Raw genomic sequence first — 55,552 nt, forward strand, 5'->3', positions numbered from 1 at the left:
GAAGGCTATGTATTTTCTCATTTCTCTCTGTTAAACTGAAGCTTCTGCCTTTGTCTTGTATTTTACAAAAGAAAGGAACTTGTTTATTTGTGTGGATTCTTATCTTATTGTTGGTACCAGAACATTTATTGGTGTAGCTTGGTATGTATTCTTGGTAATAGCTATTGATACCATTAACCCGGTTTATTACTTGGATAGTGCAAATCAAAACCACTTGCCGGGTACTCTTCTCAAATACCCGGGCACTGCACCTCTTCCCGGGCAATCATCATCACAATCTGGGCTCTCGAGCCAATAGTCGGGATCTCAAGCAAACACCCGGGTACCCTACTATCCGTATCACCTCGAAAATTGCACCACACTCGAGTCTGATTGATACAGGCCGTCTAATCTGTCAGAACCACTTGGGCTTGGAGTATCTTAGAAGTTATCAGAAGCTACAAGTATGGACAGCCGACTTGCCATACTTAGTAGGTGGCACAAGAATCGAGGTACCTACCCCATTTTTCTATTATAAATAGCAGGTATTAATGTCATTTATAGTGGCTGAAATCCTTGAACTCTTAAGCACTTACATATTTTTTCTCAAATATTGCTTGTGTTCATCTGAAAACCTGCTGACTTTAGCATCGGAGTGCCTACGCTGGACACCCCTCCGACGCCCATTCACGAGTTTCTTTCTTAGTTGCAGGTATTGTTGCCGCCATCATCTTCACTCAAATTCCCAAACATTATAAATTACTGATTTGATCTGTTGGAGTCCCTTACTCAGCTCATCCATTTCAGCAAGGTCACATCAGGTATTGTTGTGAAAAGCGGCAAATTCTTTTTTCTACACCATGTGCTATGTGATTGGTAGGAAAGAGAACTGAAGAAGAATTTGTTCTAAACTATTGTGCTTCCATTAACATCTGTTTGGTTGAAACAAGTGCCATATACTTCGGAATAAAATATTGTATCTCGCAAGAATACTTTTGACATTGTGCCCATTGTTTTTAAATGGTTTCAGAAAATTGTGTTAAGCTCTTGAACATTAGATTAAATGAAGCACAATGAAGTCAGTTTAGGGTGGTAACTGTGCCTACAATGTTTATTTGCACTATGGGGACATCTGGAGAGAGGCCTGGAAATACTCCATTTTAGTTCTCTTAGCTAAATCAGTAACCATATAATCTGTTCGTGTCATGATTAGGAATCCAAATTTTATTGATGAGTAGTTGTCTTATTAAGAAAAATAATATATATCCGCAGTTGGGTTTTCCTTTCTTTTAATTTGGCTTCTAAAGTAACTTTCACCTTGCTACCCGGATCATGAGTATGATCATTTACTAATTTGATTAGATAGCTTGAGTATTTTTATTAAGCTATATAGCTTGAGCATTTGAAAATATATGCGGAAGCTTAAATCGAGTATTACCTCCGGCCATTGAAAATTTTGATTTCTCTGCTTTTCCTCTCGGTTGAAGCCTTCTAAGCACTGCACGCTCTCTTTAGATGGTGTATTGTTCTTATGAGGTGTGTGTGCTTAGGGACCTCAATCGTCTCTATGTATAGGCATCTCATACCATCAACGAGAAAATTTGGGAGCATGAATGTTAAAAGAAGATTCGTGTACGTATCTTAATTTTCTTGGCCGTCGTCAAATTCAATTTGTACACGCTACTTCTTTTAATATGTGTCACGTTTTTCTTACATTCTCCCATTTGACACATATATCTCATTTACCATAGGAGAAAACAAAATATATGAATCATGACGATAGGTCATCTTAAAACGAATATTATCTTCCATGTATTACAATGCATTATGTCTCTCAAATCTGTATAACTTAATGAATAAACTCAATGTTTATTCGAGGTCCAACTTTATTGATATTTCTCGAATCACTGAATGTGTGCACAACAACATATATGAGAAAATATCACATCATAGTTTCATTAATTTGTTCTTACAAAAAATATTACATAAAGGAACCAAGTCCCATTCTTTCTGTATGATCCTTAAATTTCAATGGTGGCATGCCCTTAGTCAAAGGATCCGCAATCATCAATTCAGTGTTAATGTGCTCGATAAGTAACTTCTTATCTTTAACACGTTCTCTTATGGCTAAATACTTAATGTCGATGTGCTTGCTTAGACTACCACTTTTGTTATTTTTAGCCATAAAAACAGCAGCTGAATTGTCACAATATATTCTTAATGGTCTAGATATAGAATCCATAATTCTAAGCCCTGAAATGAAACTCTTCAACCATACACCATGTGAGATTGCCTCAAAACAAGATACGAACTCAGCTTCCATAGTGGAAGTAGCTGTCAATGTCTGCTTTGCACTCCTCCAAGATACAGATCCACCGGCTAGCATGAAAATATATCCTGAAGTGGATTTTCTTGAATCAATGCAGCCAGCGTAGTCTGAATCAGAGTAGCCAATTACTTCCAAATTCTCAGTTCGTCTGAACATAAGCATATAATATTTGGTCCCTTGAAGGTACCTCATTACTTTCTTTGCAGCTTTCCAATGGTCTAAACCTGGATTACTCTGATATCTTCCCAACATCCCAACAACAAATGCAATGTCAGGTCTAGTGCAAACCTGAGCATACATTAAGCTTCCGACAGCAGAAGCATAATGAATGTTTTTCATTTGTTCCCGCTCTAGATCAATCTTTGGGCATTGGCTCAAATTGAATTTATCGCCTTTCACAACGGGAGCTATACTTGGTGAACAATCTTTCATCCGATATCTCTCTAAAACTTTGTTGATATAGGTTTCTTGAGACAGACCTATAATACCTCGAATTCTGTCTCTATGTATCTTAATGCCAATGACATAAGATGCATCGCCCATATCCTTCATATCAAAGTTTTTAGAGAGGAATTGTTTAACCTCATATAACAGACTCTTATCATTGGTTGCAAGTAATATATCATCCACATATAGAATAAGGAAACAAATCTTGCTCCCACTGACCTTCTGGTATATCCATTGATCCATGGGGTTCTCAACGAATCCGAATGAAGAGATAACATCATAAAATTTTAAATACCATTGACGGGAAGCTTGTTTCAATCCATATATAGATTTCTTAAGCTTACAAACCAATTGCTCACCATTACTAGAGAAGAATCCTTCAGGTTGTTTCATATAAACCTCTTCCTCTAGTTCTCCATTAAAAAAAGCTGTTTTCACATCATTTGTTGTAAATCGAAGTCAAAATGAGCAATCAATGCTAGAATGATACGAAGAGAATCTTTTTTAGATACAGGAGAAAAAGTCTCCTTATAATCGATTCCTTCCTGCTGAGTGAATCCTTTAGCAACGAGTCTTGCTTTATATCTTTCAATGTTGCCTAATGAGTCTTTCTTTGTTTTGAAGACCCATTTACATCCAATGGCTTTTACACCATCAGGCAACTGAACAAGATCCCAGACTCCATTAACTGCCATAGAATTCATCTCTTCTTTCATAGCATTTAGCCATAGTTTTGACTCATTACAACTCATGGCTTGTGAAAACGTTTCAGGATCATTTTCGGCTCCAATGTTAAAGTCTGATTCTTGTAAATACACAACATAATCACTAGATATTGCTGATCTCCTTATTCTAGTAGATCTCCTTAGGTTGTTTGGTTGATCAACAATTTCTTGTTGTTCTTCACTAACAAGTTGATATACTGGATTTTCATCAGCAATTTGTGGAACTTCAGTAACTGGTTGTCTAACACTCGTTTGGTCTTGAGAGGTGTGAATAACGACCAATCTGTCATTTGAATAAGAGGGTTGTGCATTAATATGATCATTCTCAAGAATTATGTCATTTGAATGATCACTCCCACTAATCAAATCATTCTCAAGAAATTTTGCATTTCTTGATTCCACAATTCTAGTGTTGTGAGATGGACAATAGAATCTGTACCCTTTGGATTTTTCGGCATACCCAATGAAATATCCACTTATGGTTCTTGGGTCCAGTTTCTTTTCATGTGGGTTGTAAACTCTTATTTCTGAAGGACAACCCCAAACGCGTATATGTTGCAAACTCGGTTTCCAACCTTTAAATAACTCAAATGGCGTCTTTGGGACAACCTTAGTTGGAACTCGGTTTAATATATACACAGCTGTCTTAAGAGCTTCAGTCCACAAGGATTTAGGAAGTTTAGAGCTACTAAACATGCTCCTTACCATGTCCAATAATGTTCGATTTCTCCTCTCAGCTACGCCATTCTGGTCCGGAGAGCCAGGCATAGTATATTGGGCAACAATCCCATGTTCCTGGAGAAACTTTGCAAACGGACCAGGTGCTTGTCCATTCTCAGTGTATCTACCATAATATTCTCCACCTCTATCAGTTCTCACGATCTTAATATGTATTCCACATTGCTTCTCCACTTCAGCCTTAAAAACCTTGAAGGCTTCTAGTGCTTCGGTTTTATTATGAAGCATGTAGATATACATGTATCGTGAGTAATCATCAATGAAAGAGATGAAGTAATTCGGACTTTGCATGTCCATATCTGGACAACAAATATCTGAATGTATGATTTCTAATATTTTCGTACTCCTCTTGGCACCCTTTTTAGACTTATTGGTCTGCTTTCCCTTAATGCAGTCCACACAAGTCTCAAAATCAGTAAAATCTAAAGTACTGAGTACTCCATCATTTACTAATCTTTTAATTCTCTCTATGGAGATGTGTCTCAATCTCCTGTGCCACAATATAGAGGAATCTTCATTTATAACACATATTTTAATACCTCTTTGAACATGCATAGTGGTGTTATTATTTTGTAAAGAAATAGATAAAAGACCATCAACCATTGTACCACTTCCAATAAGATTTGATTTATAAAACAAATTTATTGATTTATCCAAAAACTGAAATGAATAATCAAGGGGTACAAGTTTTGAAACTGAAATTAAATTCCTAGAAAAACTAAGAACATAAAATGTCTTTTCCAATTTTAAAATAAAACCACTATCCAATATAAGGCAGCAAGTCCCAATAGCCTCCACATGCGAAGACATCTTGTTTCCTGAATAGATGCTCCGCTCATTTCCTATTGGCTTCCTTAGGTTTTGCATACCCTGTAAGGTATTTGTAACATGGATTGTAGAACTAGAATCAATCCACCATGTGTTATAAATCATATCAACCATATTAGATTCATAACAGACAAATGAAGTAGGAATACCTTTCTTTTCAAACCAATCTTTAAATTTATTGCAATCCTTCTTTATGTGTCCCGTCTTTTTACAGAAGAAACACTTGGATTCTTTCTTAATGTCAGGTTGAGGTGGAATTATTCCTTTCCCTTTTCCCTTGACTTTGACTTGCTTCTTGTACTTTCCTTGTGTAGTCATAAAAATATTATCACTCGTTTCCATTAACAACTTTCCTTCCTCTTGAACACACATGGTCATTAATTCATTAATTGACCATTTATCCTTATGTGTATTGTAGGAAATTTTGAAGGGTCCATATTGCTGTGGAAGAGTGCATAAAATGTAATGCACAAGAAAAGTCTCAGACATTTCCACTTCAAGTGTCTTGAGCCGAGCCGCTATGTCCCGCATTTTCATGATATGCTCTCGCACACCTCTCACACTGGTGAGCCTTAATGAAGAGAATTCCATAATTAGGGTGCTTGTAAGTGCCTTAGCTGAAGACTGAAATTGTTCATCAATAGCCTTCAGTAATTCTCTGACATTATTATGCTGATCGACAGAACCACGCATACCAGCAAAGATTTTGGTCTTTATGAACATTACACAGAGTCGATTAGATCGCTCCCATTTTTCATAAAGATCAACATCATCCGGAATGCTGTTTTCAGTAATAGCAGATGGTTCGTCTTTCCGTATAGCATAATCAATATCCATCCACCCAATTGAAGAAGAATTCTTTCTTTCCATATTTTATAAACAACTTAATATAATTTAATATGAACACAATGTGAATATTGTTTTTCCAAAATATTTTTCAATATAATTTGCATTTAAAAAAAACTTCAAAATAAATGCAAGTATAATATTAAATTTGCATGTACACATCAAACACTTATTCATAATATTTGACATTTTATCTAATATGCAAAAATAATTTCTAAACATGTATCAAAAATTACGTCGAACTTAGAATTATTTTAATATGTACAAATTATTTAACCAAATGCTATATGTATACTGAATTATACATTAATTAATTATTCATTTATTATTATTATTTTTAATAATATATATATATATATATATATATATAACCGACAATTGTGCAAGTAATCAAATTATTCAGATCCCTCATTAAATTATTATTATTTTTAAAAATAAATAAATAAATAAATAAAATTTTGAATTGATTTCCGACAACCTGCAATTGCAATTCAATTTGTGAGTCTTTCAAATTCATTGTATTGCATGATTGAACAATATAATCATTTCGTTCATGCCACAATCCTTCTTTCGTCTTTCTTCACACATGCGACGGAGAAATCCATTTCAGAGTTTTTTTCAGAAACTTTTCGTCCGAGAACTTCAAAGTACAATAAAAACGAAAATTTTCCTGAAAATTCTTTCAGGTAAATCTCTTAATTTATTATGTTCATCCTCAAATTTCAAGTTTTTTACGCAAAAACTTCATAAAGAAAATTTTTTACGATATCATATTTTTAGAAAACGAAAACAAATTTTCAAGGCAGATGTATCATTGCTCTGATACCAAATGTCAGAATTTTTCTCAAAATCATGTTTTATACGTATACATGAACATGAAAAATATATGTGGAAGCTTAAATCGAGTGTTACCTCCGGCCATTGAAAATTTTGATTTCTCTGCTTTTCCTCTCGGTTGAAGCCTTCTAAGCACTGCACGCTCTCTTTAGATGGTGTATTGTTCTTATGAGGTGTGTGTACTTAGGGACCTCAATCGTCTCTATTTATAGGCATCTCATACCATCCACGAGAAAATTTGGGAGCATGAATGTTAAAAGAAGATTCGTGTACGTATCTTAATTTTCTTGGCCGTCGCCAAATTCAATTTGTCACGCTACTTCTTTTAATATGTGTCACGTTTTTCTTACATGCTGTTCTGTCAATTTATGGTTTCACTGAAACTGCAACTCTTAAGTTGTAGAAGAGTGGCTCTCTGGAGGGTATGGATGGAAAAGAGGGGTCTTTATGGTCTCAGAGATCCTCTTGTTAGAAACCTCTGTGTGGCCCTATAACATTTTAAAACTTGTGGTTTAACAACCTAATCCGTGCCCTTCGTCAAGATCTAGCATGAGGCAATTGCAAATTTTCAACTGTAGAGCATACTCATAACATCAGGAAAGAATTCAACTGCAGAGCTGGCTGGTGCACTGAGCGCCAAACCTGTTTCAAGGTTTAAGCTTCAGCCGAAGTAGCGAAAGATTTGGAGATATAGAACTCAGTTCAAAGTTGGAACATCCATCTTACTTGATGTTTTCCCTATAAAGCTTTGGGAGGCCTAGGGTACTCCAATACAAATGTGGTGATCAAAGAAATATAAGCTAAATAAATTAGGCATTCAGTTAAATTGAAGGAAAAAAGCTAATCAAATAAAAAAAATTGTATTTTATCAGTTTGTTATTAAAAATTAGGATTTAAGTGCGAAAAATAAAATAAAAATTTATAATTTATTTAACATCTAACTGCACTGAAAACTTTTTGTTTTTTCGTATTATAAGTAGTGGAATGAGTTTTTAAGGTAAATTATATATCGATAGGGTTCTTTGATATATTTATGAGATTTAGATGGAAAAACTATACTAACATTAAAGAAAATAAATCACTTTTAAGAGTATTAATTATTATTTTTAATTAGAGGGAAAAAAAAACATTCCAATCCTTTGACCACGTACATTAGCGATTATTTAAGGAGCACATAAAAATGTATTAATTATAATTAATTAGTAGTAAAAAGGGCAGATCAACCATCGGTTCAAAGAAAGCATAAACAATAATAAAACTTAGAAGTTGAAAATAGATGGCCAAAAGTATACAATATAAATACACCAAAGAGAGGACATATTTCTTTCACGTCTTTTAAAGCATTCTCCTTGTTTTCCCTCTCTTTGCAATTTGCATATTAGTCTAACAACATTATACTCCAACGCCTTAAGGTAGAGATGGTGTTCCGGATGATGAGATTCGTGGTTGCGATTTCGATTTCAATGGGGTTTATGTGTTCGTCTCATGCTCGTATATTTCATGTTGGTGAAGACGAAGGTTGGGTTGTCGATGCATCTGATGAATCATACAACCATTGGGCTAAAAGAAATCGTTTTCAAATCAATGACATCCTCGGTATGTAACTTATACAATCGTCTTATATATTCATGCTAAACGTCAATTATACGTGCATAGATATCTACATGAATAATATTGCCTAAAAGTGAAACTAATTACTTTGTTTATAATTTGCATGCAGTTTTCAAATACAAGAAAGGAAGCGATTCGGTCCTCGTCGTGAGAAAAAAAGATTACAAAAGATGCAACAAAGATGATCCGATTAAACTTTTCAAGGATGGAAACACAAAGTTCAAGTTGACAAGATCAGGGATATTCTTCTTTATTAGTGGTCATGCACAACACTGTGAGAAAGGTCAGAAGCTTATCGTTCAAGTCCTTTCTGATCATCGCGGCAACATTAACCACACTGCTCCGCCGCTTCCTCCGCCTGCGGCGAAGCCTCCCACTCACATGTCGCCGAAACCGCCTTCCCACTCTCCGCCCTCTTCTCAGAATGCTCCTGCACCCAATCACGCGCCTCCTGTTGGCTCTCCAACTCTGCCCCCATCAACCAAAGCTCCTACACCGGCTCCAACTCACCATTCCTCAGCACCATCCGAATCCCCCGCGGCCAAGGCCCCTTCTCCATCTCCGATGGCCAAAACCCCAACACACGCCCCGCCACTGGTGCCATCATCTTCACCCAAGAAAGCTCCTGCTCGAGCTCCAACTTCATCAGCCAAAGCCCCATCACGGGTGCCGCCAGTGTCATCACCCTCTCATTCTCAACCACCATCTTCACCCAAGAGGGCTCCTACTCGAGCTCCAACTTCATCAGCCAAAACCCCATCCCACGCACCGCCAGTGGCATCACCCTCTCATTCTCAACCGCCATCTTTACCTAAGAAAGCTCCTACCCGAGCTCCAACTCCACCAGCCAAAGCCCCAACACATGCCCCACCAATGGTTCCACCGTTTCATTCCGCCTCACCATCTTCACACAGAAATGCTCCAACTCCATCAGCCGTAAGCCCATCACACCCGCCGCCAGCGGTATCGCCCTGTCATCCCCAAACAACATCATCACCCAATAAAGCTCCTGCTCAGTCTCCAACCGCTTCAGCCAAATCCCCAGCACACGGCCCGTCAGTGGTACCTAAATCTCATTCTCAACCATCATCTTCGCCCAAGAAAGCTCCAACTCAAGCTCCAGCCAAGACCCCATTACACGCACCTCCAGTAGTACCACCGTCTCATTCTCAACCATTATCTCCGCCGTCAGTAGTTCCATCGCCTCATTCTCCATCACCATATTCACCCAAGAAAGCTCCTGCTGCACTCACAAACTCCACCAGCCAAAGCCCCGTCTCATTCTCCACCATCTTCACCTAAGATAGCTCCAACACCTTCGTCACCATCTCCGAAGAATAAAAATGGTGCTCTTGAGCCCGCTGCAAAGAAACACCACCCCGCAGATTCCAGTGCTTAGATTTCTCTGTTCCAGGGGTCTTCAGTTCTGCAGTTACCATAATTAATTCCCATGTTTTTTATTTGATGAATTTGCTTTATTTCGTCATTTGCAGTTTTATCTCCGTTTTCGGTTAAATGTCTTTTTTGTTTTATTATTATTTATTCAGCTTCTTATTGTTGGTTCATGGTTGTTTATTTTTAAAGATCAATCAATTAAACAATTTCGTCCAGCACATGCGTGTAAAAACATATGAAGAATTTTAGGACATCTCGAAATGGATACCAATTTGCTTGTATTCATGAGTATTCACAGCTCTACTACGCATTATTGTTTATTAATGTTTATCAAACAAAATGTTTTAAATTTTTTTAGATATAATTATCAATAAAAATGTATATATAATTATTTTATGTAAACTTAAAATGATCTTGTTATATCAAATTAAAAGTAGTGAATTCTAAAAAAAACAGAATGATATTATGTATTCCTGAAAGCAACTGAATATTATATATATATATTTAGAAAGAATTTAGTTTCAATTCATTATTTTCATCAATTAACTTTAGATCATATATTATATATATGACAGATATATTCAGTTACTTTCATGATTTAGAAAGATTATAGTTTCAATTCATTATTTTCATAAATTAACTTTAGATCATATATATTATAAAAAAAATGATACACAAATCAATTTTGGAATTATACATTCTTTTAAATTAGAAGAAAATAACTAATATATTCAGTAAATAATAAGAATAAAAATTTAATATATGCGACCGAAACATTGTATCAGTCTCAAAATTGGAGACCGAATTTTATTAAGTCTTTGACTTGAGATCGAGATATTGTATCGATGACTGAAATATGGAAATTATCTCTAATGAAATTTAAAATATTTCAAATTTCTCACTGGTGTTCCTCTCGCGCGGTCATATTTCAAAACTTACAAAACTTGCGATTTCAACTCCTCCCAAGACTGAATCTCTCTCTTCTTCTGTCAATTTTCCTCGCATATAAGTGATACGCGTTGTGTTCCACCCGATCTCCTCGACCACAAAGACTGGCTGAGCCAGCCTCAAGTCATTAGGATTTTCAATGAAATCTCATCCTCCCATCTCATCCTCCCACTCTTTATTCAGCTCTCTAACCGCAAAGACTACAATCCTACGGAATCCCTCTACTCTACGGTCATCAATAAGTTCTCAGCTGCCGGTGAATTTGATGGGGTCGAAACTTTCATGCAAAGAATCAAGCTTGAGAGGAGATGTCGACTTTCTGATGTGTTGTTTCGTGACGCTATCAAGATTTACGGCCATTCTGCTGGTAGGATAAACAAAGCCATCGAAACCCTCTTCGATATGCCAAATTACAAGTGCTGGCCAAGCGTGGTCACCTTCAACTGCGTGTTGAATCCTATTACAGAGGCGAGCATGTATTGAATGGAAGAAGAGTTCCGTTCTTCATTATTGAATTGTTGAAAAAAAATGATAGTCTGTACATTATCTATATTTATACATGCGTAAGTAATTGAGTAAGTTTGACTAACTATCTAACCAACTATAACTAACTAATAACCGAGCTAACTGACTGTTGTTAGTCTGATATCCCCCCGTCAAGATGGACTGTAGATGTTTTTGACAGACATCTTGGAAACCATATGAGATAGGGCTGCACGTGGAAGAGGTTTTGTGAACATATCAGCAAGCTGCAACTGAGTTCGAATTGGCAGAAGTTTAATTGTTCCTTCCTTGATTTTCTCACGAATAAAATGACAATATATCTCAATGTGTTTTGTGTGTTTATGAAAGATAGGATTTTATGCCAGATGGATGGCCGATTGGTTGTCACAAAATATAGTGGCAGGGGCTGGAATGGTGATGTGCAAGTCTTTGAGTAGCTGAGTAAACCATATGACTTCGCTTGTTGTAGTGGCAAGTGCTCTGTATTCAGCCTCTGTAGATGATCTGGAAATGGTCACTTGTTTTTTGGTTTTCCATGAAATCAAGGCGTCGCCCAAGAAAACACAAAAACCTGTTACTGACTTTCGGGTGTCAGCACAAGCTGCCCAATCAGCATCTGAAAACGCCCTCAAATGTATGGGAGAGGTGGCTGAGAAGAAGATTCCTTGGCCTGGATTGGACTTGAGATATCTCATGATATGATGCACAGCCTTCAGGTGTGAGGTACGAGGTTGGGACACAAATTGACTCAATTTGTGGACTGCAAATGTGATGTCTGGTCTAGACAAGGTAAGGTATAATAGACGTCCAATGAGGCGTCTATATTGAGTGACATCTTCAAGTAATTCACCATCGTGGAGATTGAGTTGAACCCTGGGTTCCATAGGCACGTGCACAGGTTTGCAAGCAAGAAATCCAGTGTCTTCGAGTAGGTGTAATGTGTAATTGCGTTGTGATAGGCATATGCCCTGTGTCGTTCTTGCTATTTCAAGACCGAGGAAATGTTTTAAAGGGCCCAAATCCTTAAGTTTGAATTTGGATTGGAGAACAGATTTTACGTCATGAATGAAACTAGGGGAAGGTCCGGCAATGATGATGTCGTCTACATATACCAGTAAGACGACGAAAGAAGATCCTGATCCTTTGGTGAATAAGGTATGATCAGCTTGGGACTGCACAAATCCATATTCAAGTACTGCATTGGAGAATTTTGTGTACCACTGTCGAGAGGCTTGACGTAGGCCATATATAGATTTGTGTAATTTGCACACAAGTTTGGGAGTGACTTGATCAATTTGTTGTGTAGGAGTGTATCCAAGTGGAAGATCCATGTACACATCTTCGAGTAGATCTCCATTCAGAAATGCATTATTGATGTCCAATTGTGCAAGATGCCAATTTTGGCTAGTAGCAAGTGCAAGCAAAACTTTGACAGTGGCTAGCTTGGCAACTGGGGAGAAAGTCTCAAAGAAATCAACACCTTCGCATTGATTGTACCCTTTCGCAACTAACCGAGCCTTATACCTGTCTATCGAGCCATCAGATTTATGTTTGATCTTGTATACCCAACGGCAGCCAATGGCTTGTTTGTTTGAAGGAATTGGAACCACAGACCAAGTCTTGTTGGCTTCCATTGCATCGAGTTCCTCACGCATTGCAACATGCCAGTCATTTGACTTCACGGCTTGATGAAAGAATTGGGGTTCCACTTGCGTGGAAATATTAAGCACAAATTGTTTGTATGATGGAGAAAGTGAGTGATATGATACGTATGCCTCCAAAAGATACAGGGCTGAATGTGAGGGGTCTGATTTATGCTGCAACATCTGACAATGATAATGCCTTAAGTATGATGGCGGTTTGATCGCCCTTGAAGAAGTGCGAGTGGGAGCAACATGAGCTGGTATCTCTGGAGCACTTGGTATCTCTGGAACATTATTGTGTGCACCAGCAACTGAAGAAGCATTTGAGCTTGATGCCTGGTGTGGAACAGCTAATGGCACATTGCTGTCCAAGCATTCAGTAGGGTCAATGGGTGCTGATGTAGGAAGGACAAAGTCAGGAAATGGATCAATGATCTCTTCCTCTGGAGATATAGAAAGAAAAGGAAATATGGATTCATGGAAAATAACATCCCGTGATATAAATGTTTCCTTGCTCTTAATGTCCAATAACTTGTATGCTTTCATGTTTGGAGGATATCCTAAAAAAACACAGGCACGAGCTCTTGGAAGAAACTTGTCGCGATGAGCTGATAAAGTGGAAGCAAATGCAAGGCAACCAAATACACGAAAGTGTGAATAGTCCACACTTTTCTGATACAACAGCTCATAGGGAGATTTGTTGTGTGTCCAAGGGGAAGGTACACGATTTATCAAGTAAGTTGCTGTCAGAATACATTCACTCCAGAAACGAATAGGCATATGGGACTGAAAAAGCAAAGAACGAGCAACATTAAGCAAATGTTGGTGTTTCCTTTCTACTACCGAATTCTGTTGAGGGGTTTGCACACATGAAAACTGATGTATGATTCCTTTGGTCTGTAACAACTCGGTGAACGCAAGCTCTTTAGCATTATCAGTGCGAAAGGCCTTTACTGTTATGGTGAATTGAGTTTCAACCATTTGACAGAATCTAGACACTATACTTAGTGCTTCAGATTTGTGTTGCAAAAGAAAAACCCATGTAAACCTTGTGCAATCGTCGACTAGAGTCAAGAAATATCGTTGATTATTATATGTAGGAGCATGATATAGCCCCCAAATGTCACAGTGAACAAGATCAAAAGGCTTTGAAGACATATTGTGATGAGAAACAAAAGGTAATTTTCTTTGTTTTGCTAGTGGACAAATAGAACATAGTATACTGGGTATATCAGTATCCTTGTATTGTAAATGGTTTTTCAAATTCTGTACTATCTTCATTGAAGGGTGTCTCAGACGACAGTGCCAAGTTTGTGAAGTGACTTGATTGACATGGATCTTTGAGCAAGGGTTGTAGCTTTCCAGATTCTCGCCTTTCAGAACATACAGACCTTCTATCCGAATCCACGATCCAACATGAAGGTGAATGCAACAAATTAGGAATAGATATTGATAAGCAAGTACCTGAATTAAAGTGATCATTTGAACCATCTTGCCGACCAATTTTCTTGTCAACATCTGAATTAAAGTGATCATGCGAACCATCTTGCCGACCAGTTTTCTTGTCAACATCTGAGAGGTGTTGAACAAACATGGTCATCAGTTGTTCCATCTGATTTTTATCAAACTTCTGTAAGATATTGGAAGAAGAATCAGTAAGAGAATCTCGGAGGCCAGATGAAACACTATGTCCTGATACTTGATTCACTGGAGCAGATGAATTTCTGTTCACAAATCTTCCTCTGGTTTTGTATCCTGGAGGATAGCCATGAATGTTGTAACATGTATCGACGGTGTGTCCAGGAGCATTGCAAGAAGTACAATATGGTCTGCCTTTCTGGAATTTAATTCTTGCTCTGCTATTATGCTGGGATTGATGGTGCTCCCCTTGGAGCGCAAGTGCCAAGTCATTTGTGGGTGTATTGAAATTAGATTGCTTCCCAATAGCCCTTTGTCTCTCCTCTTGTATGACTAAAGCAAAAATTTTGTTGATAGACGGAAGAGGATCAAGCAGAAGCACTTGACTCCTAATATGGGTAAACGAGTCATTGAGACCCATGAGAAAAGTCATGGCGTAATCCATCTGAACATAATTGTCAATGTTCTTGACCCCATTACAAATGCACTTACCACATCTGCAAACCGGACGGAATTGATTCAATTCTTCCCAAATGGCCTTAAGCTTAGTGAAGTAGATACCAACCGGATCTTGATCTTGGCGCAAATTGATCAATTCTCTACGTAGTTGAAATATTCTTGGAGCATTACTTTGTTGAAAACGATCTTGCAAATCCTTCCATATATCTTCTGCTGATTCCGCGAACAAGATGCTCGCTGATATCTCCTTGGATACAGAATTCAGTAGCCAAGAAATGACTATGTTGTTGTTTCGAGTCCACGCACTTGTCAAGGTGAGATCACTTTCTGATGATTTGTGAATAGATCCATCAATAAACCCCAACTTGTTCTTAACGGAGAGTGCAATTTTCATTGCCCGACTCCATGACGGAAAATTTTCACCAGTGAGTTGCTGTGAAACCAGGAGCTGCCCTGGATTATCAGAATGATGGAGAAAGTAGGGGCTCGATTGGTCATCAGCGGCAGATCGCCCCATTTGCATATTCCACGCCGTCGAATTTGTGTTTGTCATAGATCCAGATGTCGTTGCTAAGAGCTTTCAATTACGAATTGGAGAATGAAATGCACCGATTTGTGAGTTTTGCACAGAAAGAAAACTCACCAGCTCGACGAGAGAATCTCAATCTTCTTCCTGATTATCTGCTCACCATTGGCGTGCGTAAAGATTGTGCGGATATGCTCTGATACCATATTACAGAGGCGAGCATGTATTGAAAGGAAGAAGAGTTCCGTTCTTCATTATTGAATTGGTGAAAAAAAAATGATAGTCTGTACATCATCTATATTTATACATGCGTAAGTAATTGAGTAAGTTTGACTAACTATCTAACCAACTATAACTAACTAATCACCGAGCTAACTGACTGTTGTTAGTCTGATAAATCCGCTGGTTTCGACTAAGAAATTGGTGGCTGTTCATGAGGTGTATGCACTTGCTTGCTCCGAGCTTGGGTGTGGAGGTTGATGCCTGTTGCCTGAATATCATCATAAAGGGGCTATGTGAGTGCGGGAAGATTGAGGCTTCCCTCAATGTGCTCGATGAGTTTCCTAAGCAGAAATGCATTCCTAACGTGAGAACCTTCTCGACAATAATGCATGGACTATGCGAGCTTGGCCGTGTGGACGAGGCATTTAGTTTGTTGGATAGGATGGAATCAGAGGGGGTGGAGGTGGACGCAATCGTGTTCAACATATTGATCCTAGGATTAAGAAAGCAAAAGAGATTTCAAGAAGGGATTGAACTTTTCGACATGGCTATGGTCAAGGGATGCGAGCCTAATCCAGGAACTTATCAAGAGGTGTTGTATAATTTTCTTGATGCAAAGTGCTTTGTTGAAGCTAAGAGTTTTATGCAAAAGATGATTAAGATCAGGGAATAAATCCGAGATTTGAATCTGACAAGTTGGTGATATAGGGGTTTTGTTGTCAGAATCTGGCGGAAGATGTGGAATGGTCATTGAAGGAAATGGTAGGGCGTGGATTTGTGCCAAAATGGGATTATGGGAATGTGGAAACAAATTGTTAGGTGTGTGTTATCTAATGGGCTTGGCATCGATACTAAATGTGTGTCTCCTTTGATGAGATAATTGGATAATAGTGCACCTAAATTCTTGATTTTGGAGGGCTAGCCACTACGATAAAGAGCCGATTATGTAAGTATCATTCCCTGAAAAATATAAGGTTGACCATCATTTATAATTTTGGTTCTCATGGTACAAGTGAACTCATGTCGCTTATGATGTACAATGCATGTATCTTTGAGAATAGATTTTGTGGACAAGTTTGAAGAAATCATAAACTATCTGAGTTATAAGATTCTCTTGAAACAAGACTAATCAGTTATGGGATGGTATTGGTGCAACTTCCAGCTCAAATTGAAGCTTCCGCTTGAAGATTCTTATGAGTTATCCCAAGAGGTTTGCATGATCTTGGATGAAGGTATTCTTCATGCTCCAGTCGATGAGTTGGCTTGCAACAAAAAATAAATAAAAATGGGACACATTTTAGCCCATTCTTTACAGTAAAAACTATTTTCAAGAGAACCGTGGTGTAGAAAGTTATGCCATCAATATGATGTTTCGGTAATTTTTTTGGCGAAAAATAAGCTGTCCGTGTTAAGCTTTCGATTTTGAATTGTTTGCAGAAAAATATAATTTCTTACATTTACACTAAATTGTATATTTGTGTTTATGAGTTCCGAACCAGGTTAGAGAACATTTTACCTTTGGATCCTATGTAAAATAAAGTAAAGAATACTATGTGAAAAACATTGTTTCCCTAACCAAATTAGCTTTTATTTATTGTATAAGAAAATATTTTCCCACCCAATTCTCAACCATTGTTCACATGAAGTAAAAGTTTTGATTCTGACCAAAAACAGAAAAAAAAAAAAAAAGTCAAAAATAAGGTTGAACGAATTTATGTGAGGAAAAAAAACCGTGATTAAGCACTAGCTTTTTAAATAAAAATTTAGTTTACTTTTTAACCTTTTTTTCTTTTAAGTTAATTTTTTTAAATTATTTTTATAAATTTAATATTAAATATTTGATCATATAAAAATTTTTAAACAAAAAATACACCGAAATATTTTTAGTAGTTGCTCTGGATAGTAAAATATATTTATTTACATTAAAATCTAAAAACAAGTTTTAAACTCGAACTTGACGCTTGGTTTGCTTTTTAGAACCTCGTTTTCAACAACCAAACAAATCACGATTTATTTCGTCCTATTCATATGGACATTGTCCTCATGATAGAATGGATGATCAAGATTTGCTCATGCATATATAAGGTGTCATTAACCTAGAGGTGGCGCGCAATACTAGGTGCAGTTGCTGACGTTGTCACGCTGTCTCCTAATCAACGACCAATCACATCACTCGCCAATTCCCACTCCCAATCACACCAAAAATTTCCTTAATCGCTACAAATTCAACGCATAAATCATAAATACACATCACCGATTTAAAAATTCGAGCATCTTCACATTGATATGGTCGTCCATTCGTGTTATTAGTTATTACATTGAAATCCAACCTTTGCACAACAAGAAATGCTTCTGAATTTCCGGGTTTTCCAATTTTCTTTTGTGTTTTCCGTTCCTAAACAGCAAAAGAAAGCTTTTTTCCCGAAGGTTGTAGCGTTTACCGCGAGTGTTCGATCATCGCCAATGGGGTCAGCCTCTTATGCGACGTCGTCTGCTTTGCTTTTTCGTCAGATGTTTGAGAAGGAGTCGTGCACTTACACTTACCTTCTCGCCGATGCTTCTCATCCTGATAAACCTGCCCTCGTTAGTTCTTATCACATCCTAGTTTCTTCTTGTCAGTTTAAATTTGCGGTTTATGTTTATATTCTATATTTTATTGGGTATGTTTAATAGTAATGGTCAAGTGGGTTTTTTGTGTTTGTTTAATGAATTTTGACGTCGTTTGATATAATAGCTTTTTGATACATTTTCGATCCTTCTATTTAGCGTAATGAAAGTGTTAGGATGAAAGTTGTTTGCTTTTTCCTATCAAGATTGCTTAAGCAGCTTCTTATCTATCTTCGTTTTACCGCTGGATGGATCATTTGAAGGTTGACTTGCTGATTGACGATGCCAAATTACTAGAACAAGTATCCGAATCACTCTTGAATGTGTTAATTATTTTCTCACGAGAAAGCAGAAACCAGTTGATATCCTAAGGTCTTATTCGTTTAGATTATGAATATTCTATTGATATTTCCCAGCTAAAGCTATTTGTTGATTTCTCTCATCATCAATTACTGGTTGTCTGTATGAGAAATAATGGGTTAGACTGTTGCTTAACTTTCGATACATAGGGAATTGATCCAATGTATTGATAATTGGAAACTTATTTTGTAGCGTGACAACATTTGTCTTTCTTATTCGTTGTTTTTCATGCTGCAATGTCGCCTTCAGAATGAAATGACGCAACTTTTCTGTAAACAGTTGGTTGACCCTGTGGACAAGACCGTTGATAGGGATCTTTCTGTGGTGAAAGAGCTGAGTTTAAATCTTATCCATGCAATCAATACACATGTACATGCTGATCATGTGACTGGCACTGGTTTGCTTAAGGTTACTGTTTTCTCTTCTTTTTTTCACATTCAAATTCTTGATGATGATTCAATATTATATGATAGTATTCTAACCTGTTTCTTTTTCTGTCGTCGCTACAGAGTAAGGTTCCTGGACTAAAATCCATAATCTCTAAAGCAAGCAATGCAAAAGCGGACCTATTTGTTGAACCTGGCGATAGAATTAAGTTTGGTGATCTCTTTCTTGAGGTACCACAAGGAACTTGAGCTTTTCAAATTAGATTTGCCAATCATACAACAGAATAGAATAAGTTGATGTATGACTTAATCAACCTGTGAATATAACCTATTTAATTAGACCGATGATGTCCTTGAGATATCCTGCATTTCGGTTCTGTAGAATGCATTTGATCATCCTCATGCTGGCTGCATGATTATCTTCTCTTTCACAGGTTCGTGATACACCAGGTCATACGCAAGGTTGTGTGACCTATGTCACCGGGAGCAGGAACAAATCAGCCGCAACCAAGGATGGCTTTCACTGGCGATGCTTTATTGATACGTGGATGCGGTAGGACAGATTTTCAGGTATTATCTTCTTAATGAGATACCTATTCTCCAAATTTTGTTCGTCGTGTGATTTTGCAATTGTAAACTGAAGTAACAAATTTTCTCTGTCTAAAACCCTCGAATAAGGAGTTTTTTTTTCTAAAGATGTGGAGATAATCATTGGAACAGAAACTTGATCTCCTTATAAGTTGATAGTCATGACTCACAAAGTATTTGAGGTTAACCCTGCGTGCATAACTATATGTCTCAGATCAGACTCGCATCAATTGAGACTTATGAAATCCTTAAAGCTCTCAGATTGAAGTAACACATGCAAAGTCGATCACTAGTTTTCCTCACGCAGTCTCTTTATCCTTCCCCTGGAGAAATTTTTTGTTAGCTAAATTTGATTCTATATTTTATATTGTATTTGGAGCTCTGATATTGAACTCCCATTACTTTTTCACAGGGTGGCAGTTCCGAGCTGCTTTATAAGTCGGTTCATTCACAGGTAAGAATAAATACATCATATAATGAGCAAAAATTTATGAATTTTAACACTCCAAAATTCCCACATACATTCTAATTTTTTATTCCAAAACAGATCTTTACATTGCCTAAAGACACATTGGTATATCCTGCTCATGATTACAAGGGGTTCTCTGTAAGTGCCCATAAAGATCTAATTACTTTTTGTCATGGGCACACACATAACTGAAGTTGCTTATGCCTTTCAATGAATTTTAGGTGAGTACTGTGGGAGAAGAGATGGCGCACAACCCCCGCCTAACGAAAGATCAGGTGATCACCAGACTATTCTGTTTTTCATTTTCGCGATGCCAACTTGTTGAAACGTCAAAGATCTTACGCATAAAAAACTTTATTAAGCACGACTTGTGAAATTCCCATTTACTTATCTATATTCTTTTTCAGGAAACATTCAAAAATATAATGGCGAGTAAGTATTTGGTTGCAAATGCTCAAAACTGAAGTTCAATCTATTCTTTGTATCATTTTGTTGCTGATATATAATTCGCTTTGTTTTGCACAGATTTAAACCTGTCGTATCCAAAGATGATAGACATAGCAGTCCCTGGCTAACATGGTTTGTGGGTTGCAAGATGTCGAATCCAAATGCTCTCAATCTATCTCTTAGGTGTGGGGACTGTGTAGGATTCGTTCTCCGAGAGCAAGAGAACTTGAAGTGTAATTTACACTAGTAATTATGCACACGCGATGGGTGTGTACAATTTTTTTTTTTTTATCATTATCGATGGACTTAAGTGTAATTTGACAATTTATGGAGTGACTAAATTGATATTTGAATTGTTAAAATAACAAAAATAAAAAATAAAAGTGTGTGTTGAAATTAAAAAAAAAACAAAATAACAAAAAACAAAAGTGTAATATTAGTATTATATAAGGATAAAATTGGAAGAAAAAATTGGTGTCCTCTTTAGGTAGTTATTATCATGTTCTCATACTCAATAATATTGTATAGATAATGCAGGACAGATATGTTTAAGGAATTGGTGGGTTGTTCTGAGATGTTGTACTTGCAACAGCTCAATTATATGGGTTTTAGAAAAGATATGATGAAGTAAATCGAACCCTTACCCTCAGCTAATTTTATTTCAAGTTCAGCGACTCTGGTTTTGAATGGCAAATCGCTTCTTATTTCATGTCTTAAAGTTCCAGGTTTGTTGAAAATTTTGTTTGAAGTTGAAAATATTAGAATAGTCACATATATCTTGAAAGAAGTAAAATTAATACTGTTATTATTTTTATTGAAAATACTGTTTGTTCCAAGTTTTCCATTAGTTTCAACTTTCATCTCACCAAGCATATTTTTTTCGCTTGTTAAAGCTATTCATTCGACTTAGGGAATTTTATAAATAATAAATAACAATGAAATGCACTGTGTCCAAGGTGGGATAACGTTAGTCCGTGCCCTTTGGCTTTCTGTGGAGAACAAACCATGGAACAATGGAGAACCCAAACCAGGTGGCTATGGAATATCCAAGACTTGTTTCCGAACCAATAATTATCTGCAATCCAAGCAACCATGCCAGCTGTACCATTTCCATTCGACAACAAGATCCTAACTTTATCCACCGATTTAGTTACTCGTGTGTGCACCACAATTTCAAAGATCTCTATATGTCCCACACAAATCTAGTTGGCTAGCATGGATTGGTCCTTGTTCCGTTTGTGATCATTCTCGGGTGCTACTAATTCTTCCTTCGTGCGGATAGTAAACTAGAACTCCTCTGCCCCAAGAAGAAAAATCAAAAAATGGCAACACAGGCGTTGGTATCTTCATCATCAATCTGCGCTTCCGCAGACGCCGCCAGGCAGATTTTTGGAGGAAGGTCGATCCAATCTTCAAGAAAAGTCTCATTTGTTGTCAAGGCAGAGGCTAGTCCTCCTGTCAAGGTATTTACAAAACATCTACACGCATGAACTCCCGAAAAATCTTGATTTTGTTATGGAAAGTTTACCACTAAATTTGATTATGCGCTTTTATTTCAGCAAGGAGCAGACAGGCAACTATGGTTTGCATCCAAACAGAGTCTGTCCTACTTGGATGGAAGGTAAATCATCTGTCAGTCTATTGATTTCTTTAGACATGAAAGTTGAAACTAATGGAAAACTTGGAACTGTTTCCAGTCTCCCCGGTGACTACGGATTCGACCCATTGGGGCTGTCAGACCCAGAAGGCACTGGAGGATTCATCGAGCCCAGATGGCTAGCCTACGGAGAAATCATCAATGGGCGTTTCGCAATGCTAGGGGCAGTCGGTGCCATAGCACCAGAAATACTAGGGAAAGCCGGCCTGATTCCACCAGAAACAGCTCTCCCCTGGTTCAAAACAGGAGTCATCCCCCCGGCCGGAACATACAACTACTGGGCTGATAACTACACACTATTCGTTTTCGAAATGGCGCTGATGGGATTTGCTGAGCACCGGAGATTCCAGGACTGGTACAATCCAGGTTCCATGGGGAAGCAGTACTTTTTGGGCCTGGAAAAGGGATTTTGCGGGTCGGGTGAACCAGCCTACCCTGGCGGCCCCTTTTTCAACCCGCTTGGATTGGGGAAAGATGAGAAATCTTTGAAGGATCTGAAGTTGAAGGAAGTGAAGAATGGAAGATTGGCTATGTTGGCTATTTTGGGTTACTTTATCCAGGCCCTTGTAACTGGTGACGGCCCATATGAGAACTTGCTGGCTCACTTGTCGGATCCTGTGAACAACAATGTGCTAACCAGCCTCAAATTTCACTAAGATTATGTTGAAATTGTTGGGAATTTAATGTTTCTATCGAGTCTGATTTGCGATCAGATCATGTGCAGAGTATCATTTGAACATCTCTTGTGTAATATATGACAGAAGAAGATTTTCATTCATGTTATTCATCATGCTTAGTTTTATCTTCTTGTTATACCAAGTTTAAAATTGGACGCTAAACTTGGAAAATTTGTATTACTTTAGACCCAGATATAGAACAGGTGATCCTTTAATTCTTTAGATTTCCAACCACTTTTTTTTAAGGTAAACCATTGAATAATTGAAACAAAGCACTTATTTTTATAAGAGCTCTTACAAAGCTACAATGCTGTAAAATGGATGTTGTCCTAAATGTCAAATTAGCAAGTAGTATTTATTATGATGAGATATTACGACTAATAAAAAGGTAAAAACAAGCAAAACCTTCACCTAAAACAGACGTAGTAGTTCTTAAAATTTCCCCTGGACAAGCCATAATGCATAAGCTGACAACCTTAAAATCCCCCACCGCCACCACCGAAACCCCCGCCCCCGCCGCCAAAACCACTGTCACCACCGAACCCACCACCGCCCCCATGCCCGTCAAATCCTCCCCGCCCGATATCTCCACCAAACCCGCCATGTCCACCAAATCCTCCACCCGCGTGGAAGCCAAGCCCACCACCACCGATATCCCCACCAAACCCGCCACCCCCGCCATGTCCAGTATGACCTCCAGCCTCTTGGCCGCCTCCACCACAACAACCGTGGGTATCGTCCCCATCTCCACCAATATCGCCGCCAGTATCACGAGCGCCATAATCACCGAGGCCTCCCTTACCCCCGGAATTATCACTATTTCGACGGCCTTTGTTACGTTTGCTTGATCCATCATCCGCACAACCAATGATAAGCATGGACATGAACGAAATGGACATGACAATCATGCCTAGCATCATCATCAACCCTGAACCAGCTTCACTTCCATCATTCCCATCATTTGTAGCACCTAAAACTCGAGCCATTGATCTTGTTGATTAACCTCACAGACAACCGACCGCCTAGATTATTTCGCCTACATTTGATTTTCCTCGCCGTTTCCTCATTCGATTACTTGAGTTGATTGTCTTCGTATATTTGCTTTTCCTCGTCATTTCGAATTCGATTTCTTGCGTTGACTATAATAATAACAGGAACTTCAGATCCTCTGCAACCATGCACGATTTACCATTCTAAAACAATAAGGCCCATGATGTCAAGTTTAAGGCCCAAACATTGTTTGTCCAACTATCTTCTTTAAACTGAATATCAACAATGAAACTCACATAACTAAGTTGTGTTATGTTGAACTTTTTTTCAAAATTCCAAAAACGTCAAAAGGTTAAACACGACATACATCCAATTGCTATGATATATAATATATATTGATAATATTAACTAAAGTTAAATCTCTTATACTAATAAACTTTTGGTATATTGGTGAAACTTTTTCATAATTAAAAATGTCTTTCAACCACTGAATTCTGTATTTTACGAATTTATTTCTATCATATACTTAAATAATTAATTTAATTTTAAAATTAAAAGAAAACCATTTCTCTCTATTTTTTATAGATCATACGCACTGATATGTGTCATGATCCGCTAGTATATATAAAAGATTGTCACGTGAAATTTTGTTGATCACATTTATCTTGACAATATTTTGTTGGTGGAAGATAATAAAAAATTTGACAACTAAGAGTCTTCGCTTCTTCAATCTCAAAACAATACAAAGAACTTAACAGTCCAGAAACAGGTTCTCTGCTGCAATGAGTCTACCCAACAAATACGTTATATAAGTCTTCCTTCTCCGTAAATCGTCATTTTGATTTGGTAAAAGTTTCAAAATGATGCGTAGAGTATACATATTTTAATCGACTGTGTATTTTATTTTAATAAAAATTCAAAAGGAAGTTAAATGATAATTGGCTCTCATCCATGTGCAAAGGCCTAGAATAAAGGGCACGCGCCATTAATATTGGAAGCACTCGCCTTCTTCTTTAGTTGCCATCCTCTCCTTTTTATCTGCTTGCCTTTCCGTAAGTTGCATGCACGAGAGGGGGAACCTTAATCAATCCTTAAGACCCTTTAATTAACATCTGTTTTTGTTTTCATTTTTTATTACATGTGTATTGTAAGTTGCATTGGTCCGTGTATGGATTAGATCTTAGAATATATATCTCACAAATTGATCTGATGTCTCACATAATATTTTTTTGTAAATTTTTAATGTCTATTTTATATCATTTAATCTAGATTTAAATAGATTAATCCATCAATTTGCAGCACTACACAAGAAATGTTTTTTCATATATAGTTTTTTTGATTTTATATATTTGTATCTTTATGATTTTGGTTTACTATGTTTTCGAACACCAGTCTTAGTCAAGTTATATTTGTTATTTTGACAATTTAGTCATTTTTTGATATGAAGTTGACGTGTCACCAATGCAGAGCTTATGTGACGCTGACTTATGTAACGTTACATAATCGTTTTTGATGAAAAATGACTAAAATTATAAAAACTCGGAAGATGCATAATTAAAAATGATATTTAATAATATAGATGATCAAAATCGTAAAGTGACAAAATTACAAAAACAAAAATACAATTTTTCTTTTTTATTCATTCCTGTATTTAGCTGCTTCTGGGAGTTTATATATAATACCAACTAAATACTGTCTATTAATTAATGATCACTTGATTCATGTGAAGAATGTTAGATAAAGAGTGATTTTGGATATAGAAGTTGTAGTTATATAAAAATAATACTTAAATAAGTACAATTTTTAAAGTATTTTTATTAAAAAAGAAAGCAAAAACAATTTTGACGTTTGAATAAATATTTAAAAATATATTTGTTTTATTTTTAAATAAAAATAGAAGCAGAAGCCAAAAAATAAAAAAAAATCTAGTTTTTAAGTGTTTTTTACAAAACATGTTTTGCAACCTAACATTGTATTTTTTATATATATAAAATCATTTTTTTAGAAAAAAAAAAAAAGATTTCTCCATTGGCTTCTCCAACCAAACACATTCAAAGAAAAGAAATTGATTTTTAAAATACATAATATATAAATGAATTAAATTCACATACACATTAATTATTTACTAAAAAAAAATTAGGTGATTTTGTATGAAAAATTCTATAACACCATGTGGGCATATTTTCTTTTTCATTTGAGAAAAGATCGTTACGTTACAGTTATCTATTAACGAATCTCGCATTCAAATCTCATTTAAACTTGAAAACTTGACACCAAATGAAACTACAAACCATCCTTTTTTTGCGCATTTTTTCTAATGAACCTAATTTGATAAGAAAACATAGGGATCTTTGATGAACTTTAATTTCTATTTATTTTTTTTGGGTAACAACTTTGTAATTAAATCTGATGTGATGACCTTTTGCGCATTCCATGCACGCCCTTAATAATTAGGTGCTTTGGACCACATGATTGCACGAGCACCCGTCCACTCACCAATTAAACAAATCATAATTCAAAACTTTATTAATATTCAAATTTAATAAATTAAATTGACATTAGCACAAAGAAAATATTATAAAATAAATAAATAAATAAATAATAAAAATAGTTAAGGAAGAGATTGTATAATCTTCCCTCTTTTATTACAATTTTTAAAATATTAGAAAACATACTCTTTCTTTCTTCTCTTTTCTTTTTTTATTTTTAAACTTCTTCCCGCTAGAATGATATATTGGTATTGTTCATAGACAATTGTATTTTGCATTATATACAGTTGAATACAATACTATATATTATTTACGTTTATTACGAAAAATTAATATAATATTATAATTATTGTATTTAAATTTGTTTAAAAACAAACTTATATATTTCCAAGGAAAAGATATAAAATTATTATAAACTAAATATTATTACTTTATTTATCTTGACTTTGGGTAGTGATTAATTATGAGAATAGCCGAAGAAAATAAACATGCAAAGATTGGTCAAACTGACACCTGCTCGCTCTCGTGCAGTCTCGATATTTGTGAACGTAAATTTGGCATTTCATATTTGTCACGCACTGTGAAAAAAGGACACTTTTCAATCAACAAAGTACTTTCTCTGCTTATTTTCGACATGTGTTTACACTATAATTAATCATAATTATTTTTCATTATAATCTTCATGGCATTGTGACAGCTAAGGAGGTAAATGATCCAAAGTAAATCAAATAAGATTAGGTTTAAGCTTGATTAGTTTAAAATTGATAGAGACTCGAGCTCGGTTAGAGCGCGATTCAAGCTTCTATCATCAGACTCGAGTTCGATTTGTCTTGAAATTACTAAGCTCGCGAAAAATTCGAGCTCGGCTCAGTTTATCATATTAATAAAGTCGGACTCGAGCTTGGTTTATTAATTGCCAGTTTATCTATTTAACAAGTCTTGCTTAAGCTCGGCTCATTTTCGAGTTGTAAAAAATACAATTGAGCTCGAGTTTGAACTTGATTCGAACTTGTTAAAAATTAATATATCTATGAACTAATTTTAAATTAGACATAACAATGTACATTCATTTATACATAATCAAAACGACAAACATAATAATTAAAAATACATAAATAATCTGAGCTAGAGCTCAAGCTTACGAGCCATTTAACCAAGCCGAGCTTGAGCTCACAAGCCTATAAACGAACATGTTTGCAAGCTCACAAGCCGAATATCTTTGGGATTGAGCTTGATTTGATTAATTTCGAGCTCGAGCTTAGCTTGATATGATTAACAAACGAACTTTTTATCGAGCCGAACTCCGAATAATTCACCAACGGTTTTATTTATTTACATCCCTAGTTCTGATCCAAAAAAATATCATTTCCAAACTTCTTTAGATTAAATAATAAGCTACTAGAGACCGAGCTTTAACTCTAATGGTCTAACATTGTTTCTATCTTATATTGACTCGAGTTCGAATCCTCCCATCCCTAGAATAGGATTTTTTTAAAAAAATTACTAATAAAATTTTCAGAAAATGAATTTTATAAAATCAAATGTCACCCGTCAAAATTTGTCATGACATAATGTATGGCATCATATTTAATGTAAATGACGACAAAGAGAACAGTCCCTCGAAAATTGAACCTAATATATTGTGCTCTTTGACCACACACACACAAATCTCTGTTGCTTTCGGTGATCACTATTGTTTTGAGTAATTAATCTTTAAAAATTTTTTAAAAAAATAATTATATTTACCCCACACCAAATATTTTTTTTAATTAGATTATATAAAGTTAAAGTCTCACTCACAATTCTTCGTCACTCTTTTTATATCCCTTTTGTGATGAATGGCACGCCCCCTGGATCATACCTCACCTAGTTAAATTTTATTATTCGTTACATATAAATAACGTAGACAAAAACTTGTGTGAGACAGTCTCAATAATCATATTTTGTGACACAGATCTCTTATTTGAGTCAGTCCATGAAAAAATATTACTTTTTATGCTAAGATTATTACTTTTTATTGTGAATATCGGTATGATTAATCCAGTCTCATAGATAAAGATTCATGAGATCGTCTCACAATAAAACTACTTCAAATATCCAATAATTCTATTTTTCATGAGTTTATGTTCCATGATAGTAAAAGGGTGTTTCTCAAAGAGCTGACACCCTTCGACACCATACTGCCGTCATACAAATCCCTCAATATCCGTTTCATTAACTTTATGTTTTGGCGCACGAATTATCGTGATATATAAACAATTTTTTTTGGAAAATAATTTATATATATATAATAATCAATATTGTTGTTCCTACAATATCTTGAACATATAACAAAATTCAAAAACTTAACTATATTTATTATAGGATAAAGATATATCGAATTTATCAAAAGTTATAAGTGATGATGATAAATGTCTAATTCAAATATTTTAAGTCGTACAAAAGCTCAAATACTTTGATCACGCTTTGATCGTTTTTCAAGCAAAGACAATTATTACATCCAACACAATTTTGTTTCTTTGTTTTGTTTTTAAAGTTTTTTTAAAAAGAAAGCTTGTTTGAATGGATTTTCACCCGTTTTGTATACGTCATTGAAAAAAATGTTGCATGCGACAAACTTTATGAAGTGAATCATGAAATTAAACAACCTTTATACATAAGTTATAATTTTTGACTTATAAAGAGGAAAAGATGAATCACAGGTTAACGAAGCATCACAATTGGTTCAATTCCTTCACTTATCACCTAACATTATATTATATTATATTAATTAAATATAAATAATGAAGCTTAATCGAAACTTTGCAAAAGTACTTTTAGTCAAAAATGCTGCTGGGACCCGCCATAATCAAGTTTACGTCTACTCATTATACTTCTCATGCCTACATGTTTTTTATACATATTAATGAGTATTTTCGATACGTGTTGCGTATTTATATGATATTTTTTATGATTAATTTGATTTATATTTAAACAAGAGCATTCGTAAATATTTACTCAGTGTGCTTAATTGGGTCACCGTTTGGATAAAGATTAAACAACAAACTAATTATAATTCTTTACCCGCAATGAGGGAACATGATGTCCAGTGATAATGTCCATTGGTTTGATCTCTAATTTCAAAGTCTTGAAATTAATGGGGTAATGATCATGTTTAGTTTTAGTGGATTCATGAATGTTGTTCCTTTTTGATATAGTGGCTAAACTTGACCGCTTAAATTTTCTGCTTGTCGATGTACATTGAACATGTAACTTAATAATTACAACAAAATATAAAATGATCGGGACTTCCTTTCAATCAGATTTCCCATTTTTATTTGTGTTTAATCATCCTGATGATTATATTATGAACAGTGTTATCGTTGGATATTAACCAGGTAAGGGCTCAAAGTTCGAAGGACAACGTTAGCATCTGAATGAATTTAACTGTAGCTTGTCTTTAATTTAAGTCTGCTTTGTAGTAATAAATTTCGTAAATGCATATTTTTTTTATCACTTATTAATTATATTTCTGACCGGACCTTGATACTTTGTAGATGTGCAGATCGTAGGCTAGGTTGATCTCATTTCCAATGCTACAGATAAGTATAAATTTCACCGTCTGTAATAATAATAATAATAACCTGTGGAAAGAAGCAGTTTTGCTTTCCCATTTCTTTAATATTCAAAAATATATTTAAAAATAATAATAAATATATTCTTTTTTAATACATAAATATATTCTTTTCATATATATATATATATAAACACACGCCCTTTAATATATATATATATACACACACACACAACACATCATCCCCATGTAGAGTCTGATCTTATATATATGCATCATTGGTAGCAACCAACATTTGTCACCCTGAAAAGAGGAACGAACTCTTTTAGGTCTTAATTCCTTTGGTTCGTAGGTATCCAACAAGATTAATTGTGGGGAATCAAAATATTTTTGTCATGGCTGAAACCTTTTGCATTGCTTTTGTAGTTGGTTTGGTGGGATTTTTGTTGGGATCAATTCTGTACCATTTCTTGCCTTTGGTCTTGCACTTTGGTACACTACCCAAAGGGAATTTTGGATGGCCTTTTCTTGGTGAAACCCTCTCGTTCCTGAAACCTCACCCTTCTACTTCAACCGGGGCTTTTGTTCAAGACCATTTTTCCAGGTAATCAACAACATTGAAATTTGAATCTGCTGTTTCTACCATGTAATAATATCAGTGCCATTTCTTGTATAAAATCACGCATCTAGTGTCAATAATCAATGTTGCACTAAATAGTTCAGAAATATTGGATTGTTCTTGTGATTTTTTAAGGTATGGGAAAGTGTTCAAATCCCACTTGTTCTTGGCCCCTACTGTGGTTTCATGTGATGAGGAGCTGAATTACTACGTACTACAAAACGAAGACAGATTGTTTCAGTGCAGCTATCCAAAACCCATCCATGGAATTCTCGGCAAGAGCTCAATGCTTGTGGCTGTTGGTGATACACACAAGAGACTAAGAAGTATGGCCCTTTCTCTCGTCACTACCATGAAATCAAAACCAGAATTTTTGAATGATATCGAGATAACCGCCACTCAAATTCTTGATTCTTGGAAAGATAAGAAACCGATCATCTTCTGCGAGGAAGCTAGAAAGGTATGCATAATTAAGCGCATTAAATATCTTCTGCGAGGAAGCTAGAAAGGTATGCATAATTAAGGGCATTAAATATCAAATTCAACAACGCTTATTAAAGTCAATATAAATCTTATTCAGAAGCTGACATATATTTGAATTTTGCGTTTGCCAACAGTATACATTCAATGTCATAGTGAAACAGGTGCTTGGTTTGACACCAGAAGAGCCACACACTAAAGAAATTCTTCAAGATTTCCTCACTTTCATGAAAGGGTTGATTTCTTTACCACTGAACATTCCAGGGACTCCATATTCAAAAGCTGTTCAGGTTCTCCACACATCCCAGTGTTCCTTCAATTTGTCAACAATATTAGATTCGTAGGATTAATATTATAATTTTCGCTCCAAAAAGAAGGGCATGTGATGAACCCTTTTCGATGTATCTTTACAGGCTAGACATAGAATATCTTCGACTGTGAAAGCAATCATAGAGGAAAGAAGAAGAAGAAATGCAGAAAATTGTGGCAAAATGATCAATGATTTTCTCGAAGTACTTCTGTGCGCTGATACCTTATCTGAAGATGAAAAAGTCAGTTTTGTATTGGATTCTTTACTTGGTGGATATGAGACCACTTCACTCTTATTGGCAATGGTTCTGTTTTTCCTTAGTCAAACCACCCCTGCTGTTGATCAATTGAAGGTGACATTTAATTTCTGATCTTTTCTTATTTGAAATATGATAATACTTAATTATGCCTCTTTATAATAAAATAATACTTTTTTTTTTATAGTCAATTAGATTCATCTGACTTAGCTTGTATTAAAATTCTCTATTTTGTATGTATGTAGTGTAAATGTTTGTCGAATGCTGCATGAATCATTTGTTGTTGATGTATTTTAAAGGTGGAGCATGATAAAATAAGAAGCATGAAGAAATCGCATGAATTTCTCAACTGGGAAGATTACAGGAATATGGAATTCACACAATGCGTAAGATCGCCACATCTCGTTTTTTACTCGCATTGAACATGAACTTTTTATTTCTTTTACTTTTTGATCCTCGAATTAATGTATTTATTCTTACGTGCAAGTGCAAATAATTGTATGCATTCATAATTAACATGATATATATTTATTATGAGGTCCTGGATGGTACAGGTCATGAATGAAGCTCTGCGATGCGGGAACATAGTTAAATTTGTCCACAGAAAAGCCATCAAAGATGTCAAATTTAGAGGTATATAAATATATGTGTGTGTATTATACTTACAGACATGCAATGGGATACGAATCATTTGATCTGCAATAAGATTTAACTATGTGTTCCATATATAGAAGATATTTTACTTTACAAACATATTCAAGGGCTTCTCATTCACTCATTCTTGTTTTTTTTTCTGAATACTTTTCTATTTTTAGGACCTTTGAGAACCAACTACAAATGATACATTTAAGAAACTCATGTTTTAGTTTGTGACCGCTCAGGTTATACGATTCCGTCCGGTTGGAAGGTATTGCCTGTTTTCACAGCAGTTCATTTAGACCCTTCTCTTCATACCAAGGCCTTCCAATTTAACCCCTGGAGATGGCAGGTAAATAAATATTACACTCTCTTAAAATTCATGTCTTTTTCTAAACTTGATTTTTTTAATAAAATTTTTTTTATTAAATTTGCGATTTTTGAGCATTAATTATTTAATGGTGACTATATATATCTCTGCTATATATGCAGACCCAAGATCAAACATGCAAGAAGTTTACTCCATTTGGTGGTGGATCCAGGTGCTGCCCAGGTTTCGAACTAGCAAAACTTGAGGTTGCTTTTTTCATCCATCACCTTATTCAAAATTACAGGTATTTTTCAATTTGTACAAGTATGATTCTTTAATTTTTTTTTTCTTCTTGGATTTTAGAAAATTAAAGTCACCACATTTTTATTATATGTTTTGGTATATATATTTTCATGGTTTTAATTTAATTTGCAGATGGAAGGTAGAAGAAGATGATGAACAGCCTATGGCATATCCATATGTAGAGTTTCAAAGAGGATTAAAACTAAGCGTCGAATGCTGTTAATGTTGCAACAAATTATATGCTACAATTGATTTACTAATTAAACAGTAATATCAGTTTGTAAATTTATATTTTCCTCGTTCATAAGCATAAGCTAAAAACATTACTAGATTCAGGAATTTTTAGTTGGGAACTTAATTTTTTTTCTAACTTATTCAATTTTGGATTTTGCTTTATTAAGTTTTCAAATTGTGGTTTTGATATACTTAATTTTAGTTTTCAGTTATTTTGATCGAACTACAAAGTTTGGAATTTTCGAACAAATTTTGAGTTTAACAAAAGTTCTGGGTCACATTTCATTAACTTAATTGATCTCTTCACTTGCGTAACATGGAGGAAATGGGCTATTGAACAAGAAACAGAAATTCAGTACTGAACAACTATTAAAGAACAATTGCCTCAACTTCAATTAAATTTTCCAGAAAGAAAAATTCCAAGTAGAGATTTAAATGTGTTGATAAATCCTGACGACAATTGGACTCCTTACATAATGCTTACCATCAGACCATATCAGCTGTCCGAATACATAATTCCCAGATACACTGGCTTCTTTAGCCTTCAAAACAACCTGGAAGTTTTTCTCCTCACCAAGTGTCTCAAACGTCAAAATATCTGGTTTAACTTGAACCGATATTCCAGGGGGGCTGCGGATACGAGCTTTGTAAGTTGCTGGTGAGCCCACGTTCTTGACTCTTCTAGTTACTGTTACTGAACCATTGAGTTTAGGTACTGTTATTGAAGGGTAGTTCAAGTTGGTGATATTGGTAGAATTCGAGCACGTATATGGTTTATCAGAAAACAACCGGAGTTGAGTTTTATTGTAGCCAAGGGCACACATGAAGTTCAAGTAGTCACTGAGTCCAAGATCATATACCAGTCCAGGGTCCATTGCTCTGTTAGGGTTAACATGACCTCCTCCGTAGCTGAATGGCGTAGCTTTGAAATGGGATGCATTTGTCAGAGGCTTCATTGTGTTGTCAGCCGTTTTTGCTGCCGGGAATGGCCAAAGAAAGTTAATGAGATTAATTTTGATAAAAACCAATTTTGTTCGTGTATTTTGTTTCAGTTGTTACCGGTAGTCATGATGGCGGATTTTATAGCTGCAGGGCTCCAATTTGGATGGAGGGTTTTCAAGAGGCCGACAACCCCAGAAACATGAGGGCACGACATTGAAGTTCCTGACACTGAATTGAACTTGACGCGTCGTTTATCGAAATCTTGATTTTTTGGTCCCTGAGCTTCCGTGTAGGCGGCTATGACACTCACTCCTGGAGCGGTGATATCAGGCTGAAACAACACAAAAATGTATCACACCTTTATCTATGGAAGGGAAGTTAATAAGTTTGTGTCAAAAAACCTTTAGAATTTCTGATGTGATGGTGTTAGGGCCCTTGGACGAAAAGGCAGCCATGGATGGAGCTGGTTTTGTACCTAATTGAGTCTGGGGTCGGGTGATAGAAGCTACACCAGACCTGCGGTAAGAGTTGCTAAATGTTCATTTTAATCACTACAAATTTTAAGAAAAAAAAAGGCGATCTTGGATTTTGATTAAGCCGATTGGTGCTAACCACGTGGAATTAACGTAAGAAAAAACAGCAAGCCCATCTACATAATTAATATGTGAAGCGGGTAGGACATGAGGATCAGCAATAATTTCATAACCAGAAGCCTGATTGTTGGCTAAAACCATTCCCACTGCTCCAGCCAAGGCCGCTTGCTGTCCTTTGTCGACCCTCGCATTATCTCCTCGTAGACAGACCAGGATTTTCCCCTTCACTTTTTTCGGGTCCAGAGTTCCAGCTTTACAAAGAATCCTGGATCAATGTGAATGAATTTACGATCAATTATCAATAAAAGCACTTTCCAACAAGAGTAAAATAGACATTTTTTGTGCTCTTACGCCTGTTCAGCAGACACATTAGCAGCATTGGCGAATGCAGCAGAAATTATCGGGAAGAACTTATTTTTCGGCAGTGACTTAGTTGAAAGGCTCTCTCCCTGAAAAACAGAAATAATCTGATGTGATTTTACATTTAAATCAATCAAAAAATCTATCTTCAACTAGCAACTCAGAAGAATCACTCACTCTGAAGCTCATATTGTTTCCAAAGAAAACATAACTAGGAAACTGGCGGTCCATGGTGCTTGCACCTACTGTAATCTGCCACGGTGCGACGTTTGAAACTGTACCGGCACCAGGCCCCGAGTTACCAGCCGAACAAATGACAGTAATGCCGTGTTTTACAGCATGAAACGACCCAATAGCAACACTGTCATTATAAAATGGTGCAGGATCTCCTCCCAGAGATACAGATAGCACATCTACTCCATCATGGATGGCTGTATCAAAGGCAGCCAAGATATCTGCATCGAAGCATTCATTTCCTGCAACAGGTGGCCAGCATACCTTGTAAGCTGCCACTCTGGCTCTCGGTGATCCGCCCTTTGCTGTTCCATTTCCGTACCCAAAAACATTTGCTCCAGCCACAAAATTACCACCGGCGGTTGATAATGTGTGTGATCCGTGGCCTTCAATGTCTCGAGGTGTCTTGAATGTTGAGTTTAGGGGCCCTACGGCTGCAGCATATCCTTTGTTGAAGTATCTGGCGCCAATGAGCTTCCTTCACGCAGACAAATTATGCTTTCAGGTATTCTTTTTCTCATTTCAATGTTATTTTTATTGGAGCGAAGTTACAAGATTAGCACAAATAACAATGATACCTGTTGCAGCGAAAGCTGGGATCCAAGCCACGTTGGCAAGTTCCTTTCCACTTTGATGGAACAGGTCCTAATCCATCATCACTAAAGCTCTTTGATTCTGGCCATGCACCTGGTTTGATCGAGTAAATTTAATTTTGAAGTTTCATATCAACATTTGTTATAGGGAAAAAAAAAAGCATTTCGCAATCCTTTTGTTCACGTTACTTTGTGCAGCTTATTTTTCTAGTTAACTGGAAACACCGAAACTAGCAGAACAAGCAGAGACATTCGTCGTTCGGAACAAACGTAAAAATTGCAAGAATTTTTAGGCATGACTGCTGATATTGTCTTAAACTTTGAACTATTTCCTCAGTAATCGTACTTATTTGGACTCACACTTCAACAAAACGAATCGAAATGTTTCTTTCTTAACAATAGTATTAGCTGCGAAAAGTTCAATTTTAAACTTCAAAGTAAAATATTCTGCATGGGCTCTGTGGTGATATGCATGAGGTGTACTCACTCTATTGAAGTCTGTACAGCTAATTAAAGATACGGCGCGCATCATGCAATACCATGATGCAGTAGGAGGGAAAAGATTCCTTAGTACACTGGCTTTTCTGATAGCAACCTTTTCAATCAAATTACGAGGTCAACAGTGACTATTTTAATCAACAAGATTTGCTTTTGTCCCCCAGTCCAAGTAGCCGGTTAGAAAAATCAACGGCAAAGAGTTAAGTTGAGCACATGCAATAGGAGGAGGAGCTAGGCTGTTGCAAAATGGAATTATTTGTACTCGTCCCTTAGGGCCAGCCTCCATGTTAAATTAGTGATCTTAGGCACTGGGGCCAGCCACATTTGTTTTCATTATTATTATCTAAGGAAACAATGGTCCAGGTGCAAGGGAGGTTATATCCAGTTTGTCTTCCTCGAGTTTCAGATGTGGATGGCGAAAAATAACAAAATACTAGCATAACCAAACAAAAACTACAGAATGGAAGATAGAGGAGTATTGTTTTGAATAATTATAATTCACAATACTATTTCGTAAACATAATAATAATTAAGATATTCACATATATCAAGAAAAATAAAACGAAGCAGAAGATAGAAATCCAACCAGTATCAAGATTTCCTATGATGGCATCTTCCCCAAGTCTAGACTTCTTCCATATCGAACTAGAGCTTATTTCACCATTTTCTTCAAGGCCCATAAAATCCCATGATCTGGTTGTGTGCAATTTTTTGCCTTGATTCAAGAACACCGATACAACGTCTGGATGCTCTGCAAAGAGAGCAATATATATGATATGCTAAATACTCTTACTTGCCCTTATAAATTGAAGATAAGAGCAATAAAAAATCACAATCACTTGATACTTGGGTTGCCTCTTCCTCTCTGAGATATGCTGCGAATCCATTAATGTGTTTGGTGTAAGAGTAGATAATGGCACTTTTCGCCCTCTCACAACTGTGGAGAAACACAAGGAAGGAGATAAGATATTATATCAAGAAAATGAAGTTTATTAGATAGAATTTCCCTTAAATTTTCACAAGTTAACCTTAACTTACCTGCCCAAATATGATCCAAGAAACTCATAATGAGACTGTGTTACTCTATCATAGTCGGTGGATGTCGCTTCTGCTCCATGGGAATGAGCTCCTAAGTACACCACGTATGACTATATACACAAAATCAAGAAAAAAAATCAAATTATGCTTGCACTATGCTAGTGTATTGTTATTAGCAACTACTAATTATGAATGAAAGAATTGGAGCTAGAAATATAAATGCTTACCTTTTTGTTGGCAAATGTGGGTCTAAGCAATAGTGATAAAACAAGTGAGAGGAGATAAAGAGTGGAAAAAATATGGTGGCCTTTCATTGCTCTAACTTCCTAAAGTAAAGCTTCTTTTTTCAAGTTCTTTTTTTTCGAAATCCAAGCTTCCACCCTCCCCTTCAATTGCCAACTAAAGAAATAGTATAGATACTCCAGTGTTGGTGTGCATTAAGTACTATTTAAAAGTTCTTTGTGGGTAAGGTTGTCCCTTCAATGTGGAAAAGCTAGTGTGAATGTAATAAGCTGTACTTTTAGTGTAAACTAATTGCATTTTTACGGCACAAAAATCGTGGAGATTTTAAGATATAACTCACAACACCGAAATTAGGATTGTTTTTAGCATAGTTTTGTCAACGAAATGAAAAGTGACAAATTGTAGCAGCTAAGTGGAGTGCGCTTGTAGTTTTCATCTAATTAACATGGCTAAATAATGGCAAGCTTATGTATTTTGGTGGGAAATGAGATGTTGTTACTCTTAGAGCACTACTCGATGATTCATTTAGATACGAACATTTATCAATACACGTGAAATTTATTGATTTTTCAGTGGATCTCACGTATTATCAAATATATATCATTAGATACACCGTTAAAGGTGATGCCCTTAAATAACTTGAAATTAATTAAATTGTGTATCGTTTTAGATTAGGGTGGCGCTATATCATATGCTTTATTGGGGCTGGAGTGGTGGTACTCAGCCAGCCCACCCATTCATTGGCATGCTTCAGTTTCATTTTCAATTGTATGAGGACCACTGGATATCCATACTTAACCCACCATTTGCAGCGAACCGATAAACTGAAAACTAAACTTGAATATTCATCGACAAACAGATCCAAAAATTCATGGTTATTGATCAAGTTTTTTCGATGATTGAATTTAGAAATATATATGTTGGAAACAACTCTTGCTCAATATGTTAATTGACAAATAGCATGTAGCCATCCTGGAGAGAGTCCTCCATGCTTAGAGCTGCTTGTGGTTGTTTTGCGTGCGAGGGGACCCCTACTGCACTTAAAGATTCAAACTTTTCGATTTTGAATTTAATTTGTTTTGGACTCCAATCAATCTCCACGCATCATTTTAAGAATTGCACCCACAAATTCGAGTCAACTCCTTGAAATCCAGTTCCCACTTGGCTCTTTCCATACACTTGTTCCCTTTTTATTATTATTATTATTATTCCCATATGCATCGTGCTTAAAATAATTGAGTCGAAACCCAACAAAGAGAATCGAAATCCAGAAGCCTAGAGCTATGGCTTGATTATTTTAACATATCAAAACTCATTTCCTGCATGGTATATTGAATCTAAATTATATATATGAAATACTAAATAAGGTCACATGGAAGATCAGCGGGTGCATAAAGACGGATAAGATCACGGAAGAATTTAATTAGGACGGGATGATCCCGAGATCGTGTTAAATCTCTAATTACACAACAGTCTTGCATATGCCTCTGTACATATATAATATATTATTATACACACAACCCACTCACTGACACTATATCGGTTATATAGCCCTTTAATATTACACAGTAGTCGTTCTACGATCCAAGCTATTATTGAAACCCGCTCGAATTATTAAATGCTTTACGATCCAGATGAACAGGCAAGAATTGCCGACTCGATTTGTGCTGTAGATTAAACTAATAAGCTTTAATGCATGGAGACCCCTTTTCACCTTGTCACGCTGCATTTATGTGGAGGTATCACCGTAGACGGATCCAGGAATATGACAAGGAATTTGAGGGGCTTGAACTCTATATAATAAGTTATATATTATTAAAAAAAATTGCATTATATTGTTTAACAAAGTTGTGTTATATGAGATTTTAATACATAAAATTCATCTATAATCGAATTTACATCTATATGTTTAGTTAAATCTCATTCAATATAGAGTGTCAAACAATCGGCAAGAAAGTCATCCTCTATACTCTATCAAAATGAAATCTATTGTTGCATTAAAAACATCAAAGTGGTAACGATGCTCTATTGTAGTTTGTCGACGGGAAATTTCAATCTTATATAGACAATCAAGGTCAGATACATCAATTTCATTTCTCGAACAAAAAACTTTAATTCCCTGAAGAAATTCGTGTCACCCGCATTCTGTAAGTTCTTAAAGGCTAATTTTGGTAGTAGTGACAAATGTAATAGTAATCAAAATCTCTTGAGATTTTCTTTGAAGAATTTGACAAAGAGTTTCTGTTATTATCATAATTTTATGAATTAAGTGCAAAATGAACACAAATTCAAAGCTTGTCATGTTTCTGTAAATCCCCCGAACTTTAGGCTTAGCTCTTCCATTTGGGAAATGATCACTAAGAACTTCAAAAAATTTACAAGTTGTAGTGTCGTACCTATCAAGCTTTTTACTGAATCATGGTGAGAACTCCAACGAGTAGCTCCTGCTCGTTGCAAATTACCAATATGATTGGCACCACTTCCAGAATCGCATGTTCTCCAATTGACAATATATACTCAATTTCATTTCTTTGTGCAGTATGTAATTCAGTAATGCGCTTAGTAGAAAAATTGACAATATTAACAATATTGTCCAAATGAGAAAAGAATTCCCAAATAACAATAACATCCTTGGTTGCAGAAATCAATATTAGTTGTAAACGATGGGCGATATGTATGTATAGAGACAATCTTTGAGAAATAATTCTTGAAGTCCATTCCACGCTCCACGCATATTGCTAGCACCATCATATCCTTGGCCTCTGATTTTATTAACATAGAGATTACGATGAAGAAGAACATTTGATATCTCTTTTTTCATATTCATTGAGTTAGTGTCACTAACGTACACTTTTGATGGTAAAAAAACCTTTCTGTCAAAATCACATGATTGTACACAAACCTCAAGATAATGGTCATTTGATCTCGTTTAGACATATCTCGTGCTTCATCAACAAGGCTACAAAATATTTATCTCCAACTTCTTCACGAACCATTTGTCGTGCTCTATTGGCCATAATATGTAAAATCTCTTTCTGAATTTCTGGAAAACGATATATTGGGCATTTTTTGGAGCATTCTCAAGTACAACTTCATCAATTTATGTACTCATTTTTTGCAAAAGTTTTCACCAATTCAAGAAAATTTCCACGATTAGATAAAGATAAAGATTCATCATTACCTCTAAATGGACAATCTTGAAGTGCTAGCCAACGAACAGCTACAACTGAGGTGCTCAAATGCAGACGATTTTTCTCTTTTTCCTCTTTAGGCATCACTTTATCAATATGTTGCGAGGACCTCATCAATTTTTCAGCCCTTCTCGCACACATAGTATGAGGCAAAGAAGCTTCAGAACCAATATGGGCAAGAAAAGCACATGTTTTTCCGATGGTTTACCCTTTTCCAATTGTCAAATCCTTCATTCACCAGCGCCGAGATATTAGGTGAATTAACATCATTCAAGAAAAGAAAACAATAAAAACAATATGCCTTATTTGTTAAAGGCGAATACTCCAACCAATAAAATTTCTGAAACCATTTTTTTCTGAAAAATGACAATTATGGCATACAAATTTTGTACCTGGTTACTCCAACATATCTGGTTGATAAGGCCCCATATTTAGATATGAACGTCTTATTTCATCTCGTACATTAACATGATATTCACATATTTATTTATTTTTTCTCGGATCTCGTTCAATACAAGTAGATGATGACTGATGATCATCTCTAGGAGAGGAAATTCAAGGAATTTGGATATCGGAAATGGAAGACTTTCATTGGATTGATGTTGGATTGTAAGGACTGTACGAATTGAAGTATCTTCACTAGCTTGACAATCTCTTTCTTAAAGAATGATTATATCAATGTTTTTTCTTTCTTTGTAGTAGATTGATGTTTCATTTTGAAATAGTTCAAGTTATAATCCTAAACAAGTAATAAAATAATTATCAAACAAATAAACAATTAATAGTCAATCAATGACTCAACAACAAACAATCAAGATTCAGGAATCAATGGCTCATAAACAAATATTCAACCAATGTCGATCGATTAAAGGACTGAAAATATATACAAATCACCTTATAAATTTTTTTATAAAAAACTTTTCCAAACAAATATTTTAAGTTTTTTTTTTTACATTAATGAAACATTAAAAACTTTTTAAAATTACTTATCTAAACATAGTCCAATTATCGATTCTTTAAAATTTTAAATTTAAAATATGACATCAATAATAAAAATTAAACTAACAAAAATCTGAAAGTTTTTGAAAAAAATCATTTATAAATATTATTAATCGATAATATAACATATTATAAAAATAGAATTAAGAACGCCTTGCTAAAAGGAGAGGGGTTGTCTTATCAATGAGGAGTATACATTGACGTAGTTAAACGTGTTCAAAAAACAAACAAAAATCCCAATTATTAATAGCATATTGATGTTCTATTTTTGAAATAGTTCAAGTTATAATCATAAACAAGTAATAAAATAATTATCAAACAAATAAACAAGTAATAGTCAGTCAACGACTCAACAATAAACAAAGAGAACAATAAAGTGTACATGTAGGTTATGGTTGTGAATCTATTTGGCCGATAGTGCAAAAATCAAATTGAATAAATGAAAACATTATATTCTAGGACAAAGCTAACTCATGACCTCTTCTTCACCTTTTTGTCTCGCATCAACCTTTTCATGGCCTCCACATCTTCCCATCTGTAGACAACTATTGATAACCTTTTCTGCTAGTTTCATGTCAATGTGCGTTCTTATACCCTAAGCATTAATTGTGGAACTAAAGAAATTGGTGGGCCAGACTATGGCCTTATGGGTGGGCAGAAATTTTAACCAAGTATAAAAAAAAAAAACTGCATCCGTCCATGGGTATCAATTAATAGTTTGACTTTCTTTCTGATGGGTCGAAAGAACATAATAATATTAGAAAACGAAGCTATAGTTATTCCGAATTGGTATAGTAAATCAACGATCAAAATTTGAATAATGTTAATGTGTTTGATTTCTCTACTAAAATTTTCTGCGACAAACCATTTATCTGATTAACATGATAACTTGATTCGCAGGGGATGGAGTGGATGAGATTTTAGAAAGAAATAATAAAAGTAAAAAGGCCGGAGTGGATGTGCTTTTAGCAAGTATACGCACTTGCAACTGACATCATGCGCAATCTACTTAAAATGTACACCGCCTTTGTTTTTCACATATGTGGCTTAGTAAAAAGATGGGAATTGGAGAAAAGGTCAAACCTGATAGCAACAGGAATCCATTCCTCAATATATATTCCTTTTTCTTTTGAAGTAACGTCTACTCTTTTGGTATCCTTCCACTTTCATAGATATAGGGATTGTATTAGAAATTTTACACTGTATTAATATAGTAAATTAAGCTCTATTGTGAGGAAACTTAATAATAATAGTAATAAATATATTTTTTTAATTTAAACTTATGTTATTAATTGCCATCCCAATAAATATATTAAATTCTATATAAAGTTTGGACTTATTTATGGTTCGAGCTCCCCTTGTCCTCGACGAGGAATAGATGAAAGGGCATACAATTTATAAATTCCAAGATTTTGTTTAATTAAAGACATCGTCAATTATCTAATTGTTTAACTAACGTTCGATCACCTAGTTCAAGTACAAAAAGTTATATGATTTATGGCATGATGCAATCAGTTATGTAATTCAACAAAAAATATGAAAGGCCAATTACTTACTTAATGATCTATTTTGTTGGTTGAGAAATTGTTATGTAATTATAATTTTGAGATGTTTCTTTACATCTCATATGTAAGTATCACTTCAATGGTACACACAGAGGTAGACACGATTGATAAACATTATACCAAAATTGTATGTCCACTTATTTGCATTTTGATCGTTTGTATTGTCAAATTTCAGTCTTAGTTATATATATTTCAATTTTTTCAATTGTAATCTTTTTTAATCAATGAAGACATTGTCATCAAATCAGCAATGAATTGATGTCATGTCGAAAAAATGATTAAAATTGTATTTAAAAACTAAAACATACTAAATAAAACTGAAATTTAACAATATAAATAATCAAAATGATAAAAAAAATTTACATGACCAAAATTGTAATTTTCCTTATTGAATATATTATGGTTTATTTATGTTTCTCTTTTATGTTCAAAAAAAAATTATTAGAATGTTAATTGCTTATTTTCTTGAAATGTAAACCCTCGTAGTCGTGGAACTGTATTTTGACACTTGAAATGTTTATGGGAAATTTTGTGTCGAAGAAATTTTAATAAACGAGAAAACAACACAATTTAGAAGGAACGGTGCACTTGATTTCCTTGGTTCTAACACAGAATAATTTTCATTCCCCTGAAACTTTACATACCAAAAAAAAAAAAAAAAAAAACCTTTTGCAAATACCTTTATTTGAAACCAACAATTTTTACATCATGAATAAAAATAACGCAAACTATCTCATATTGATGCAAGTAAAAGTGATTTTTCTATACAATTTGTCAAGGAAAAAGTTGCACATAACCAGTTGCAATAGCTACTCCTAATATGACAAGAGGTGGAAGGACAACAAAAGCACCTATGGTGGCGAAGAAGGCAGAGTCATTCCTCTGAGATACTTGGTCCATATACGACTGTCGTCTGATGTTTCTCTTTTGTGAAGTAGTTAAGAACTTTGGAGTCACTTTCTTAAGATTCTTACCTAACGGGATCGTAAAATCATCATCCCGCTCTCCAAACAAATTAGCAAGTTGTTCACGTATCGTTGGTTTTGCCGAGCTGACATCGCTCTCGTATCCTGGTCAACGAACAGATAAAGCTAGAATTGCAAGGTAATGCCATAGTATGTTCCCAATAAAGAAGGCAAATTAAAACCTTGTTCGACACTAGAAGTGAGTTGTTCCAAGAGATCCAGCTGCGTCCGAGCAGAAGTGGATGTCCCTTACATTTGAAATGATTAAATCAACAATTGACAACAAAGATAATGTATTCAGCAGAATGTTAGCAAATTTGTTAATCAAAGAAGATAATAGTTTAAAAGCCTCTTGGCATCATTGGACACAGTCAGTTTTCAAAAGAAATAATAACACCTGAGTTCTGTTGTATCTACCACCCATATAATAAGCAACACCCTCTTGTCCTCATCACTTGATCGATAGGATAATATATTTATAGTGTTTATATTTTGTTTTCGACTCGGATTCTACAGAAACTAAAATTATACTCCGTCTGTTGTCCAAATCTTTCAGTTTATTATCCTCATGTTATTACATCACGGATATCGTGTGCACGAAAAGAATCCCATAACACTCTTTACTCCCTCTTGCACAAAAGAGATATATATATATGTGTGTTATATTGTGTCTATCGTGTAACAAACTCCTCAGACCAACTGCCGTATGGTAAATCTAACATATGAAATTATTCAATTAAACATTCTATCACTTTCTCTGTTCCTGAAAGAACTGGTAACCTAGAGAACTCACTTTCATTATCAGAACCAGACCATTTCAAATACTAAACCCAACATCAAATATCTTCCAATCAAATACAGATTCATATGCAACAGAAAAACAAGAAAAATTCACCAGAGTAAGTAGAGGGCTTTTCCTCCGAAACTCTACGCTCGGTTCCTTCAGAAAGAGCAGCCGCCTTCAAAGACCCTGAAACCGCAGCGTCAATTGGCTTGATCCCATGTTTGAGCTTATGAATCTTGTAGGAAATGGCTGGTCGTGGATGTAGAGATGAAGCAGCGCCAGAAATCAGGGCCATTAGAATGTTTCTGGTTCGAAAATGGCCTACCAGTTTCCATTTTGAGTTTGCAAATTTCCTGGCTGGACACCTCATTTTAAATAGCGGTCCAGAAAATAAGGTTCGCTGCGAATATTTTTATCAATAAATATGGTTTAAAATATTTTAATTATATCATTATTATCTACTATAGTTTTGTATAAAATAATAAGTGCTCGATTCTATAGTTGATATCAGAGTCAAGGTCATAGATTCGATTTTCATTGATGGCAAGTATTTAAATTATTTGGAGAAAGATTTTAAGTGCCCAATAATTGTCTCTGTTTAGATGACGATCGAACCGTGACGTTTGAATTGTTATAAGATTTAAAATATTTGAATTAGCAGCTACAACTTTTAGTAAAATATTAGACGTTCGATCTTAAATAAATTATTAAATTTCTATCAAAAAACAATAATAATAATAATAATAAATTATTAAAAAGTAAAATTAAAAATGGCCTTGTATTTTGCAATGATAATGTATTATGTAAAAGAATTTAATAATGTCAAGGCTTAAACATTATAACATAGCAGAAGACCGAATGATAGCTATTTTTCACTCCTTGCTTAATATATATCCACTAATAATACGTCTGTCGGATATAATTAGGTTTTTGCGTATAATATTTTTTAAAAGTTTTTCATAAAAGATTCAGATTCTATATCATATTTAAAGAACTTTTGAAATTATTATTTTATAATTATTTCGAATAATTATTTAATTGTTATCATTTTTATATTTATATTATTTTATAATATTTTAAAAAAATTACACTATAGGTTATATGGTTATTTAATTTGTAGCTAGTCATGTGGCGAGCGATACACTAGTAGCACTTCATAGAAAATAAAATCTATTCTTTTATACATGTCTTCGAAATTGATTGTTTCATCCAGATGATTTTATATAATTAAAATTTGTTAAAAAAGAATAATCACATAAAGGAAGCACCAAAGAAGTACCAACGCAGCATTTGATAGTTAGGTGATCATTTTACTAGCAATCATGAGTTAAATTGTTCTAACAGAGACTATCTCGAACGAGCTTATAACAAAAGATTTTCCTAGTACGCTTTATCTTATTAGTATGGTTTGCAGGTTAATGTATTAGCTCGAGACATAAGTCTTTGTTAAACTTTTTGTTTCCAACAAATATAATATACATGAACAAGCAAGATCTCAATATAATGGTTTCATGCTCAAAAAAAAAATCTCAATACAATGCAAACTACTGACATGCAAAATATGATCAAAAAATTAATCACAAGTTCACAAACCCCTTCACTCTTATACACTCAATAATTACAATTACGTGTACCATCTACCATATCATATCAAGGTGGACAAATCATAGTCATAAACACGGACCTCTCTTGTTGAGTCATCCCATAATGACAATATGCATTGCGTGAAGAAATCGAGTCCATCTCCATAAAAAACGTTTCTAAATCTCCATACTCCGATGAGTACGTATCCACATTCTTCTGGCTGCCTACTTCTGAATCTTCCAATACGTGAGGCTGCACTTGTAAATCAGATGAACCCTCTGAAGGCGTGCTGAAAACACGACGAATCAAACGACGAATTGAGACTGTTTTCTTGATATGCATGATCTTTCATCTGTATAAAGGGTAGAACTGGTCGAGTTGGATGAGATGCAGAGAAGGAAGGAGATGGAGACGAAACAGCCGGCGTGTTTGTGTTTCAAGCAAGTTTATGAACGAAATCCTTGAAGTTGGTAGAATTTGTGATGTAAACTTTAGGACTCAAAATCTTGATCAAGTTATTTAGTGGTTGTTTCTTTTCATGCTTAGACATTTTCCCGGTAGGTTGAGCTTTACATCTTTTCCCCATTTCTTGGCCTTGAAAATTAATCTCTCTCCTTGCTCGTAACTCAGGATAATTAGAGGTATAAGTATGACTGAGGGATAAAGAAATAAAATAATGTTCATATGTTTTGACAAAAAAGAATTAAAAGATGCCGAAAATAATTTTCATTCCACATTTTCTTCCAACATTCTCAATGTAAAATTATTAAATTAATCAATGTAAAATTAATGCGGGACGTATCGATAATATGCCAAGATTTGTAATTATACAGATGTTGGTTGCCTTTGAACATTCTTTACGCATTAATTTCTTCATCACTTTTTTTCCCATTGAAAAAAGTGGTAACTGGTGACCTTCAACATCACACCAATCCGTACGTTGAATTTTGGTGCTTCTTGTGTTTTCTCGTAGTGTTGATTCGTTAATTTCAGCTTTCACAATTACATTCCCCTTTATTAGGCACCTAATTACTATCATATATCTATTTACAACACTTCTTCAAAAAAATAAAAATTTACCACGACATTTCTTTAATCACATTCATTTACATAAACAATTTGCATATAGTAATAATGAAGATTGTGATGAACCACAAAATTGTTCTGTTTTTATCGTCTGTATATAGTAACTAAAAGTCCTGTTTTTTGGAATATGCTGAATGACCAAGCAAAGTTTCGTTTTTTTTTTGTTTTGTTTTGTTTTGTTTTGTTTTTGCAGAAGAATCCGGTACAGATCTACAATTCAGTCAAGGAACTGGAACAAAAATAAACAGGGAACAAGGCACAGCTTCCATTGTTTCAACATATGCTCCTATGTGGCAAGATACAATACATGCACACCAGGATTACAAATAAAGAACATCAATGAAATTGAATCAAATTTCTTTGTATTTCGATATTTTGCCAGCAGAAAAATATGGATCATATACAGGTAAATAAATGGATTCAGAACACAGATTAACACAAATTCAACAATTTAAGGTATCATAATCAACTTTCAAAAAACTAAAGAGAATGGTGTCACAGATAAAAGATTTGGAACTCGACTCATGATACAAAATCGTATGGCAGTATGGGAACTGGAAGACATTATTGAAATGGGAAATGTAGAGTGTACCGGTAGGTAGCTGTATTTGAAGCCAAAACTGCTGGCTGCAAGATTCGTGGACAACATGCTTGCTTCAATTCAATATTTTGTCAAAATTATGATTCATTTCCGGCCAACGATGACCCAATTTTCAGCATAGTAGGATAGACAGGGCTGAACTCCTTATCTCCTCGTGCCCTTACCTTTGCAGCATAATCATCTAAAGTTGCTTTTATCCCTTTCCATATCTGATCCTCCCCTTGTGAGTCCATCCACAATGAATACTGAATAGGTGTAAGCTTGTTCCTTTGTAGAGGTGACTGTAAATCTTCGGGGCCTCGTGAATAGAGATGATGAAGTATGACACTCGGGGGAAGATCTTGAAGAAGTGGTGAAGAACCAAGCTGAGATGTTTCCAGGAAAATAACAGGGCGAAATGCTCGAAGGGCGCGATATGGAGCACCAAGTTGTTCCACTGGAAACAAGTTTTGACCAACTGCTAATTCAATTTCAGCCATGTCTCTAGCCATTCTCAGCTTTCCTGATTCAGATAATGGCCTAACAAGAGAAGCGTGCCTAATAAAAAATATCAAAACTCTTGATGCCATGCTTCTTACGAGCCTCGTGCATATAGTTTCTGTGCCACGGGAAATAGCTCCTGATGAAGGCAAAAGTCTGGACAAAAATTCAGTCCTAAAGTGAAGAATACTTTTCTGTAATTCTTCCATGTATGGAGATGCATTGTTGTCCGTAGCAGCATCTATGCCAAGAGTGGCAAAATTCTGTTCATGAATCTGCAAGATGCAAGATTCAAGACGCTCAAGCATGGTCTGAAATAAGGAGGTCACTGAATCACCAGCAACTCCATACAATGTACCAAGAGCAACAGACAAAACATCAATAGCAACAGTTGGCAACCCTGAAACCATGGTCATCATGTGTGTGTGGATATCTTGCAGATGTTGGCACAATATGAAGTTCTTGAGTTGTAATGGAGTTGCAGGACCAGCGACTTGGCGTGCTTCAGGGCCTGTTGATATCTGCAATAACAAAAATGACGGTATGATTAAAAGCTGAATCAGAAGCACAAAGTGTGTCATCAGAACTGAAAAGGATCAATAAGGTATTTCGATGCACGGGACAACAAAAAATTTAGAAACACAAAATGCCCAGGAATAAAACAAGTTTAAACAGTGAATCATTACTATAAATTATCGTCTCAATTCAAACTGGACCAGACTAATGTAACAAGACCGAGAGTTATTATTACTCTAGGATGTCAATATGCTACAAACTCCTTCAAAATTAACACGGTCGAATTTTAATCAACTTATTTGATCTCTTTTTATGAACATCAACTACACACAATTCTTGTATATTGATCAAGAACCCAGTAAAGTATATAACCGCCTGTGGAGATATTTTATAGCTCAAATACTGACATGACCAAGATTTTGAACATTAACACAATTTAATCTGACCCAACCATAATGACAGCAAAATTGTTAACGAATCAACATATAGCTGGCTTTTCGCAAAATAAAAAATTCTCATAACATAATAGAACCCTGTAAAGGAGGTGATGTTTTATTTGAACATATTTTAAGTTATACAACCAAAACACTCCGTAATGATACGCTTGAGTCAAACTTATAATACTTTACAAATTATTTTACATATAAGAAGTTTCATGTATTTTGAGTTAATAGAAGAATACCATTCCAATGATTTAGGCCCAATGTAAAAGAGAGCCTGGTTGATCTATGAACTTAAAACCACAAGTAACTTACATTTTAAGTTTTTTGAGTATTAACGCAAAATAAATAAAAAAACAAAGTTTAATGTTTTGGTGTCAACTGGCAGTAGTTTGCCTTGCCCAGACAGATTCAACATTGGCCTGGTGATTTGGCACTACATGTGGAAAGCAGATATAAAATTGAAGATTCTGTGATTTGACAAGCAGATGGATTTTATATTTCAGACTATAGGTTGAGAGTTTTGCTACGAGGAGAAACCGGCAAAGAAAAATCCAAAAAATGTAATGAACATGAGAACACTGATTAAACTTAGGAAAAATCGAAAATAAATACAAAGTCAGATAGTAATTAGTGCAAGTCTCGTAAATCCTAAAGCGAGCAAAAAAGAATAACTTATACCTGGTTTTCAGTTCTTTGTGCAAGTAGAACCAACGCTTTGCTGATTTGATGCAAAACAAGAAGAGTCAAGCGAGCATCCATCTGCACAGCTTCAATTTCTTCTTGAATACATGATAAAATCCTCGATATATGTACTTTGGAGGGAATACTTCCACGGTTTGAGATTGGAAACACAGAATTCACAAGATCTGAGAGTCGACTTAAACAAAGCGCTAAAAAAGCTGTCTCAAAAATCTTAATGGCAGCTACCATTTGTTCTTTTCCTTCTGAACTGAGAGCTGGTGGAACTCCTTTGACATCCGTGTCACGTGAAATTCTTTCAAGGAGGTTCTCTATCATTGTTAAAAGCTTAGGATACCCAACGGTAAATATTTCTTTGACAAAACTTGATGCAGTGAAAACAGACTTCATTTGATTAGTAAAAGACTTTACCAAAGCATCCCAAACACGATCTGTCAACAATGGATCACCTTCCTGACAAAGCCCAGGAAAATGTAAGTGGCTACCTACAACCATATCCAATGTCTATCATTTCATTTAGGAAAAAAAAAAGAACGAAGACAGAGAGACAGAGATCAATTATTACAAAGTAGCTGCTGCAGACAACAGTCTACCAGCGGCTACTGGGACTATAAACGGAGGTTTTAGGCTTGAAGTTTGCTCCATCACCTCATTAAGAAAATGTGTCAAATCTAAAAAAGCTAACAGAACACCAAGGCATCACACAGCGGCATCAGGATGTTGCCCAGGGCACCCAGCTTAGAGAGAAAAAATGAACAAAGCTTCAGCTATCTAATTTTTGGGGCTCAGCCAAGTGATACATTCAGATCAACTATAATGAGGGTACTCCAACTTTATTCAGAAAAAAGAAATTGATCAGTTGGTAAACCCAGGCAAAACAATTGACTAACATCCATCCACCCAATTGTCAGAAAAACAAAGTATATTAATGAAAAGAAAGAATTCCCAAATTTAGTAGGAAAAAAAGTGGAGAAGCAAAAAGTTTTCCAACTAAGTTCAACAATTTTGGGAGAGTGAAAATAAATTCAAACCTATTCTCCAATTAAAAATGTTGGTAATGCCGCCGTGCATCGTAAGATTGAATGTGAACACGACATTTGGAACATACCTACCTATTGGAGAATATCACATCTGTCTTAACAACTGTGATCACAAGTACAATTTCTAAGACGCATATTTCTTCTCAGGCAAGTGTATAGTTCTTATGCAATTGCAACCATCAAAGGGTTTTTGGAAATAATCATCAAAGTATTATACGAATAAAATTACATAGAACACTTTGTGAGCTGGATAGTTTGTACCAGTGGCATGCTACTAAATCCAAGTCAAGATAAACTTTTGAATGAATTCCAAGTCACAAACTTTTGAGCATTCATCTATTTTTAGTTAAATCAAGTAATCAACTAAAGTAATACGGTATTACGGTCATAATGCAATTTAGAACAGATAAATGTGTCGTAGATAAGAGAACTGACAATCCTTTAAAGAGTTTTTCTCCATAGCATAGTACACAAGAAATACCAAAATTGACATATGAGGACAAAGAAAAATTTCATAAACGTCTATGCTCTTTCACCAATTCTTGCCAAACCAATTTACAGTCGTTGATTGATTCTTGAAACAGCCACCAAATGATGCTCTGTAGACCCAAAAAAACATTTGTGCAATCCCCTAAGCACTACCCACATGGATTCAAAGACTGAGGATGTATCATTTCTAGGTTGTGACAACATTTTTCATTCTCAAACACCAAGTAAACAAGAAACACTACTGAGTAAAAGACCTAAGGTATCACCAAAACTTCAACAGCAAACACATAAATAACCACACTACTTGTTAAGTAAGAATTGCCAAAGGAACGCTGAATCGCTAACCTGCATGACCTCATCCAATAACAGAACATGTGTGAACGGATCGCGTTTCTTGGACAATACCCTCTGCAAGTGCCAAACTGCGAGCACAATCGAATGTAACTGATCCATACAACCATTCATTCTCTGCCAAAGCGCTTCCTTTGCTTTTGCCCCACCCCCAATCTGCGGCGTCCCCTGTCTTTGTACCCCTCCGGGGCCGCCAGCACCATAACCCCCTCCTCCAGAAATAGCCTTCATATCAAGCGCGTTACTTATACTCTTCACCCCCGTTTGCTTGTACTTGCTCACCAACCCATCCACCGCCCCCCTCAACTCTCCCATGTTGTAGAACACCTGCAAACCCAATCCCACTTCCGGTTGATTTAAATTCTCGAGTCCCTTTTCCAATACCTTCATCCCCTCCTCTCGGATTTTTGATCCGACTTCAATAACCCATTGCAACTCCACGTCCACTATATCAATCCCCGATAAATGGGACTCATTGTAAAGGGTCAAAATCTCAAAATGCAGCTGCGCTGCCTTGGAAAGATCCCATTTCGATGCATCGGGCTGAGACTCGACAGCATTTCTTAGCTTCTGGATTTTCCTAAGAGTGCGAAGAGTGAACTGAAGAAGCAAGGAGGTAGAATGAAGATTGTTAAGCTGGTGGGTCTGGGTGGAAATAACGCGGTGGGGATCGGAGAGTTCGGAGCGAGCGCGGCGGAGGGAGGATTGAAGAGAAGAAAGAGATGATCTTAAGGTGGAAAGAGAGGATTCAGTAGCTTTAATGGAGGAAAGCTGATTGAGCAGGTCGTGATGACGGGACAGGACTTCGTGACGTAGCTGGCTATCAAGTAGGCGGAGGCCATCCTGGAGTTTTTCGATTCTTGAGGCGGCAGAGCCGGATGAGAGGGCGGAGGAGGAGAATTGAGTGGGGTTGAAGTCCGGGGATAGGAAGGCGGAGAAGATTGGGTCGGAAGAAAACGTGTCTAGGGGGGATGTAGGTGGGGAGAGGGGCATAGGGGTGTGGGCCGTGGTAGAAGGGGTGGCTCCGGCGGCGGTCGGAGTATTTTTGAAGGTGGAGAGGCGTTGGAGTGGGGATCTGGGGATGCCTGGAGACGCCATTGATGTGCTACGTCGTCGTTTCCCTCTGATGTTTCAGCTTCTTCGATCTGACGAGAAGTACAGGAGCAGCTATTGCTCACGGTACAATACATCAAGCATGATTGGCAGATGGGCTTGGCTCTACCCAAATTCAATCTATTTGGGTGAATTAAATGAATTGGAGCATATTTGGATCGATATAGAACCGAATTCTCGACAAAAACGCCCCTCTTCGGGGAAAAGCGGAAAAAAAACGATTAAACTATAGTTTGACCGAATTAAACGTAATTAAGGCGTTTAATCAAGTGTACTTAAGCACAATTAATCACATCTATTTATTTTTAAATTTTTTATTTTGAAGGTATCTCTTTTTATTTTAAAATAATAAATTAGATTTATAATTTAGATCTTTACTTTTTAGTTTTAATTATGACTAAGTATGTCTGATAATGATTTGACAAATATTTAGTATTTTTTAATATGGTCTAGTTGTAAAAACAAATAAAGATTTCAATTTTGAGATTTTTATGTTCTTATAAATATGAGAATTTGAGACTTAAATTTATCATATTTATGTATTATTTTATCTATTTATTGTTTAGAGATAATTACAATTACTAAAAATAAAAAACGTTTTTTCACGCTTAAGCATGTGCTAATCTCGCTTAAGTTTGAAAAGCTTGGAGATCAACATCTGCGTTTCAGGACGTTTTACGCTTTTAGAACCTTGATATTTTATGATGTTACTAATATATTAAACTGTGTAATTTTAAAAGTTTCAGAGGAAGTACCTTAATTTGAAAACCGGATCTTATTTTTCACAAGTATAATAGATACACATGTATAAAAAGAGAGCAGAATTAACAAAAAGGAATAAAATCCAATTCAAGAATTCCTATTTCAAAGCTGAACGTATTGCTATTGACATCAATTCAAATAACATGAAATTCAATCTTCCAAAATTGAAGTATTAATGATTGTTAAAGAATAATCAAAGAAAACAATTTCTCAGAAGTCATCAGAAATGGCAGCCACAGCACAGATAGAAGACACACAGAGTGGAGACAAGAACAACGGCTTCCACTACGTAAACAATCTTGAAAACAACGTCGTCCGCTATCCATTTCTGAAACTCCCATGTCTTCCATTTCAGAGAAGAAAATCTCCGTTGCTTGACCTGCACCCGCTGCTTGTTCATCCCCTTCGATGACCAAAACCTCATCATCTTAACTACTTGTAAAATTGTTATTAATCGCCTGTGCTTTGTGTATGCTTAAATTCTTCAGAAGTTTATGCGAGATTTAAATGGGCAAAAGCACCTTTGTCGACAGCATTGTTTGCATAACGGGCGAAAGGGTATATTTGCTGGCCGAGGCTAACAGTTCATATGTATGGACAACAGTTTAACACTGACTGGACTACATATTTGATCATTTTTATGTCGTAAAAATTATACTCGATGTAATTCAAATCTTTTAAATTGTCGGTAGAATCGTTAATCTACATTGGCTCACACTTGCAAAGCTCGAATATTGATATTTTGATTGAAGAGATTCGAGTTCTTTTGTTCTTTATTTTAATAGATATTAGCACTTTAAAAATATAACTAGAAAAGGGAAAAATAATTAAGCCGTTGAAAGAAAAGGTGTATAGCAATATAGCACAGAGAAATTTGGCCAAAAGATAGATTTAACGTCCTCTCAAATTATTTCCTCCCCCATGAGATTAAACAACTCTCTAATTATTTTGGTATAAGCTTTGATTGATGGATCATTACTTTATATATAGTTTAATAAATATTTAAAAATTAAATTGACTTTGCAACAATAAAATAAAATATCAAAAGGGGTGAAGTCTTGAGCATTAATTATTCCAAAGAAAATAGATTTTATGTATCTTTATTTTTTTGAATTTGTAAATATTTTGTTACGTACGACAATACCAAATAACAAACGAACAAAAAAAAAACAATATGGAAAAATAGTTAGTAACATGAGACATGTTAGCTAGATAAACTCGGACTTGCTATATTTATTGTTCTCTTAGACTTTTCGTCGTCGTCGTCGTCATCTTCCTACATTTGAATGGCACACGTTGTTTCTCATTCAAAATCAAATAAAATGAACTTAACACAT

The 55,552-nt window shown here is 35.4% G+C and overlaps 6 protein-coding genes and 2 pseudogenes across 9 annotated transcripts; 5 read left to right on the plus strand and 3 right to left on the minus strand.

Annotated features, from left to right (window-relative positions):
* Positions 1-397: 397 nt before the first annotated feature.
* On the plus strand, positions 398-9,909 carry LOC142518842 (uncharacterized). Its single transcript, XM_075621669.1, has 4 exons — positions 398-491; positions 692-800; positions 8,142-8,325; positions 8,450-9,909. Exons 3-4 carry the CDS (start codon positions 8,148-8,150, stop codon positions 9,640-9,642), a joined length of 1,371 nt encoding a protein of 456 aa, XP_075477784.1. The 5' UTR covers positions 398-491; positions 692-800; positions 8,142-8,147; the 3' UTR covers positions 9,643-9,909.
* A 5,579-nt stretch (positions 9,910-15,488) lies between these two features.
* On the plus strand, positions 15,489-17,253 carry LOC142518513 (uncharacterized; annotated as a pseudogene).
* A 594-nt stretch (positions 17,254-17,847) lies between these two features.
* LOC142519373 (persulfide dioxygenase ETHE1 homolog, mitochondrial-like) lies at positions 17,848-20,769 on the plus strand (annotated as a pseudogene).
* A 1,019-nt stretch (positions 20,770-21,788) lies between these two features.
* LOC142518014 (chlorophyll a-b binding protein 8, chloroplastic) lies at positions 21,789-22,991 on the plus strand. Its single transcript, XM_075620589.1, has 3 exons — positions 21,789-21,995; positions 22,092-22,153; positions 22,230-22,991. The coding sequence occupies exons 1-3, from the start codon at positions 21,855-21,857 to the stop codon at positions 22,843-22,845; spliced, it is 819 nt and encodes a 272-aa protein (XP_075476704.1). The 5' UTR covers positions 21,789-21,854; the 3' UTR covers positions 22,846-22,991.
* Positions 22,992-30,160: 7,169 nt separating this feature from the next.
* Positions 30,161-33,170, plus strand: LOC142518579 (cytochrome P450 724B1-like). 2 transcript variants are annotated; one of them, XM_075621373.1, is made up of 9 exons: positions 30,161-30,502; positions 30,653-30,977; positions 31,135-31,287; positions 31,411-31,659; positions 31,863-31,949; positions 32,118-32,196; positions 32,445-32,551; positions 32,692-32,827; positions 32,962-33,170. In XM_075621373.1, the coding sequence occupies exons 1-9, from the start codon at positions 30,294-30,296 to the stop codon at positions 33,033-33,035; spliced, it is 1,419 nt and encodes a 472-aa protein (XP_075477488.1). In that variant the 5' UTR covers positions 30,161-30,293; the 3' UTR covers positions 33,036-33,170. The 2 variants fall into 2 exon arrangements, with proteins under 2 accessions (XP_075477488.1, XP_075477487.1); XM_075621372.1 differs by having other exon boundaries at positions 30,162-30,502; positions 32,692-32,813; positions 32,945-33,170.
* A 164-nt stretch (positions 33,171-33,334) lies between these two features.
* LOC142518800 (subtilisin-like protease SBT5.3) lies at positions 33,335-37,810 on the minus strand. 3 transcript variants are annotated; one of them, XM_075621614.1, is made up of 11 exons: positions 37,532-37,810; positions 37,305-37,414; positions 37,106-37,203; positions 36,853-37,017; positions 35,754-35,862; positions 35,119-35,653; positions 34,933-35,030; positions 34,604-34,846; positions 34,390-34,504; positions 34,106-34,319; positions 33,335-34,022 (listed from the first exon to the last, which is right to left on the minus strand). In XM_075621614.1, the coding sequence occupies exons 1-11, from the start codon at positions 37,616-37,618 to the stop codon at positions 33,478-33,480; spliced, it is 2,319 nt and encodes a 772-aa protein (XP_075477729.1). In that variant the 5' UTR covers positions 37,619-37,810; the 3' UTR covers positions 33,335-33,477. The 3 variants fall into 3 exon arrangements, with proteins under 3 accessions (XP_075477729.1, XP_075477728.1, XP_075477730.1); XM_075621613.1 differs by having other exon boundaries at positions 33,337-34,022; positions 34,601-34,846; positions 37,532-37,804; XM_075621615.1 differs by lacking the exon at positions 37,532-37,810 and having other exon boundaries at positions 33,338-34,022; positions 34,601-34,846; positions 37,113-37,203; positions 37,305-37,420.
* Positions 37,811-43,968: 6,158 nt separating this feature from the next.
* LOC142518362 (uncharacterized) lies at positions 43,969-45,413 on the minus strand. Its single transcript, XM_075621122.1, has 3 exons — positions 45,163-45,413; positions 44,450-44,515; positions 43,969-44,372 (listed from the first exon to the last, which is right to left on the minus strand). The coding sequence occupies exons 1-3, from the start codon at positions 45,344-45,346 to the stop codon at positions 44,077-44,079; spliced, it is 546 nt and encodes a 181-aa protein (XP_075477237.1). The 5' UTR covers positions 45,347-45,413; the 3' UTR covers positions 43,969-44,076.
* Positions 45,414-48,122: 2,709 nt separating this feature from the next.
* On the minus strand, positions 48,123-53,559 carry LOC142517902 (conserved oligomeric Golgi complex subunit 5-like). The gene is made up of 3 exons (XM_075620402.1): positions 52,335-53,559; positions 50,440-50,913; positions 48,123-49,323 (listed from the first exon to the last, which is right to left on the minus strand). The coding sequence occupies exons 1-3, from the start codon at positions 53,436-53,438 to the stop codon at positions 48,400-48,402; spliced, it is 2,502 nt and encodes an 833-aa protein (XP_075476517.1). The 5' UTR covers positions 53,439-53,559; the 3' UTR covers positions 48,123-48,399.
* Positions 53,560-55,552: the final 1,993 nt, after the last annotated feature.

The sequence above is a fragment of the Primulina tabacum genome, chromosome 11 (genome assembly GCF_025594145.1).
Source record: "Primulina tabacum isolate GXHZ01 chromosome 11, ASM2559414v2, whole genome shotgun sequence".
In the NCBI taxonomy this organism is placed as follows: Eukaryota; Viridiplantae; Streptophyta; class Magnoliopsida; order Lamiales; family Gesneriaceae; genus Primulina; species Primulina tabacum.

Bases quoted from the DNA above. Each gene is read 5' to 3' on its own strand.
- LOC142518842 (XM_075621669.1), top strand. From the start codon at position 8,148: ATGGTGTTCCGGATGATGAGATTCGTGGTTGCGATTTCGATTTCAATG. The intron at 8,326-8,449 runs GTATGTAACTTA...ATTTGCATGCAG, and splicing joins TCAAATCAATGACATCCTCG to TTTTCAAATACAAGAAAGGA.
- LOC142518014 (XM_075620589.1), top strand. From the start codon at position 21,855: ATGGCAACACAGGCGTTGGTATCTTCATCATCAATCTGCGCTTCCGCA. The intron at 21,996-22,091 runs GTATTTACAAAA...CTTTTATTTCAG, and splicing joins AGGCTAGTCCTCCTGTCAAG to CAAGGAGCAGACAGGCAACT. The intron at 22,154-22,229 runs GTAAATCATCTG...AACTGTTTCCAG, and splicing joins CTGTCCTACTTGGATGGAAG to TCTCCCCGGTGACTACGGAT.
- LOC142518579 (XM_075621372.1), top strand. From the start codon at position 30,294: ATGGCTGAAACCTTTTGCATTGCTTTTGTAGTTGGTTTGGTGGGATTT. The intron at 30,503-30,652 runs GTAATCAACAAC...TGATTTTTTAAG, and splicing joins GTTCAAGACCATTTTTCCAG to GTATGGGAAAGTGTTCAAAT. The intron at 32,552-32,691 runs GTAAATAAATAT...CTATATATGCAG, and splicing joins TTAACCCCTGGAGATGGCAG to ACCCAAGATCAAACATGCAA.
- LOC142518800 (XM_075621613.1), bottom strand. From the start codon at position 37,618: ATGAAAGGCCACCATATTTTTTCCACTCTTTATCTCCTCTCACTTGTT. The intron at 37,415-37,531 runs GTAAGCATTTAT...TTGTGTATATAG, and splicing joins CCACATTTGCCAACAAAAAG to TCATACGTGGTGTACTTAGG. The intron at 35,654-35,753 runs GTATCATTGTTA...GTCTGCGTGAAG, and splicing joins CCCAGCTTTCGCTGCAACAG to GAAGCTCATTGGCGCCAGAT.
- LOC142518362 (XM_075621122.1), bottom strand. From the start codon at position 45,346: ATGGCCCTGATTTCTGGCGCTGCTTCATCTCTACATCCACGACCAGCC. The intron at 44,516-45,162 runs GTGAATTTTTCT...TTCAAATGTAAG, and splicing joins AAAGCCCTCTACTTACTCTG to GGACATCCACTTCTGCTCGG. The intron at 44,373-44,449 runs GTTTTAATTTGC...TTCGTTGACCAG, and splicing joins CACTTCTAGTGTCGAACAAG to GATACGAGAGCGATGTCAGC.
- LOC142517902 (XM_075620402.1), bottom strand. From the start codon at position 53,438: ATGGCGTCTCCAGGCATCCCCAGATCCCCACTCCAACGCCTCTCCACC. The intron at 50,914-52,334 runs GTTAGCGATTCA...GGGCTTTGTCAG, and splicing joins TATTGGATGAGGTCATGCAG to GAAGGTGATCCATTGTTGAC. The intron at 49,324-50,439 runs GTATAAGTTATT...TTGTTATTGCAG, and splicing joins CACAAAGAACTGAAAACCAG to ATATCAACAGGCCCTGAAGC.